Source organism: Elephas maximus, chromosome 4 (assembly GCF_024166365.1).
Source record: "Elephas maximus indicus isolate mEleMax1 chromosome 4, mEleMax1 primary haplotype, whole genome shotgun sequence".
In the NCBI taxonomy this organism is placed as follows: domain Eukaryota; kingdom Metazoa; phylum Chordata; class Mammalia; order Proboscidea; family Elephantidae; genus Elephas; species Elephas maximus.
The window spans coordinates 197,002,158-197,059,449 of NC_064822.1; the positions used below are offsets into that span (position 1 = coordinate 197,002,158).

The 57,292-nt window shown below is 51.1% G+C and overlaps 2 protein-coding genes and 1 long non-coding RNA gene across 3 annotated transcripts; 1 reads left to right on the forward strand and 2 right to left on the reverse strand.

Moving 5' to 3' along the window:
* The first annotated feature begins 16,459 nt into the window (after positions 1 to 16,459).
* MAPK8IP2 (mitogen-activated protein kinase 8 interacting protein 2) lies at positions 16,460 to 26,122 on the forward strand. The gene is made up of 12 exons (XM_049884792.1): positions 16,460 to 16,748; positions 17,689 to 17,794; positions 19,051 to 19,317; positions 19,406 to 19,499; positions 19,645 to 20,856; positions 21,191 to 21,266; positions 21,418 to 21,590; positions 21,667 to 21,776; positions 22,516 to 22,623; positions 22,766 to 22,836; positions 24,960 to 25,058; positions 25,267 to 26,122. Exons 1-12 carry the CDS (start codon positions 16,684 to 16,686, stop codon positions 25,337 to 25,339), a joined length of 2,454 nt encoding a protein of 817 aa, XP_049740749.1. The 5' UTR covers positions 16,460 to 16,683; the 3' UTR covers positions 25,340 to 26,122.
* A 3,662-nt stretch (positions 26,123 to 29,784) lies between these two features.
* Positions 29,785 to 35,435, reverse strand: ARSA (arylsulfatase A). The gene is made up of 12 exons (XM_049884998.1): positions 34,824 to 35,435; positions 34,393 to 34,633; positions 34,020 to 34,238; positions 33,765 to 33,934; positions 33,416 to 33,540; positions 33,202 to 33,329; positions 31,930 to 32,032; positions 31,442 to 31,835; positions 31,053 to 31,299; positions 30,820 to 30,837; positions 30,301 to 30,467; positions 29,785 to 29,935 (listed from the first exon to the last, which is right to left on the reverse strand). The coding sequence occupies exons 1-12, from the start codon at positions 35,042 to 35,044 to the stop codon at positions 29,785 to 29,787; spliced, it is 2,184 nt and encodes a 727-aa protein (XP_049740955.1). The 5' UTR covers positions 35,045 to 35,435.
* Positions 35,436 to 36,134: 699 nt separating this feature from the next.
* Positions 36,135 to 37,341, reverse strand: LOC126074786 (uncharacterized). Its single transcript, XR_007517028.1, has 3 exons — positions 36,983 to 37,341; positions 36,405 to 36,484; positions 36,135 to 36,240 (listed from the first exon to the last, which is right to left on the reverse strand). It is a non-coding gene; the product is annotated as an uncharacterized LOC126074786 (long non-coding RNA).
* Positions 37,342 to 57,292: the final 19,951 nt, after the last annotated feature.

The following is a 57,292-nucleotide window of genomic DNA, read 5'->3' on the forward strand; positions in this document are numbered from 1 at the left end:
ACTGCACTTTCTACTTCTCTGCTGGGTTCAATAATTTGTTGCAACGGCCATACAGAACTCACAGACAATACTCATGATTATGGGATTTATTAGGGAAGTAACAGGTTATAATTCAGGTTCAGAAACACTCAGGATATAGTTCTTCATCAGGACAGCCTCTTCTTATCCATGCCCACAGGCACGCCTCTCTCTAGCCTGGACATCTGCCCTTCTTGGGCAAGTGTTACAAAGCTCTTTTATCTCTGTTGATATGTGCCCACAGATACCCCTCTCCACCAGTAAACCTCAACCTGAAAGCACTCAGCTTTCTCCTCCGTGGGGCCCACGATGCCATCTCCCGCTGGTCTCCTGGTGCTGCTGCCAATGTTTGTCTGCCACTGCTTCTCACCGTCTCTTGCTGTCTCTGGTTTTACAGCTGTCTCTCCCTCTGTCTCCTGGATCTAGGAGGATCTCAGCACAGGGATCCCAGGTCCAGAGGATGAACTCAACTCCTGGCTCTTCTTTCTTGGTAATGGTGAGATCCTCCCTTCCCACTGCTGGAATGGCTCATTCTAAGCTTATTTGTGTGGTCCAACCCTTATAAAAGTGCCATACACCTTATTTACATTATTAGAAAACTATCCAATCCTCTTGGTGGGCCACAAGAACCTCATTTGCACCCAGTCATTTGGTAGGAATTACAAAGACTGTGGCTAGACGAGCAATATTAAATAAGCCTCTATACCACATGCTTCATGGGACCATGTCCTGAAAAACGACTTGTACCCAAGTCTCAGGTTCTGCTTTCAGGAGAACCTAAATTAAGACACATGCTAAAAGAACAAATATTTTTGCCAATTTATATCAGCAAAAAATTTGGAGAATATGTGTAGGAATGATTGGGAGGATACAAAGTCAAGAGTTAATTGTTCTTCCATGGGCTTCAGAGTTCCTGGAACCAGGACGGTTGGATGAATCCCTGAAACTATTGTCGTGAGGTAATATTTAAACCTGAAACCAAAAATATCCCTTGAAGTCTTTTTAAAGCCAAACAATAAGTAGTTTAGCTCACTTAGTAAAAAATGTCTGCCTTAAGCATTATGCTCTTTAAAAACTATCAGTTTGAGGTCAAATTGACAACAGCAACTTAAATGATTAGATAGGAACCTTTTAGGGGGCAGAAAACTTACGTTAATGGGTTAGGAACAATTCAGAAAAGTAGGGTGAGAATGGTTACATAACTTGAAGAATGTATCAGTGTCACTAAATGGTATGTGTAGAAACTGTTGAATTGGTGCATGTTTTGCTGTGTATATTCTCAACAACAAGAACAAAATAAATAAAATTATATATTTTATATATGTTGTTGTTGTTGTTAGGTGCTGTGGAGCCAGTTCTGACTCATAGCGACCCCATGCACAACAGAATGAAAAACTGCCCGGTCCTGCACCATCCTTACAATCATTGTTATGCTCGAGCTCATTGTTGCAGCCACTGTGTCAATCCACCTCGTTGAGGGTCTTCCTCTTTTCTGCTCACCCTGTACTCTGCCAAGCATGATGTCTTTCTCCAGGAACTGATCCCTCCTGACAACATGTCCAAAGTATGTAAGACGCAGTCTCGCCATCCTTGCTTCTAAGGAGCATTCTGGCCTCACTTCTTCCAAGACAGATTTGTTCCTTCTTTTGGCAGTCCATGGTATATTCAATATTCTTCACCAACACCACAATTCAAAGGCGTCAATTCTTCTTCAGTCTTCCTTATTCATCGTTCAGCTTTCACATGCATATGACGCGATTGGAAATACCATGGCTTGGGTCAGACACACCTTAGTCTTCAAGGTGACATCTTTGCTCTTCAACAGTTTAAAGAGGTCCTTTGCAGCAGATTTACCCAATGCAATGCATCTTCTGATTTCGAGACCACTGCTTCCATGGCTGTTGACTGTGGATCCAAGTAAAATGAAATCCTTGACAACTTCAATCTTTTTTCCGTTTATCCTGATGTTGCTCATTGGTCCAGCTGTGAGGATTTGTGTTTTCTTTATGTTGAGGTGCAATCCATACTGAAGGCTGTGGTCTTTGATCTTCATTAGTAAGTGCTTCAAGTCCTCCTCACTTGCAGCAAGCAAGGTTGTGTCATCTGCATAACGCAGGTTGTTAATGAGTCTTCCTCCAATCCTGATGCTCCGTTCTTCTTCATATAGTCCAGCTTCTTGGATTATTTGCTCAGCATACAGATTGAGTAGGTATGGTGAAAGAATACAACCCTGACGCACACCTTTCCTGACTTTAAACCATGCAGTACCCCCTTGTTCTGTCCGAACAACTGCCTCTTGATCTATGTAAAGTTTCCTCATGAACACAACTAAGTGTTCTGGAATTCCCATTCTTCACAATGTTATCCATAATTTGTTATGATCCACACAGTCCAATGCCTTTGCACAGTCAATAAAACACAGGTAAACATCCTTCTGGTATTCTCTGCTTTCAGCCAGGATCCATCTGACATCAGCAATGATATCCCTGGTTCCACGTCCTCTTCTGAAACCAGCCTGAATTTCTGGCAGTTCCCTGTCGATATACTGCTGCAGTTATTTTTGAATGACCTTCAGCAAAATTTTGCATGCGTGTGATATTATTGGTATTGTTCTATAATTTCCACATTCGGTTGGATCACCTTTCTTGGAAATAGGCATAAATATGGATATCTTCCAGTCAGTTGGCCAGGAAGCTGTCTTCCGTATTTCTTGGCATAGACGAGTGAGCACCTCCAGCGCTGCATCTGTTTGTTGAAACATCTCAATTGATATTCCATCAATTCCTGGAGCCTTGTTTTTCGCCAGTGCCTTCAGAGCAGCTTGGACTTCTTCCTTCAGTACCAACGATTTCTGATCACATGCTGCTTCTTCAAATGGTTGAACATTGGCTAATTCTTTTTGGTATAATGACTATGTATTCCTTCCAACTTCTTTTGATGGTTCCTGCATCGTCTAATATTTTCCCCATAGAAACCTTCACGATATTAATTATATAATTGTAGATTAGTTCAAATTTGACCTGGGTGCACTTACAAGACATTCTGGATTCAGTGTGTTAGCTTAACCACTGGGAGTAGTTATAATTGCTTGCTTGGCTGAGTGGAGCCTGGACACAGTGGTGGCTTAAACTGATGAGAAGGTGATGATGTGTTGGAGTGGATCTGTCCTGTCTGTGACCTGGCCACCAGTCTTCTCACTATGTTTTCTTTCACTAGACCATTATATTGATTTTTTTAAAATATATTTTATGTAGGCTACATTATGAACTTTTCTTCAAGATAGTGAAGGAGTATAAAATATTCCATATGAAAAGGGTGAGTTGGTCTGTTAGGGTTGTGACCCCTAATTGGTCTCATTTGTGCCTATGACTCCAGTTAGCATCCATACGCTTGTGACTGAATGACAACTTGACTGGGTATAATCTTGGGTCACTGTATTAGTTTCCTCTTGACACTGCAAGAAATTACCACAAACCTGGTGACTTAAAAATGTATTCTCTTACAGTTCTGGAGACCAAATTTCAAAATCAGTATCACTGGGCCAAAATAAAGGCCTTGGCAGAGCCGCTCCCTCTGGAGGCTGTACGGGACAATCCAACCCTTGCCTCTTCCAGCTGCTGGTGGCTGCCTGCATTCCAGTCTCTGCCTGGTGGTTACATTGCCTCCTCTTCTCCAGTCTGTGTAATTTCCCTCTGCCTTCTCTTACAGGGACAGTTATGACAACATTTGCAATATGTCTTTTGATTTCCTGACTGCTGCTGCCGTGGGTGTTGATTGTGGATCCAAGTAAAATGAAATCCTTGACAACTTCAGTCTTTTCTACATTTATTGTGATGTTACTTATTGGTCCACTTGTGAGGATTTTTGTTTTCTTTATGTTGAGGTGCAATCCATATTGAAGGCTGTCATCTCTGATCTTCATCAAGTGCTTCAAGTCCTCTTCACTTTCAGCAATCAAGGTTGTGTCATCTGCATAAGTTAGGTTCTTGGTGAGTCTTCCTCCAATCCTGATGCTTCATTCTTCTTCATATAGTCTAGCTTCTCAGGTTCTTTGCTCAGCATACGGATTGAATAGGTGTGGTGACTCATACCCTTCCTGACTTTAAACCATGCAGTATCCCCTTGTTCTGTTCGAATGACTGTCTCTTAATCTATGTACAGATTCCTCAAGAACACAGTTAAGTGTTCTGGAATTCTCATTCTTCACAATGTTATCCATAATTTGTTATGATCCACAGAGTTAAATACCTTAGCATAGTCAATAAAACACAGGTAAACATCCTTCTGGTATTCTCTGCTTTCACCCAGGATCCATCTGACATCAGCAATGATACCCTTTGTTCCACGTCCTTTTCTGAATCTGGCTTGAATTTCTGGCAGTTCTCTGTTGATGTACAGCTGCAGCTGCTTTTGAATGATCTTCAGCAAAATTTTACTTGTGTGTGATAGTAATGATATTTTTCGATAATTTCTGCATTCAGTTGAATCACTTTTTTTGGGAATAGGCATAAATATGGATCTCTTCCAGTCAGTTGGCCAGGTAGCTGTCTTCCAAATTTCTTGGCATAGACGAGTGAGAACGTCCAGTGCTGCATCCTTTTTTTGAAACATCTCAAATGGTATTCTGTCAATTCCTGGAGCTTTGTTTTTCGCCAATGCCTTCAGTGCAGCTTGGGCTTCTTCCTTCAGTACCATAAGTTCCTGATCATATGTTACCTCTTGAAATGGTTGAATGTTGACCAATTCTTTTTGGTATAGTGACTCTGTGTATTCCTTCCATCTTCTTTTGATGCTTCCTGCATCGTTCAATATTTTCTCCATAGAATTCATCAGTTTTGCAACTCGAGGCTTGAACTTTTTCTTCAGTTCTTTCAGCTTGAGAAATGCTGAGGGTGCTCTGCCTTTCTGATATTCTATCTCCAGGTCTTTCCATAAAAAAAAAAAATTTATAAATACGTCATGATAATTCTTTACTTAGTCTTCTCAAGTAGTCCTTTGAAATCTTCTGTTCAGCTCTTTTACTTCATCGCTTCTTCCGTTTGCTTTAGTTACTCGGCATTCAAGAGCAAGTTTCAGAGTCTCTTCTGACATCCATTTTGGTCTTTTCTTTCTTTCCTGTGTTTTTAATAATCTTTCTTTCTTCTTGCATGATGTCCTTGATGGCCTTTCACAACTCATCTGGTCTTTGGTCATTAGTGTTTGATGCGTCAAATGTATTCTTGAGATGGTCTCTAAATTCAGGTGGGATATCTTCAAGTTCGTACTTTGGCTCTTGTCAGCTTGTTCTAATTCTCTTCAGCTTCAACTTGAACTTGCATATGAGCAATTGATGGTCTGATCCGCGGTCAGCCCCTGGCCTCATTCTGACTGATGATATTGAGCTTTTCCATCATCTCTTTCCAAAGATATAGTCAATTTGATTCCTGTTTATTCCATCTGGTAAGGTCCATGTGTATAGTTGCCGTTTATGTTGGTGAAAAAAGGTATTTGCAATGAAGCAGCCACTGGTCTTGCAAAATCTATCATGTGACCGTCTACATCATTTCTATTAGCAAGGCCATGTTTTCCAAATACCGATCCTTCATCTTTGTTTCCAACTTTTGCGTTCCAATCACCAGTAATTACCAATGCACCCTGATTGCATGTTCGATCAACTTTAGACTGCAGAAGTTGGTAAAAATCTTCAGTTTCTTCATCTTTGGCCTTAGTGGTTGGTGCATAAATTTGTATAATAGTCTACTAACTGGTCTTCTTTGTAGATGTATGGATATCATACTATTACTGACAGCTTTGTACTTCAGGATAGGTCTTGAAATGTTCTTTTTGAGGATGAATGCAACACCATTCCTCTTCAAGTGGTCATTCCTGGCATAGTAGACCACATGATTGTACAATTCAAAATGGCCAATACCAGTCCATTTCAGTTCACTAATGCCTAAGGTATCGATGTTTGTGCTTTCCATTTCATTTTTGACGATTTCCAATTTTCCTAGATTCATACTTCGCACATTCCAGGTTCCGATTATTAATGAATGTTTGCAGCCGTTTCTTCTCATTTTGAGTCATGCCACATCAGCAAATGAAGGTCCCGAAAGCTTGACTCCATCCACATCACTAAGATTGACTCTACTTTGAGGAGGCAACTCTTCCCCAGTCATATTTTGAGTGCCTTCCAACTAGAGAGGCTCATCTTCCGGCACTATATCAGACAATGTTCTGCTGCTATTCATAAGGTTTTCACTGGCTAATTCTTTTCAGAAGTAGACTGACAGGCCCATCTTCCTAGTCTGTGTTAGTCTGGAAGCTTCACTGAAACCTGTCTGCCATGGATGACCCTGCTAGTGTTTGAGGACTGGTGGCACAGCTTCCAGCATCACAGCAGCATGCAAGCCCCATGGTATGACAAACTCATAGACAGGTGGGGGAATGTGTATATATATATACACACACACACACAATAAATACATATATATGTGTGTGTGTGTATACACATACACTTTACTGGTTTTGTTTCTCCAGAGAACCCAGCCTAAGACAATATGGCTCTGTTCTCCATATTTTAGATGCCGACACATACCATAGATCTTGATCAGCCTTAGCCTTTCAAGACCAGGGTTCAGCTTCTGACCTTTCTATCCCCTGTAATTTACTTCAGGAACTCCTTTAAGTAGTCTGGGCCCTCATTTCTTCAGCTATGTAACTCTCTTGTTGGTGTTGTTAGGTGCTGTCAATCAGATTCTGACTCATAGTGACCCTATGTACAACAGAAGGAAACACAGCCCGGTCCTGGGCCATCGTCATGATCATTGTAATGCTTGAGCCCCTTGTTGCAGCCACTGTGTCATTCCATCTCACTGAGGGTCTTCCTCTTTTGCCCTGACCCTCTACCAGGCATGATGTCCTTCCCCAGGGACTGATCCCTCCTGATAATGTATCTGAAGTATGTGAGACGAAGTCTCACCATCCTCACTTCTGAGGACCACTCTGGCTGTACTTCTTCCAAGACAGACTTGTTCATTCTTTTTGCAGTCCACGGTATTTTCAATATTCTTCACCAACACCATAATTCAAAGGCGTCAATTCTTCTTCAGTCTTTCTTATTCATTGCCCAGCTTTCACATGCATATGAGACTATTGGAAACACCATGGCTTGGGTCAGATGTACCTTAGTCCTTAAAGTGACATCTTTGCTTTTGCACACTTTAAAGGGGTCTTTTGCAGCAGGTTTGCCCAATGTAGTGCATCCTTTGATTCCTTGACTGCTGCCTGTGGAGGCTCTTGGACACGCCTCCCATTGAGGTGTGGGGTCTGTGATTCCTTTCTCGAATCTCGATGTGCTTATGACTCCTTTGACAAATAGGGTCGGGCAGAAGTGATGCCATGTGGTTTCCAAGGCTAGATCAGAAATTACCATGCAGTTTCCCCTGTGCTGTCTTAAGACACTCACTCTGGGGCCAGGCAGCAATCATGCAAGAAGTCCAGGTAACCCTGAGACCGCCCTGCTGGAGAGGCCACGTGTAGCTGCTGGTTGATAGCTTCAGCTAAGCTCACAGTTGACAGCAGTATCAACTGCCAACCTATGGGTGAGCCATCCTTGATATCCAGCTCAGATGGCCTCTGACTAAAACCAAACCCCGGGTGAAAACTGCATATTGGATTCCTTCCTGAATTTCTGACCCAGAGACTGAGCTGAATAAAACGGTTGCTTTAGTCCACTAAATTTGGGGATAATTCATTACACAGCAACAGTAACCAGAAAAAGCTTCTTATGGAGTTAAGGAATTGTGGGTGTCATGGTAACACAGTAAGAGAACAAGAAATATAGGTGATATCAGAGAATTGGATTCTTAAAATCAAGACTCAGGAAGTGGCAAAATGGTTTTGATGACATTGTCAGCAAAGTATGATTGAGTTTTCATCTTTATTATATTTTCTGTTTGTAGTTTTAGCCATTGTCATTTTTACTTTGTATTTGTTATGTCTATACATTATGAATATACTAAAAGACTGACAGTTTGTATTTATTACTTTCAAATCTATGAGAAAATCTTAAGAAAATACCCTCTGACTCTTAGGATTGCTCTGTGGTCAGGATTGTTGAAACTGGTTTGCTATTCCATTTTTCCTTATAAGTTCTTCATCGGTAGTGAAGAGATCTTCTTTTTACCTCTTCTGGGGTGATGCATTTCAAGCCCAGGGAGATGACAAAACTGACCAGTCCCTTTGGTGGGACACAATTACCCTATTACACAGTCCCACCCAATTACTTAGGTGGAAGTTAAAGACCATGGCTAGAAAACCCACACAAAAGTGATGCATCACACTGCAGGCCAACTCCTGGCTTTTCTAGCCATGGTTGTTTCATAACTTCCCCTTCCCAATCATTTTGCCAGTCCAAAACAGTCATTAACAATTAGTCCTTCTATAGGGCAAAGAGTCCTAAGGGTTAGGTTACTCAAATACCAGCCATTCAGATCTGCTGGTAGTGTCCATCTGATCTGGTCAGGTTCTCCAGTAGTTCATCTCAGCTTCACCCTTTCTGGTGTCTTATAAAATTTAACTGAGAAAAGATTATTCCCTTGCTCTGAACCTCACGAATTATCGGCATAGCAAAACCTTTAAGGGACTTTAGGTTGGGCCACTGTACTGCAGTCCAGCAATGCCTCCCCCCTTAGTCCACCACTGTTTCACACAGCTTCTACGATTACAGTTTTTACGGTCACAATTAACCCTGTTAATAATCAATGTTCACAGCTGAATCATAAAATCCTATCAGCATCTTCCCGTACCCTCTCTTCCCCGTACCCTTTAGGAAAAGAGTAATCTATTCAGTGGGGATCCCCCCTGCTCCCCTCATTTTGAGTGTTAGCACACTCATGAAAGCACATTAGCCAGTCACTTCATGCCTTTATCTTCCCCTGTTTTAGATAGCCAATGTTTAAATTGCCAGTCCCTATCAAGCTCGTACGGAGGAGACAAGCATATTCATGGTCTTAAAGAATCCTCTGTTCTGGTTGAACCTTTGAGCATTTGCATTCATAAGCAAAGTCCTGAACAGAGCAAGCCACCAAATTGCAGCAGTCTATACCAGCTCACAGCGTCAAACATCTTTCTCTTCCTTAGGTCAGGTTCTGGTCAGCTCATCCCTTGCCATCCAAGGTAGGTCACAGTTGGTAGCAGCCTTAGGCTTGAGAATTCATTCACACCTGTCAGCACTTCAGACAGCACCTTCATACTCTCTCATCCCTAGCTCCCTTGGGCTAGGTCAATGGGTTCCACCCATAAACTTCAGGCGTCCACAGCTCCTTTTACTTCTGACCAGCCATCCCCTCCCCTCTCCCTCATCCCTAGCCCCCGTGGGCTAGGTCAACAGGTGCCAACGGAACAGGTCCAAACTCAGCCCATCTCTTCATTGCTGCACTGTCCCTACTTCCACTCATGAGTGGACCCACGTGGTCGCCACAAGTGGCCAGACCAATCTGCCTATTTTCAGGCTCCTTTTAACTTCTAGTTCTGGAAGGAGGTTCTTTCTGATGGGCACTGACTTTTCCTTGACTCGATGCATCCAATGGCAAACACTACCTGATTTTAGAGCCTATTATACTGCCACAGTAGTCAAAACAGACTGGTACTGGTACAACAACAGATACATAGAACAATAGAACAGAACTGAGAATCAAGATGAAAATTTATCCACCTACAAACAGATGATATTTGACAACGGCCCAAAGTACGTTAAATGGGGAAAAGATCATCTTTTTAACAAATCGTACTGGCATAACTGGATATCCATTTGCAAAAAAAAATGAAACAAGACTCATACCTCACACCATGTACAAAAACTAATTCAAAATTGATATAAGACCTAAATATAAAGTCTAAAACAATAAAGATCATGGAAGAAAAAATAGGGACAATGCTAGGAGCCCTAACACATGGCATAAACAGAATATAAACCAAAACTATCAACGCACAAACACCAGAAGAGAAACTAGATAACTGGGAGCTCCTAAAAATCAAACACTTATGCTCATCAAAAGACTTCACTAAAAGAGTAAAAAGACAACCTCCAGACTGGGAAAATGTTTTCGGCTACGACATACCCGATAAGGGTCTAATCCCTAAAATCTACAAGATACTGCAAAACCTCAACAACAAAAAGACAAATAACCCAATTAAAAAATGGGCAAAGGATTTGAAAGACACTTCACAGAAGAAGACATTCAGGTGGCCAACGGATACATGAGGAAATGCTCATGATCATTAGTCATTAGAGAAATGGAAATCAAAACTACATTGAGATACCATCTCACACCAGTGAGGCTAGCACTAATGCAAAAAACACAAAATAATAAATGTTGGAGAGGTTGTGGAGAGACTGGAACACTTACACACTGCTGGTGGTAGTGTAAAATGGTACAACCACCTTGGAAATTGATTTGGTGCTTCCTTAAAAAGCTAGCAGTAGAATTACCATATGATCCAGCAATCCCACTCTCTGGAATATATCCTAGAGAAATAAGAGCTGTCACAAAAATAGATAGATGCACACCCATGGTCATTGCAGCACTGTTCACAATAGCAAAAAGGTGGAAACAACCTAGGTGCCCATCAACAGACAAACAGATAAACAAATTATGGTATATACTATGTAATGACAAAGAACAATTATGAATCAAGGAAACTTCTCACAACACGGATGAATCTGGAAGGCATTGTGTTCAGTGAAATTAGTCAGTTACAAAGGGACAAATATTGTATGAGACCACTATTATAAGAACTCAAGAAAAGGTTTAAATACAGAAGAAAACATTCTTTGATGGATACCAGGGCAAGGAAGGAGGGAGAGGGGAATTCACTAACTAGATAGACAACCATCTTAGGCCAGGGGAAGGACAACACACAATACAGTGGAAGTCAGCACAACTGGACTAAACCAAAGGTTTCCTCAACACAACCAAACACTTCAAGGGACAGAGTAGCAGGGGCTGGGGTGTTGGAACCATGGTTTCAGGGGACATCTAGGTCAATTGGCATAACAAAGGTTATTAAGAAAATGTTTTGCATCCCACTTTGGTGAGTGGCATCTGGGGTCTTAAAAGCTTGCAAGTGACCGTGTAATACACATCAATTGGTCCCAACCTAACTGGAGCAAAGGAGAATGAAGAACACCAAAGACACAAGGAAAATATTAGCCAAAGAGACAAAAGGGCCACATAAACCAGAGACTTCATCATCCTCAGACCAGAAGAACTAGTTGGAGCCCAGCTACCACCGTCGACCTTCCTGACTGGGAACACGACAGAGAGCCCCTGGTGGAGCAGGAGAGAAGTTTGCAGCAAAACTCAAATTCTAGTAAAAAGACCAGACTTAATGGTCTGACTGAGACTGGAGAAACCATTGAAACCATGGCCCCTGGACACTCTGTTAACCCAGAACTAAAAGCATTCCCATGGCCCACTCTTCAGGCAAAGATAAGACTGGACTCTAAGACATATTCCCACGTGTCTGTCAGCTTGTCTGACTGTGGGACCTTGTGTGTTGCTGTGAGGCTGGAAACTATGCCACTGGCACTCAAATACCACTAGGGTTACCCATGGTGGACAAGTTTATCTGAGCTTCCAGACTAAGACAGACTAGGAAAAAGAACTCAGCAGCCTACCTCTGAAATGAATTAGCCAGTGGAAAGCTTATGAATAGCAGTGGAACACTGATATAGTGCCAGAAGATGAGCCTCTCAGGTTGGAAGACACTCAAAATACAAGAGGGGAAAAGTTGCCTCCTCAAAGTAGAGTCAATCTTAATGATGTGGATGGAGTCAAGCTTTTGGGACCTTCATTTGCTGATGTGGTATGACTCAAATTGAGAAGAAACAGCTGCAAACATCCACTAATAATCAGAACCTGGAACATATGAAATATGAAGCTAGGAAAATTGGACATCATCAAAAATGAAATGGAGTAGTTATTAGACTATTATACAAGTTTATGCATCAACCACTAAGGCCAAAGATGAAGAAATTGAAGATTTTTTACCAACTTGGGCAGTCTGAAAATGATCAAACATGCAATCAGGATGCACCGATAATTACTGGTGATTGGAATGCAAAAGTCGAAAACAAAGAAGAAGGATCGGTATTTGAAAAATATGGCCTTGGTGATAGAAATGATGCTAGAGATCACATGACAGAATTTTGCAAGACCAATGACTTCTTCATTGCAGATACCTTTTTTCACTGATATAATCGACAACTATACACATGGACCTCACCAGATGGAACACAGAGAAATCAAATTGACTTCATCTGTGGAAAGAGATGATGGAAAAGCTCAGTATTATCAGCCAGAACAAGGCCAGGGGCCGACTGTGGATCAGACCATCAGTTGCCTATGAGAACCAAAGAAAGACCTTGAGTACACTCCACCTGAATTTAGAGACCATCTCAAGAATAATTTTGATGCATTGAACACTAATGACTGAAGACCAGATGAGTTGTGGAATGACACCAAGGACATCATACATGAAGAAAGCAAGAGGTCATTAAAAAGACAAGAGAGAAAGAAAAGATCTAAATGGATGTCAGAAGACACTCTGAAACTTCCTCTTGAATATCCAATAGCTAAAGCAAAACTAAAACACGATGAAGTAAAAGAGCTGAACAGAAGATTTCAAAGGGTGGCAGAAGAAGACAAAGGAAAAGTATTATGATGAAGTGTAAAAAGCTGGAGATAGAAAATCAAAAGGGAAGAACACACTCAGTATTTCTCAAATTGAAAGAACTGAAGAAAAATTCAAGCCTCAAGTTGCAATACTGAAGGATTCTATAGGGGAAATTATTAAACAACTCAGGAAGCACCAAAAGAAGATGCAAGGAATACATACAGTCACTATACCAAAAAGAATTGGTTGATGTTCAACCATTTCAGGAGGTGACATATGATCAGGAACCACTGATACTGAAGGAAGAAGTCCAGGCTGCACTGAAGGCATTGGCAGAATAGCAACTGAGGTATTTCAACAAACAGATGCAGCACTGGAAGTCCTCACATATCTATGCCAAGAAATTTGGAAGACAGCTACCTGGCTAACCGATTGGAAGAGATTCATATTTATGCCTATTCCCAAAAAAGGTGATCCAACTGAATGTGGGAATTACAAGACCATGGCTAGAAAGGCCACACAAAAGTGACCCATTGCACTGCACCAATGTATCCCTGAGCTGGAAAGAGCGGAGTCTCAAGAGGTTGTGAGGTGATGGACCCCAGTGTGGAGTGGGTTAGTGTATTAGTTTACTGGGATTGCTTCAACAAATTTTCACAAACTGCATGATTTAAAAGAAGAGAAATTTATTCCCTCATAGCTCTAGAGGCCAGAAGTCTGAAATCAAGGTGTCAGGAGGGCCGTGTTCCCTTCAGATGCTCTAGGGAGGAATCCATTCCTTTCCTCTTCTAGCTTCTGGTGGTGCAGGCATTCTTTGGCTTGTGGCTGCATCACCCAATATCTGACTCTCTGATCAATTTTCTTCTCCTCTTGTCTCTCTAAATGCCCTCTGCCTCTCTTAATAGGGACACATGTGATTGCATTTAGGGTCTACCAGATAATCCAGGATAAGCTCCTTCTTTCAAGATCCTTAATTGAATTACATTTTGTTCTTCATAAAGTAATATCCATAGGCTCTAGACATTAGGAAGTGGACATATCTTTTGAGGGGGGCACCATTCAATCAACTACAGTTAGGTTTGAAGAGCAGGGGAAAGAATCAACATTGAATGAGCATGAACAAGTGGTAGGGCCCCGCCTGGGCCTTCATGAGTTGTACTGAGGGGTAAACTGAGGTACATAGGGACCGAATAATGCTCACATGCAGAAAGTTGGTGGCAAGATAGACTGGTGCCACAATCTCTCAGGCTGTAGAGCTGGTGACCTTTCATCTGCGCTGTGGGGGACAAATGGAAGTTACCACATATAAAATTGGAGGTGGAAGCCCCCTGGGAAACTGGGGATGAATCATCTGATAAGCAGGAGAAAAAGAAAGTGAGGGGCTTGAGGAGAGTGGTCAGGGTTATGACCTAAGATTGAAGAATATAATATTTCAAGGCTGATGCAATTCCAGGTGACAGTAAATCCGGGGGGCTCTTTATGGGAGAGGTCACGAGAGTTGAGAGAATCAACAGTTACTGGTTGATCAGAAGCTAAAGAACTGAGGTGTTAGGTGGGCCACTTACCTGGATGTCCAGGGTAACCCATTTGATGTCAAGACTCAAGATCAAGAGGAAATACAATAAGTTGGGGCCAAAACTGTTTGTGAATTCCAGGGAGACTGTGAAGCTTAGTGGATGTATTGGTCATCTAGTGCTGCTATAACAGAAATACCACAAGTGGATGGCTTTAACAAAGAGAAATTTATTTTCTCACAGTCTAGTAAGTCACAAGTCCAAATTCAGGGTGTCAGCTCCAGGGGAAGACTTTCTCTTTCTGTCAGCTCTGGAGGAAAGTCCTTGTCCTCAATCTTCCCCCGAGCTTCTCAGGCGCAGGGACCGTGGGTCCAAAGGATGTGCTCCGCTCCTGGTGCTGCTTTCTTGGTGGTATGAGGTCCCCAACTCTCTGCTTGCTTCCCTTTCCTTTTATCTTCTGAGAGATAAAAGGTGGTGCAGGCCTCACCCCAGGGAAACTCCCTTTACATTGGACCAAGGATGAGACCTGGATAAGGGTGGTGTTACTATCCCACCCTAATTCTCTTTAACATAAAATCACATTCACAAAATGGAGGACAACTACAGAATACTGGGAATCATGGCCTAACCAAGTAGATACACACATTTTTGGGGGGACATAATTCCATCCATGACAGTGGGGAAAAGGGAGAGGTTAATATGTCCAGGCTCCTTGAACCTCAGAAATGGGAAACATTTTCATGAGCACTGTTCATAAACAGTGAGTTGGTGCTCCTGACCTGGATGGAACTCATAATGGCTCTCATTCATTTAGTTATTCCCTTTTTCACACGTGTCCTGTGCACCTACTGTGTTCCAGGCACTGTGCTTGGAGCTTGGGGATTCAAAGAGAGGTAAGACAGCATCTCTGCTCTCCAGCAGTTTTCAGTCACCAGGGAAGGAAGTGTAAACTAATAAAGGCCAGTCTTAGGAAAACACTGTAGTAGAGGTAATGTACAAGTTTCATTTGGGGCATGAAAGAGGTCATGATCAATCTTCCCATGGCCATGAGCCTTCTCCCTGAACTTGAATGATTGCCATCCTCTGCAGGCTGAGGCGGTCCTTCCCAGGTGGTTTTCAGGCATTAACACTCAAGTGCCTCATCCTTCCCTCAGAAATAATTTGCCACAGAAGTAATTTAGTCATAAGAAATAGTACACATAATTTCCATCAAATGTAAAAAAAAAAAAAAAAAAAAGGATAATTTCATTGCACTCCTGCTGTTGAAAGTCCACCATCTTTCTTTAGCCAATCTCTGTAATATCTTCCCCAAGAGTTTCCTCTCTCCCCACCTGTCCTTATCTCCCCTTCCCTTCCTGATCGTCCCTTCCTTGACTCCATCACTAGCTGACCCTGACCTAGTTTAACTTCTCGAGCAACCTTCACTCTCCCACATAGCTCCATCAGAGCAGGGTGGTGTCCTAAACAGAGCCAGACACATAGCTGGTGCTCCAAAACCAAACCCATTGCTGTCAAGTTGATTCCAACTCACAGCGACCCTGTAGGACAGAGCAGAACTGCCCCATAGGGTTTTCAAGGAGCGGCTGGTGGATTCAAACTGCTAGCAGCCAAATGCTTAACCTCTACTCCACCAGGGGTCCAGCCGGTGCCTAAGCAACACTTTTCTGTAACTGAGTGAACAGAGCGTCAGGGTTATAACTTCACCTGCTGCTGTCAATACCTCTGTCCAGCCTACTTATTGTGTGATGTGGACCGAAAGCTCAGGTTCAGTCAGGATCAGCACCTGGAGGAGGAACAGCTCCACCCGCTGTGATCAGCACCCGGCGGCGGACAGCTCCTCCATCCCCTAGATGTGCTGCCCCGTCTAGGCCCGAATCACCCCCAGATCCAGGCTTCGGACCCTGCTCTTCTGTTCTGGATCCCTTGGGAGGTCAGCGCAGCTCCTGGGGCCCCATCCAGCTTCCGCCAGACTCCCCTTCAAAGAAAACCCAGTTACCAGAGGTCTGCGGTCCCAGGGCGCTGCCTCCCTCCTTTCCCACCGCAGGCTCCTGGATCTCAAGGGCTCTCACCCTCACCCCTTCCCATTCGCAGATCCTCCTTCCCAGGAACCTGGCCCCCCACCAATCCGCTTCTCACCTGGTACCCGCCCCCCGCCCGCAGAAAAACGCGCAGCACACCCGGTCCTTCCCCAACCAGCGCCTCCGTCAAACCACAGCCTCTCCGCCAACCAGCTTCCCCGTCGCCCCCTCCCCGCCCTTCTCGGTTCCCTCCCTCCTGGCCCCGATCCTCCCTCTCCTCCTCCCCGTCCCCCTGCGGCGCTGCCGCTCGCGCTGCCGCTGAGTCCGGCCGGGTGTCGCGAGGTGTGCCGGCGCGGGTGTCGCAGGGCGTGTCACGAGGTGACCTGGGGAGGGCCGAGGGCCGAGGGACGCGCGGGGCTGTCGCTCCGTCCGCCCCTCCCCCGCCGCGGTCGGGAGGCCTTTCCCCGGAGAAGATGGCGGATCGGGCGGAGATGTTTTCTCTTTCCACCTTTCACTCGCTGTCGCCACCAGGCTGCAGGTACGCACCTTGGCGCCCCAGGCCTCGGCGGGCCCCTTGCCTTGCTGCAGCCCCCTCTCCGCCTGGTCCTCAGACTCCTCCGCTGCCCACCTTCACCCACACCCCTGGCCTTTGCGGACCCAACACCATCCCCCTCCCCCGCTCTGGAGGCCTGTGAGTCCTGCTCCCCCCACCTTCGGGTTCTCTCCATTTTTGCCCCATTCTCTAGCCCCAGTGATCCTAGCCACTGTCGCACCTCCCCTCCCCCATCTACCGCTGGGACCCGGTGCCGCACCCAGCCTGGGTGGCCGACCTGTCTGTCAAGGGCCGAGGCCCTGGCCTGAGCCTCCGCAGGCAGCCGGTGGGCAGGAGGCTGGGCATATCCTCTGCACCCAGTGTCCTTGTGGCCCAGTGGGGTCCCTCTTGGTGGAGGCCCGTGGTGGGACCCAGGGAGGGAGTTGAAGCCAAGCCCGGAGCCTTGGGGGAAGGAACAGGGTGGGGAGGGGGCTGGACCTCTGGGTGCAGGCCGGCTGTGGGCAGGAGGGAGGCAAACAGGCCAGGCTAAGTCCTGAGAGCAGCTGACCCCTCCCTCCTGCTGCTGCAGCTTCAGCTCCCTTCCCCCCTACTCCTTTCGCAGTGGAACTCCCCTGGGGCCAAGGCTGTGAGACTCAGAGGGCCTCAGTGAGCCAGGAAGGGAGGAGCAGATGCTGGCTCTGTGAGGGAGGAGGGTGGCTTCCTCTGGGGCTGGTGCAGTGCAATGGGGGAGGGGATCCCCAGAGAGCAGAGCTTAGGGTTCAAGTTGACGTCAGGATCCAGGTCTGGGGGCTGGAGGCTCTGGAGACCCCTTGAAGCTGCGGTTCTCCCTTGGCCTCCCATAAGGACCACCCCTGGGCCAGAGTCCAGGGTTGGTGGCTCTTTCGGGAGCCCTGTCCTTGCTCTCTGACCCTGGGCTCCTCTCCAGGGCTCCTCAGGACATAAGCCTGGAAGAATTTGATGATGAAGATCTCTCTGAGATCACCGACGACTGTGGCCTCGGCCTCAGCTACGATTCAGACCACTGCGAGAAGGTGGGAATGCTGCTGGGCCCACAGAGACCGATGGAGGGAGGGTCTCTCTCAGGCTCTGCTTAGAGTTCCGTTGGAGTTTTGGGGTGGGTCTGAGCTCTGCCTTGAAGCATGAGCTCCTCTTACTGCCCCCAGCCTCCTTAGCTTCTTGGCCTTGGGTTAGTCCTCTTATCAAAGCTCTTTTCTAACAGAATAAGTAGGTCCTCTGCTGAGGGCCCAGATTCGACCTTCCCCAGCTGCTCTTGCCTGACCCCCACCAGTGGCAGCCTGGGGGAGGGGCGGTGTGCATCAGCTTTGCAGACTAAATGCTAAGTGCTCAGGTCATTTCCCAGAAAGACCTGGGGCCTTCCAGCTGCCATCTCACGGCATCTTGCCCTTACCTTTCCAGCCTTTGCCTCATCTCTCCACCTCCTTAAATCTTTTCACTCCCCCATCTCCTCCACCTTCCTGTCTCTCCATGTCTCCTTAGTTTCATTCATTCAAGAACATTTCTGAGCCATGGGATAGGCACTGGGGACTTCTGGGTGCTAGGAGCTGAACATGACAGGTGTAACCCTGGCCCTCAGGAGACAGACATGTAAGGGACAGTGACTGCCTACATGTCAAGGGCTGGGTTCCAATGGGGGTGCACAAGGTGCTATGAGAGGGAAGGGGACCGAACAAAACTGAGGAAGTCAGGAGGACTTCCCAGAGAAGGAGGAAGCCTTCCCCAGAGGCCTGGCTGGTAGGAGGGGAGGGAGGAATGGAGTCACTGGCAAAGGTGTCACAGGCCCCAAGGTTCGTGCAGGCTGTGTCCCTCCAGGTGTTCATTCACTTACCCGATGTTAACCAAATGACCTCTGTGCACCAGGTTCTGTTCTCGGGACTGTGGACACCGGTGCAAAATGTGGGCACAGCCCTGCCCTCGTGGGGCTTGCAGTCTAGTGGGGAACAGACCTAAACCCATGTATGATCACTGTAAACTGTTGAACGCTAAGAAGAAAGCAGTGTTAGTGTGGAATGGGGCCAGCTAGTGGCAGGATGAAGGCTTGCGGGGTGGATTGGGACCACTGCCATGGCCCTCTGTTGTCCTGGCGTAGAAGTGTGGGCCCTTCCCAAGAACCTGTGTGCTTTAGACCCTCATACTGGTGGTGGTGGGCTGAGTGGACCCAGGTGGCTCTGCCTGACTTGCTCCCTGCTTGTCCCTTTTCTGGGACCTGTCACCCCGAGTCGCTGCCTTGCACCCTGGCCCAACCCTGCTGTCCCCCTTTTTACTGCAGGACAGCCTCAACCTGGGGCGATCGGAGCAGCCACACCCCATCTGCTCCTTCCAGGATGACTTCCAGGAGTTTGAGATGATCGATGACAATGAAGAGGAGGAGGAGGAGGAGGATGAAGAAGAGGAGGATGGAGATGGGGAGGGTGAGGAGGGAAGCCTCCCCAGCTCAGATGATCCTGCCCCAGAGGCCCTGATCCCCTCTCCCTCTGCCAATGAACCCCACAAGCACAGGCCCACCACTCTCCACTTGACTACCCTGGGAGCACAGGTGAGTGGCAGGACCCCAGGCAGCCTGCTCCTTCCACCCTAGGGACTAGAGCCCTTCCTCAGCCCTGCTCTTGCCTCTCCACCCCCAGGACTCCCTGAACAACAATGGAGGCTTCGACCCCGCCCCCCCAGCCTCCTGGCAGGAGACCCTGCTGTGCTCACCCCCACAGGAGTCCCTCCAAGGTGGGCAGTGAGTGGATGGTGCCTACACGGAGGACAGGGAGGGGGAGGAGAAGGGCCGGGGTGGCTGCTGGAAGGAGGCTGGGCCATGGTGACCGGGACACCACCGCCCTTCCAATCCCCCTTCCGCCCTCCCCTTTCCTCACAGAGCCCCCCGGCGCCCTCGCGCCCACGGACACAAGTCCCTACGGGCCACAGTCCCCAGCACGCCCAGCCTGTGACTGCGAAGGGAACCAGCCCGCGGACTCCGCAGCGCCAGGCGGGGCCTCGCCGTCCTCAGACCCTGGCATCGAGGCCGACCTGGGGAGCCACTCGAGCGGGGGCCGTGGGGGCAGACGCAGCAGCCAGGAGCTGTCCACTCCGGGCTCCGACTCGGAGGACGCCGGCGGCTCGCGCCTGGGCCGTATGATCTCGTCCATTTCGGAGACCGAGCTGGAGCTGAGCAGCGACGGTGGCAGCAGCAGCAGTGGCCGCTCTTCGCACCTCACCAACTCCATTGAGGAGGCCTCGTCGCCGGCCTCGGAACCAGAGCCCGAACCCGAGCCCCCGTGCGAGCCCCCGCGCCGCCCCGCCTTCCTGCCAGTGGGTCCCGACGACACCAACAGCGAGTACGAGTCCGGGTCCGAGTCGGAACCCGACCTCAGCGAGGATGCAGATTCGCCCTGGCTGCTCAGCAACCTGGTGAGCCGCATGATCTCCGAGGGCTCCTCGCCCATCCGCTGCCCGGGCCAGTGCCTATCGCCGCGCCCGCCTGGGGAGTCCACGTCGCTGGCCGGTGGGGACACCGAGGCTACCGAAACAGCGGCACAAGTTGGTGTGGAGCTGGTGGACATGGAGACGCTGTGCGGGCAGCCCCCACCCACACCCCCTGCACCCACCCGGCCCAGCCCAGCACAGCCCGGGCCCTGCCTCTTCCTTAGCAACCCCACGCGAGACACCATCACACCGCTGTGGGCTGCGGTGGGCCGCGCTGCCCACCAGGGCCGCGCCTACTCAGCTGCCTGCTCCGAGGAGGAAGAGGAGGAGGAGGATGACGCAGAGGACAACGCAGGGCCGCCTAGGAGCGGGAGCGCGGGCCCCACAGTGCCGCGGGATGCCTCGCTGGTATATGACGCGGTCAAGTACACGCTGGTGGTGGATGAGCACACCCAGCTGGAGTTGGTGAGCCTGCGGCGCTGTGCTGGCCTTGGCGAGGACAGCGAGGACAGCGGAGGTGAGGCCAGCGAGGAGGAGGCCGGGGCTGGGCTGCTGGGCAGCAACGGAGGTGTGGACCTGGAGGATGCATCACCGGACAGCCCAGACCTTACCTTCTCCAAGAAGTTCCTCAACGTCTTTGTCAACAGCACATCTCGATCCTCCAGTGAGTGGGAGGTGGGGGAAGAGCAGATGGTCCCTTCTGTGTAGGCTGTCTGGGCTCCACTGGTCGCCCAAAGCACTGAGGGCAGCCTGTGGCTCTCCCCTGGTCAAGGCCTCTGCTGCCTTCTGGCCCAGAACGTGGACCTCAGGGCTCTCCAGACCCCAGTTGGGTGGGGAATCGGGTGGGGAGGCCTGCTCTGTACTCCTGTCTTAGGGTAGTGACACCAGACCTTGTGGGGCAGGCAGATGGGGAGCCTGGCCCCAGCCCAAGCCACACCTTCAGGTACTGTCATCCCCATCTCTGTCTCCTGCCTCTGTCTCCCTCATCTCTGTCTCAGGCACTGAGTCCTTTGGCCTCTTCTCCTGTCTGGTGAACGGTGAAGAGCGGGAACAAACCCACCGGGCTGTCTTCAGGTACAGCCGCTCCCTCACTCCAGCCACTGGGGAGCACAGCCCTGGTCAGACCCTTTTCTCCTTCCTATAGACCTTGTGGGACCTGGGGGGATGCCACTTATTCAGCCCTCCCCTCTCCTGGGTGACCTCTCACCTCCAGCTCTGACCTCAGGTTCATCCCTCGTCATCCGGATGAGCTGGAGTTGGATGTGGATGACCCCGTGCTGGTGGAGGCCGAGGAGGATGACTTCTGGTTCCGTGGCTTCAACATGAGGACAGGGGAGCGAGGAATCTTCCCTGCCTTCTACGCCCACGCAGTGCCCGGCCCTGCCAAGGACCTGCTGGGTGAGGCCCTGTCCCTGAGGGGCGGCTGTCACACTGGCCCCCCATCCCCTGACCTGGGCCTTGTGTGACTCTGCAGGGAGCAAGCGGAGTCCCTGCTGGGTGGACCGATTCGACGTACAGTTCCTGGGCTCTGTGGAGGTGCCCTGTCACCAGGGCAATGGCATCCTCTGTGCAGCCATGCAGAAGGTCAGGCTGGGGGGCTGTGGCTGGGGGGCTGTGGGGGCTGCAAGGCCAAGTGAGGCTGAGAGGTGGGAGGCCATGCAGCGGGCCACACCAGCCCTGTAGGCTGGCTACAGCCCCTGGTGGCTCTAGGCTGGATTCAAGGGGTGCCATGGAGGCAGCTTAGGAAGGAACACCCCCCTCCCCGGCCCGCCATCCTGATTCAGAGGCTGAGCAGGTGGGCCTGGCAGAGCTTGCAGCTGGCCCCATCACCCAGGGCTTCTTGGCCAGTTCGGTAGGCCCCACCCACTGCCAGCCCCTCCTGCCCTTCAGCCTGTCCTGTTCCTGTCTGAAAAACAAGTCCAGCTCTCCCAGCCCTGGGCCCTACATTCATTCATTCATTTCCTCTGGACTTGAGTGAGCACCAGCCCACCTGCAGGCCCTGGGAGTGTGGCTAGAGGCAGGAGGGGACAGACAGACTGGGGGCAGACAGACCAGCCCTGCCTCTAGGGCTCACTCAGCCCCTGAGGGCCAGGCAGTGAGTAGATGGGGGGTTTCCCAGCACCCACCTGAGCCAAGGGAGCACTGGCTAAGGCTATAAGGAGATGGGTGGGGCTGCGTGTCTCACCTTCTCCAGAACTGTGTTACATGCCTCAAACGTAACTTAAAAGTGTCTTCAAAAGGAACTTAAAAGTGACAGGCACAGTTCCACCAAGGGAGGGAATGAGGCTTCGTGAGCCCCTTGAGACCCCCTTTTCCTCCCCAGATTGCCACAGCCCGGAAGCTGACCGTCCACCTGCGCCCTCCTGCCTCCTGTGACCTCGAGATCTCCCTTCGGGGAGTCAAGCTGAGTTTGAGTGGAGGTGGAACTGAGGTGAGGGTTGGAGAACTGTGGCACAGCAGGGAGGGCTAGAGGCATGGCAAGAGGGTTAGCCTGTGGGCCAGGGTGGTGGACCTGGAAGGGGCCTGGCCTTCCTGCCGTCTGACCCCAGCATGTCTGCTCACCTGTGTTCTAGTTTGAGCGCTGCAGCCACTTCTTCCAGATGAAGAACATCTCCTTCTGTGGCTGCCACCCCCGCAACAGCTGGTGAGAGCCCATTTTCTGAGCACCCCCAACCCCAAGGGCCTCCTGTGCCCACCCTGCACGTCTAATCTGGGTAGGAGCCGTACACAGACAGTGTGTGAAAAAGATGTCTCTGGGCCATCCGACTGTGTCCGTAGGGCACTGCTGAGCAGACCTGGAGGAGACGTGGCCATTTCTCCCGGAGACCCCCGCTGAACCTCGAATGCTGAGTCAGGGGTGGGGGGGGCAGCTGAGCAGAGGCCTGTGGGTTGCTCTTCTGCAGGGTGTCAGGGAGGCAGCTGTGATGAGGATGGAGGCATCAGTAGAGGCCTAGGCCATTTGTGCCAAGGAGCTTGTATTAACCCCATCAGTCCTGGGCCCTGAGGCGCTCCATGCAAGGTGTGGTGCAGCCAAGGGGCCAGCCGATAGCCGGTTCTAGCCACTGCTTGCAGTGGGGAGAAGCACACAGACGCAGGAGACGTTGGAAAATGGGACAGACAGGACTTGGGGTGGAGGTCGACCTGGGGGTGGGCAGTAGGTGGCGCCACATGCTAAGAGAAGGAACAGAGTGACCAGGTCTAGAAGTGGCAGTCGGTATCCGGCTCAGAGTGTCGGAGTGAGGCCTGGAGTGAAGAGCTCAGTCTGGAGCAGGGAGGTGACGGCTGAGCAGGCCTGATGGACAGTGGGAGGTGGTGACCCCAGGGGCAAGCGGAGGCCACAACAGATGGCGAGGGCAGCACGTGTCATTTGGGCATTTCTGTGGCAGAGACCCTGGGGCCCTGCTGGTTGGGGAGGTGGACCTGAGTTGAGAGGTACAGGAAGGCAGGACGGCCCCTGGGCTCAGACCAGATGGGGGGCACTGCCCTGGCCCAGGAGGCCAGTGGTCATGGACAGCATTGCCACCACAGGGAGGAAGACAGTCCTATTTCCCAACCAAAGGGAGCTGCATGCCCCAGCTCAGGTGTGGACCTGACAGGGACCAACTGCCCCGATGCAGGGAAGAGATAATCAGATGTGGGGCTTGGTGACAAGAGATGGAGCAGTGGGCTCAAGAGCCATTTAAAGGCCCATCCTTCCTCAGCCTCGCTGGCCCTGCGTCCAGAGCAGGCAGGTGCTGTGAGGTCCAGTACCCAGCAAGCCCCTCACATGAGGAGGGGAAGCAGAGAGTGTTATAGTGAGGGGCTAACTCATTTTGTTTTTTAACAGGTGGCAGGTTGGGGCATGTGTCAGGTGTGATGTTTAGATGAGCAGTGGTGTTGAGATCAGACCCTGTTGCTGCTGACTGGCTGTGTCCTGAGGCCAGTCACCAACCCTCTCTGAGCTTAGGCCCAGTCTCTACAGCACATCTCCCTCACCAGGGGTGGTGGGTTTACACACTAAGGACAGTGCCTGGCATGTCGTAAGCAACATGTAATTGTCAGCTCTTGTACTTATTTCAAGAAGGGATTTGAGACAGGGACTTTCTCCCTAGGTAGCTTTATTGAGATGTGGTTTTTAGTGAATTTGCGGAAGTCAGATGAGTCGTCGTGGTATGTTCGGGGACAACTGACCTCTCTTTATGGTGGTGACAGTCATGTGGGCTCCATCTGGTGGGGCGACAGGCCCCAGGCCCACAGGGTGTCAGGCTGCAGGGTGCCGACCTCCCCCCTCCACAGTAATTTGTAGTCGTGTCTCCGATGAGATGACTGGAGGGGCAGGCTCCAGAAATGCACAAACGTGCAGGTCTGGGGTGGAGACTTAGCAGGCCCAGAGGGTTTAGGAGCTGGGCCCTAAAATAGCCACCGGGTGGCAGGCCCAGAGGTGGGCAGGGCAGGCCAGGAGGCTTGAGTCTGCAGGGCACGTCCAGACAGCGCAGGGAGGACTTGCACCCCAGTGGGCTGCGCAGGCAGATCCAGGTGGTGGAGGGGGGAGGGAGACGCTGGCACTGGAGGGGCAGTCTGGCAGGTGAGCCTATGACACTGCCGGACACCGTGCTTTGCGGGGATCCTGGAAAGATCTCCGACTCGTATTAGGAGCACTGAGCTGGCTGGCCCCCTCAAGTCCTATGACCCTCCTCTCCCTGCCCTCTCCCCAAGCCTTCTCTTTCCCCTGACCCTTGGGGGGGCGGCTCGAGGGGCGGAGCCTCTGACCCCCATGCCCCCCCCCAGCTACTTCGGCTTCATCACTAAGCACCCCCTGCTGAGTCGCTTCGCCTGCCACGTGTTTGTCTCCCAGGAGTCCATGCGGCCTGTGGCGCAGAGTGTGGGGTGAGTTGGGCAGGGACGGGGGTTTTGGGGCGGGAGAAATCGGGGAGCAGTGAGGCCAGGGTAGGGGTAGGGAGACTCAGGTGGGACCGGGGTGAAGGTCGGTGCAGGCGGGGGGCAGGAGAGGGCAGTGGGGTGGGGTCGCAGCTCTGGCGGGGAGGGGGGGCTGGAGAGTGGGAGAGGCTTTGACGGCGCCACCCTCCTTGCCCAGCCGCGCCTTCCTGGAGTACTACCAAGAGCACCTGGAGTACGCCTGCCCCACAGAGGACATCTACCTGGAGTAGCTGCCGCCCTCCTTCTCCACGCTGCCTCTACTGCTCCGGGCCAGCTGGGCTGAGGGGGTCTCAAGAGGCCTCAGTGGCTTTGGCAAGGACTAGGGGCACGTGGGACCTTATGTTCATGGGGTCTCTGGACTCCACTGGGAACTCCTTCCTCATCCTCGTTCCCCAGACACAGCCTTTGGGGGCCACTGGAGAGGAGACCTCGGGTCTGCCCTGTCCCTTCCCCCCACTCTTTTCCTCTGACCCAGCCTTTCTCTCTGTGTCACCTTGTCCCTGTCTGCCCCTTGCATTCTGATCCTCTGTTCTTTTTGTGTGTCCTTCTGGGCCCTCTCTGTGCCTGTATACCTGCCCTCTGCCCTCTGCCCTCAGGGTCGGCTCGGGGGCAAAACTGGGGCTATGGGGGAAGGCAAGACTCTGGTGGCTGCAGACGTCGGCTCCCAAGTAGCCCCTGCCCCCCATAATTTATAAAGGAATTTTAATTTTTATAGAGACTCCCTAGGGTTCACCCTGTCCTTGACCACAGAGACAAGGAGAGGCCCTCACCTGCCCCACTTGGAGCTCAGGGGAAAGCAGGGGGAGTCCCCCAGAAGAGCCCTGGGGGACTAGGAGTGGCTCTTGATGCCTACCCCAGGCTCCCAGACCTGCTAGAGGAGGGTGCCCCCGGGCCCAGCTCGTCCGCTTTGCGCTGCTAGCACCCCGGTCCAGTACGCCTGTACCCACCCCATGCTGTATGTGGGCCCTGCCCACCAGCCTCAATAAACTCTGCTTGGTGTGACCCTGGCTGTTCCTCAGGGGGTGTCCATGCAAGGACCGAGGCCCCAGGATGCCTGGGGTCATGGGGGTCACTGAGGAAGACTCTCCTCCAATGCTGGGTCAGGTGCTGTCCATAGGGAGTGTCCTCAGGGACCCTCCTCAAAGTCACTTGATGTACTGGCAGGGAAACTGAGGTGAAGAGGAAGAGGCCCCATGGAGGCAGTACTAGGGCAGGAAGGGTGTGAGGGGGAGGAGGAGGGGCACCATTAGGCTCACATCAGTGGGAGGGACGTGAACTCTGTGGAAAGCAATCTGCTTGGATCTGAAAACAGGCCTTTTCAAAGCTCCCCCTGGTAAGCTGGAAGAAACAAGGGATGAATATTCCACTTGTGCCCTAGAAGACTAGATGCCACCCCCAGATGAGCCCCGAGATGGGTCCTCTCCCTGATCCGTGGCCAGCACAGCACTGGGGTCACTGGGTCCCAGCGAAGGTCTGTGAGTTGAAAGGGTGAGCTCAGGAAAGCTGATGCTGCTGCCAATGAAAACTGTACAGCTCTTCACTCAAATTAAAGGCAAGCAACTGAGGAACAGGTACAGCATTGAGTGATACGTGGTGTGCAGAATGCAGCCCCTTGTCCTGCATCCCGAGCGAGTGACATCTGCCCTCATGACTACATGAGGGCTGCTGTGCTGCTGACCATCGTGCTCAACTTCTAGGCAGGAGGAAGGGGCAAAGGATGAAAGGCAAAAGGGGCAGGCAACCGGTGTTGCAGAAGCCCCCCGTCTTTGCTTAGACAACCCTCCCCCTCCAGCACAGCTGAGACAAGGTCAAGGGCAGGGAAGAAGGGGAAGCCTGTACAAAGCACACACTCAAGGTTGGCCCTTGAACCATCCTGAAGGATGGGAAGCAGGTGCATTTGTCCAGGCTCCTGACCTCACAGTTCAGGGCTGTCCCCATGGCTATGGACTCCTTACCCTTGTGGGGGGTGGGGAGGGGTGAAGAAGCAAGTCCTCAGGACCACCACCCAGCCATGGCCCAGGTCAGAAGAGTCTGAGACCCCACCAGGCTCTGCCGATTGATCTGACCTGAGCAGTGGTCTGATGTCTTCTCATGCAGTTCAGGAGGGCAGACCCGGGCTGGGAGTCCTGATGGGAGACCCACCACCCACTGGATTGGGGCTCAAAGGGCTCCCCAGGGAGAGGGTGGTGGGGAAGCAAGTAGCACCCCCAAGAGGGGACTTTTTCAGAAAAGTGCTGAGCAGAGCAGGGGACTAGGCACCTCATCCCTGAGTCCAGCTATGAGCTGGCCTCACCTGGTTTGCAGGTGTGGTGGAACTGACATGGAAGAGTCCCCCAGGGCCTTGCTGGGCATCTCTCGTCCCCCTCCAGAGCCACATTTTACGGAATTGCGTAGAAGCTGCAACACGGCGACTGGTCCTGTCTCGCATGAATCCTAGCTCATTTCTACATCCCAGTCAGTGCACCTAGTATGGGTGTTTCCTTGTCTTTGATCAGTGAAAAAAAAGATGGTCTTTCACACACAGCTTTGAAGAAAGGAGGACAAAACAATTTTGCCCAAAAAAGCTGTCTCAACTCTCTTGAAGACAAAAAGATAATTTGGTTTTGTTTCTCTTGCTTTGTGCATATTTGGAGAAGGAGAAGCCAGCCTTGTGCCTACCTGGCATAGGAGCCTGGCCCTCCCTGTTCTGCACAGGAAGCTGCCTGTTCGGCCCCCTCCCCACAGCCTGGGGTGCATGACCCTACCCAGCAGCAGCCCCTGGCCATGGGAGTTTATTATGGGAGGCAGACCTTCGCTCTTAGGTGTCTAGCCTGTGGTCAGCTGAGTAGTGGCAGCAAAGCCAGGACCCTCAGCCCCACCTGCCACCTAGATTCCCTGGGCTCTTTCCTCAGGAGTCTCCAGTAAGAACTGGCTTGTCCAGCTCACACTGGGTGGCAGTGGGGTGGGGGCATATGCCCTGGAGGGTGGGTTGGGGGGACCCTGGGGCCGAGCCCTCCACATGTGCCTGGAGCCTGTCTGTGTCAGCTGTCCCAAAGCTTGGCTCCGACAGCAGGGCCACTTCTCACATTTGCTGGAATCAGACATGTGATGTGTCAGCGTTTACATGTCCTTCTTTACCACTTGGGCTTTGTGACTCTGGGTAACCCCAGCAAAGTGGAGTTTATCGGAGGGTGTTGGTGACCCCCAAGGCTGAGAGGAAGGCAGGACAAAGGGCACTAAAGGTGAGGCATGGCCTCCTCAGAGAGGTGGGCGGCGCTTCTGCCCCCAGCCCTGCCCTGACAGACTGTGCCATGGAGTCCCACCACCACCTGCTGTCCACCTTCTCCCCGTGGGATGCCTTCCTCGGTGCTGCCTGGCTAAGGGGCCCAGGGGTGCCTTCTGTGCTGTCAGGTGTGCAGCTGGGTGGGGGATTGTACCTGTGCCTGCAGGGCTGTGCCACCCCAGGAGGGGTCTCTTTCCTCACCCAGAGAAGCTGCAGAGCCGGGCTGGGGGCTCCCTGAACCTGGCCTGGGTTGCAGAGGCAGCAGTGAGCAATGTCCCTGTGCTGAAGGCACACTGATTGTTCAGGCACAGGGAGCGACACGAGTGCACATCCAGTCAAGGGCGCTGCTGCCTGGCCTGAGACCTGCGTCCTTGGGTTGCTCTGACTACACATCATTTTAGTAACTAAAAATATTCAGAGGCTTCTTAAAACAGTATTCCACGGAAGCGCCCCCTTTGCTCTCCCACCTGGCCCCTTCAGGCAGGCGAGCGTGTCTGCAAGGGGGAAGATCTCCTTGAAGGGGCCTCAGCTCCTCTGCCCCTGGACACACGGGCTCCTCTGTTGCTTCTTTCCTCACACACCTGAGTGGAAACCACAGCACCAGCACCAACATGGTTATTTGCTCTGCTTTTTCCAAAACACACTCAGTGCCTTGACCAGGGCCCCTCGGGGTTACCAGGAGGATGGACAGCCAGCAGGCTGGCCAGTGGGTTGGTGTAACCCGTTGCCATCGAGTTGATTCTGACTCATAGCAACCCTATAGGACAGAGTAGAACTGCCCCGTAGGGTTTCCAAGGAGCGGCTGGTGGATTTGAACTGCCGACCTTTTGGTTAACAGCCATAGCTCTTACACTACTCACAAAAAACGTTGTTTTACTCAACAGTAGCAGAAAGGGAAGTGCCAGAGACGTTACGGCCAGTGTCTGGGGCCAGGAAAACTATGTGCATATCTGAACATATGTGTGTGGGCATGTATGCATACGTGTGTGCATGCATGTACGCATATGAGTTCTCATGGGGGTGCATGTGTGCATGTACATACAGGTGCGTATGTGTGTGCATGTCCAAGTGTGCGTGTGTGCTCATCATGTATATACATTGAGCATGCACATGTATGCGTGTACATTGCATGTGTGAGTATACCTGCGTGTGCATGTTTATATATATCTGAGTGCTTGGGAGCTTGGACGAGGAGAGTGCGTTGGGCTAAAGCAGCTACAAGGATGAGAAACGCATTTCTGTATGCGAATGCAACACAGCGTAGCCCCAAGAGAGGGCTGGGAGGGTGGGGGTCTCCTCATCTCTCCCCCTGGGGTGCCTTGGGCACACATCCACACACCTGCCACCCCAGCTCCAAAGGCATGTCCAGCAAGGGACAGAGAACCCGACAGCAGTGGCTCAGACAAGCAGAGTTTACTTCCTCACGTCATGCACTATAGAGGGAGGTAGCTGAAGACACGGGTTTGGCAGCCGCAGAACGTCGGGAGGGGCTGGCCTCTCTGTGTTCTGCCGCCGCTTGTCACGAGGTGGCTGCGTGGTCACAGCATCATCTGCACACGCCTCTCTGAGGAGGGAGGCAGGATGGGCCAGCCCTCAGGGACCGGCCAGGTCTCCAGGCCCTGGACCAGCCTCTAGAAGGCACCGTTCTCTCCTGGGGTAGAGGAGGCTGCAACCCCCCACCCAGGCCAAGGGGCCCCTGCCCAGCACTGAAAAAAGTGGGGCCCATTAGTAGGGAAGAGAGTGTCTGCCTGCCCACATGCGCGTGGGACTGTCTGCACCTGGGGGCCTCACACTGCAGGGTCTTGCCCACCCCCAGCCATTGCTCCCCTCCCCTTGCTCAACCAACACTGATGGGTGCCTGGGCAATGTCCTGTCTGGCATCCTGGAGAACAGGGCCATGCTCCTGCACATGTGCACGGCCGTCCTCACAAGACGCAGCAATCACGCACACAAGGGTGGTGCATATGCCGCGCTACACCAAGGACTGAATGAGCAGCTGCGGGGCTGCGTGGACGGGAAGGGTGCGCAGGGGTCCCCTCTGCAAAGGTGGTGTGCTGAGACCTCTGCGAGGAGGAGGGGACGTGGGGCAGGGCCAGCTGGTCAGGGAATGGGCAGGGTGGGGCCGGAGGGGAGACAGCAGAGGGGAGAGAGCAGATGGGTTTTACCCTCACTGAGTGGCAGAGGCTGCGGCGTTTTGCCTCGATAGAACACAACCTGACATGTGGTTTCAGTGACCTTGTCTGCTGGTGGGGGATGGCTCTCAGGGCCAAGGTCGAAGCGGGAGCAATTGGCACCTGCTGATGCCGCCTTCCCAGAAGCCTGCTGGCACCACCTGGAATGTGCTCACTTACCAGGTTCCTTCAGGGCTTCCTGATAAGGGCCTCCAAGAAGTGCTGCTTTCTGCCCCTCCCCTGCCCTGTGTGCACTGGCCCAGAGCACTCACCTCACCTGCTCTCCCATGCCCGCCTGCACAAACACACGCAGGCACACCAGGGCGTGGGATGAACCCCACCTCTGCTTCCTGTAGGCTGTGTGACTTTGGGCTGGTCCTTTAACCTCTCTGAGCCAACGGCACCTAACCCACAGGGTTAGAATGAGGGTTAGATGAATTATCACACCTTGAGGCCAGAGCGGGGCTGGACACACAGGTGCCATGTGTCAGCTCGTGTTATCATCCTCACTGGGTACAAAGGCACCTCGCATACTCCCATCAGCGTAAACACAGACTCATAGTAACAAATGGACCATGCCCTGCCGGGGCTCAGACTGGGGCTCAGGCTGGGCCTGGGGCTGGGGCTGGGGCTGGGGCTCAGGATGGGGCTGGGCCAGGGCCTGGGGCTCAGGCTCGGGTTGGGGTACAGGCTGGGGCTGGGCCTGGGGCTCAGGATGGGGCTGGGGCTCTGGCTCAGGCTGGGCCTGGGGCTCAGGCTGGGGCTGGGGGTGGGGCTCAGGCTGGGGCTGGGGCTGGGGGTGGGGCTCAGGCTGGGGCTGGGGCTGGGGCTGGGGCTGGGGCTGGGGGTGGGGCTCAGGCTGGGGCTGGGGCTGGGGGTGGGGCTCAGGCTGGGGCTGGGGCTGGGGGTGGGGCTCAGGCTGGGGCTGGGGCTCAGGCTGCGGCTGGACTCGGGGGCCCCCAGTGGAGCCCATGCTGGGCCCTGTGTCCGGGCAGTAGCAGCAGTCTGGCCGGGGCTTGCAACCAGGCTGGCAGCAGACTTGTAGAGCGGGGTCCTCCCCCTGGGCCATCTGGCTGGGGCTGAAGGTCATCTCAGCATCAAACTGGGCCTTGAGCAGCTGAAGCTCCTTCAGAGCCTGCAGCACCTCCTGGGTGACCAGGGCCACCCCTCCCAGGAGGTCGTAGTTCTCGCCAGGATCCATGGACAGGTCAAAGAGCAGAGGGGGATCATGGGCGGTCAGTGGGGTCGAGGCGTGACAGGCTGGGTCAGCTGTTGTGTCGCTGTGGGCAGACCCTGGGGGGTAGGGGGGGTGAAAGAGGCTGAGGAATCGAGGCAAGAGGGCTCACCTCTGCATGGGGCATGAGGGAAGGCAGGGCAGGGAGGTTACCCTGAGTGAAGAAGTGAGCCTTGTACTTCCCACTCCGCACGGCGAAGACCCCACGGACCTCATCTGGGTAGATCGGGTAGAAGAAGACAGACTGCCGGGGGCTCTGGGGGCAAAGTCAGGGGGTCATGGTGTGGGGAGGGCCCCAAGCCATCAAATCACGCCCAGAGCCGCCAGGCCCTGCATGTGCACCTGATCCTTGCCCGCCCAGGAGCCAGCAGCTGGGTAGCCCTGTGACGCTGACTGACCAACAGACACCTGGAGCCTGCGGGGTACTGCCCACGCCCGCCCCACATCGATGCTTATGCTCACACTCATGCCTACAGCCATGCTCACACCATACCTACACTCATATCCGCACTCACACAATGCTCACACCCCCACTATGTTCATGCTGACTCTATGCCATGCTCATACCCACACTATGCTCACACTATGCTCACACCCACACTACGCTCACGCCATGCTCACACCATACCTACACTCACACCATGCTCACGCCATGCTCACACCCACAGTACGCTCACGCTGACTGTCATGCGCACACCCACACTATGCGCACACCCACACTATGCTCACACCCACACTATGCTCATACCATGCTCACACCCACACTACGTTCACGCCATGCTCACACCATACCTATGCTCATGACATGCTCACACCCACACTACGCTCATGCTGAGCCTGTCGTGCTCACACCCACACTATGCTCATGCCGTGCTCACACCCCCACTACGCTCACGCTGACACTATGCCATGCTCACACCCACATTCACACCATGCTCACACCCACTACGCTCACGCTGACACTATGCCATGCTCAGACCCACACTATGCTCACGCCATGCTCACACCCACACTACGCTCACACTGACACTATGCCATGCTCACACCCACACTATGCTCATGGACTCTATGCTATGCTCACACCCACACTATGCTCATGCTGACTCTATGCCATGCTCACACCCACACTACACTCATGCCATGCTCATACCCATGCTACGCTCATGCTGACTCTATGCCATGTTCACACCCAGTCACACCACGCTCACACCCCCACTATGCTCACACTGACACTATTCCATGCTCACACCCACACTGACACCACGCTCACACCCCACTACGCTCACGCTGACACTATGCAATGCTCACACCCACCCTCACACCATGCTCACACCCACACTACGCTCACGCTGACTCTATGCTCATGCACACACCACACTCATGCTCAACATGGGAAGGCACACAGGCACTGGTGTCATGACCCACCTTGCCTGTGCCCAGCAGCACGGGGCTGAGGTCGAAGCCATCCAGGGTGACGTTGGGCAGTGGGGCCTCAGCCAGAGCAGCCAGAGTGGGCAGCAGGTCCAGGGAGCTGGCCAGCTCGTGGGTCACCCCTGTGGGCAGAAAGCTGTCAGTCACTCAGTTTGCCTGCGGGGGGAAGGGAGGCTGGGGTCCGCGAGGAGAGGGCCTGAGGACTAACCAGGAGTGATGTGGCCTGGCCAGAAGGCCAAGGCTGGCTGTCGGACACCCCCTTCATAGGTGGTCCCCTTCCCGCACCGCAGGAGGCCAGAGCAGCCGCCGTGAGACATTCGCATTGTCTCGGGCCTGGGATGCACCAGAGGGGTTGTCAGTGACAAGCCCAAGGCCTCCAACTTACTGCCATTGACCCCCAACTCCCACCGCCCATGGATAGTATTGGGCCGCCCCTGACCCTGGCCTAACCAGGGCCAGCACCTCTATGCAGCCAGGGTGCTGTGGTCACTGTCCCTGGCCCCCGTATTCTACCCATCCTTGGCCAGCAGCCAGTCTGGGATGGGGAGCTGGCATACCCATTGTCTGCAGTAAAGATGACCAGTGTCTCTCTAAGCAGTCCCAGGTCCCCAATAGTGGCCATCAGGGCCCCCACGGCCGCATCCAGCTCCATCAAGGAGTCCCCAAATGGCCCACGGCCTGAGTGCCCCACGAAGCTCTTCCCGCTGAACTGGGGGTAGTGGGTGTGCTGCGGGTGGAGGCTGGAGTCAGCATCAGGTGGGAGTGGGGGCTGTGTGCAGGGCAGGGCAGGGCAGGGCAGGGCAGGCACTCACATGGGAGGCGTAGTACAGGAAGAAAGGGCGGCCCTGGCGTTTTGCATCAGCCATGAGGTCACGTGCAAAGGCCACGTAGCGGGCCTCAAGTCCAGGCAGCCAGGGGGGCTGTGCCTCCACAGAGAGGTTCGCCAGCAGTGGGATGGGCACCAGACCCTGGTCACAGCTGCCCTCGCAAAGGGTGTCCGGTGGAAAGCAAGTCAGGTTCTGGCAGGGGCCCTGAAGGAGCAGCTCCAGTGAGGGGTCTGGGGGCCGTGGGTGAGGCGGTGACGGTGCGGGGGCTCTGGGGGCCGTGGGTGAGGCGGTGAGGGGTGCGGGAGAGATGGGTGAGGGAGGTGGGTGGAGGACAGCCCCGGCCTCTAGTATTTTGTACCTGGTCGTGGGAGTAGGGAATGCCCAGGAACCGGTGGAAGCCTTGGTGGGGGGGCAGAAAGGCCCCTCCAGGCCCCACCCCGAGGTGCCACTTCCCAGCCATGCCTGTGAGGTAGCCTCGGGCTTCCAGGACCTCAGCCAGGGTCACCTCCTCCAGGGGCAGGCCCCCTTTGGAGCTGGGCTCCAGAACTCCAGGGTACATGCCCACCCGAACCGGGAGTCGGCCAGTCAAGAGGGCGGCCCTGCAGGACAAGACACAATGTCCCTGAGAATGAGGCAGTGAGAGACTGGAGGAAGAAGGGGAGGGGGAGAAAAACAGGGAAGCACCAAGGGACTCCCCTCCTTCCTCGCTGCAACCCACAGTGACCCTACAGCGAGCGTGGGAGGAGCTGGGCTGGGGGCCGCGTTGAGGGGCCCTCCCTGCCCGCTCACCGCGAGGGCGTGCACAGCGCCACCGGCACGTAGAAGTCCGTGAACCGCAGCCCCCCTGCGGCCAGCTGGTCCAGGTTGGGGGTGGAGGAGCTGGGGTGGCCGTAGGCGCCCAGGTCCCCATAGCCCAAGTCGTCGGCAAAGATGACCACCAGGTTGGGCGGGCTGGCAGCGGCCAGGCCGGCCAGGGCCAGGGCTAGGGCGAGGGGCCACAACGCCCCCATGGCGGCGCGGCGCGGAAGGGCCTGCCCAGACCCCCGGTCGGGAAGGCGAACTGGCTCCAGAGACCCTAGGCCCAGGCGTGACCCCTCTCCAAGCACCCCAGACTCCGGCTTCACCCCTCCCCGGAGGCCCCAGGTCCGGATACCCCAGTTGACAACCTCCTCCCAAAGTTTCAGGCTCGGACTCGGCTCCCGGAGACCCCGACCCGACAGAAGGTCGAAGCCTGGGATTTGAACTCCGGAGGCCCTCAAGGGCCGGGACTCCTTCAGATTCTCGGCCGGAGATCTGCCCGGGTTCACCTGGAGGTCCCGACACAGAAGTCACAAGACCCCGACCCGCGGCGACCGGCGCTGCCAGGGCGATGAAGGGCCGAGAGGGGGCGGGTCGCGGCGGGCGCTTCCGCCTCCACGCGGCCCCGCCCCGCGCAGGCCCCGCCCCGCGCAGGCCTCGCCCCGCGCAGGCCCCGCCCCGCGCAGGCCTCGCCCCGTTCAGGGCCCGCCCCGCGCAGGGTCTGCCCCGCTACTCCGTGACGCACGGCAGGGCCTGCCGGGGCGAGGCGGGCGGGGCCTGCGCGGCGGGCGGGGCCTCACGGGGCGGGGGCGGGACCTGCGCTAGGTGGGGCGGGGCCTGCACAGGGAAGGGAGGGTGGGACCTGCTAGGGGTTGGGCGGGGGCGGGGCCTGCTCAGGGTGGGGCGGGGCCTGCACAGGGCAGGGCGGGCGGGACCTGCGCGGGGCGGGGAGGGGGCGGGGCCTGCTCCGGGCAGGGTGGGCGGGGCCTGCGCGGGGCGGGGCGGGGCGGGCGGGGCGGGGCGGGGCCGTGCGTCAGGTTGGGGGTCTTGCGCCGAGTGGGGGCGGGCTCGGTCCTTAGGGCCCGGCTTCTGGGCTCCCTCGTTCGCCCCAGACCGTTGGCGGCGGCCCGGGCGGGGCGGGCGCTTGTCCTGTGGAGTCGGCTCCGGCCCGGGGAGGCCCCGGCTGGGCGTGCGGCCGGCAGGAGGCGCCCAGTCCGCCCTCTCCCAGCGCTGTCCGTGGACCGAGCACCCGCGGGAGGTGCGGCTTGTGCGCCCCGGAACCTCCCGTGCTGGGAGATTGGGGCACCCTTGTTTAGCAGACCTGAACATCGTAGACGTTATGGGCCCCTTACCCGGCGAAGGAGCAAATCAAAGTGAAAACCGCACGAAACCATAAGTGAACGGAGCCCTACAAACGATTTATGGTTTCCCTCAGGGCTCTCTTTAGTGTTTGAAACACGAAAAAGCTAATTCTTTGAAACCTCTTTCCCTTCTGCGTGTGTGTGTGGGTGTCAGGGGGTTAGGATGGTCAGCCTCCGCGCACCCACCCCGGCACCAGTAGGGAGAACAGACCTGGAGAGAAAAGAACTGGGTCCTAGCTCCATGTCTGAAGTATGGACAGATGACAGGTTTTTGGCTCTCAGTTTGTTTAGCTGTACAGTGGAAATGGCAAGGCTGTTTCTCAGCGTGGGAGCTAGCGCCCAGGGAGAGGGCCCCAAGGCCCTCTCTGGCAGTCGCTGGGCCTCCCTGGGACATGTCACCCTAGGGCAGGTTTCCCCAGGTCAGTGCTCCCAGGGCACATCCCTGAGAACAGCTCCCCAGGGCATGTTCCCCCAGAGCCAGTTCTTCAAGGGCAGCACCCCAGGGCAGTCCCCCCAGGGGCAGGTCCCTCCAGGACAACTCCCCTCAGGCAGCCCCCACAGGGCAGGCCCTTCCAAGAGCAACCCCCAGGGCATGTTCCCCCAGGCAGTGCCCCCCAGGGCAGATCCCTACAGGGCAGTGTCCCTCAGGTAGGTCACCCCAGGTTAGTGCCCCCAGGGCAGGTCCTCCTAGAGCATCCCCAAGGCAGTCCCTTCAGGGCCAGTTCCCCCAGGGCAGGTCCCCCCACGGCAGGTCCCCACAGGGCAGGTCCTCACAGTGCAGGTACTCACAGGGCAGGTCCCCATAGGGCAGGTCCTCACAGGGCAGTTTCTCCACAGGGCAGGTCCCCATAGGGCAGGTCCTCACAGGACGGGTCCTCACAGCACAGGTCCCCATAGGGCAGGTCCTCACAGGGCAGGTCCCCACAGGACAAGTCCTCACAGGGCAGGTCCCCACAGCGCAGGTCTCCATAGGGCAGGTCCTCACAGAGCAGGTCTTCACAGCACATGTCCTCACAGGGCAGGTCCCCATAGGGCAGGTCCTCACAGGGCAGGTCCCCCCAGGGCAGCTCCCCCAGGGCTGGTATCCCCAAAGCAGGTTTCCCAGGGCAGGCCCTTAAAGGGCAGGCCCCCAGCTCCTTGGCCTTGGTTTCCCCCACAGGCTTATGGGGCCATCCCCTCGGGGGACTTCCAATGACCTTCAGGAAGAGCAGAACCCGGGGTGCCCTGATTTGAGAAGGCTTCCTGTGACCAGCCAGCCCTGGCAGTGGTCATCAACCCCGAAGCCAGTGGGAGTATGGGCAGGGCCTGAGGAAAGTCCTCTGGGAACCGGGGTGGGAGGCCTAGGGTGCAGTCACCTGGCTGGAGAGTTGCATTTTCCTGCACAGATGCTCCAAGATGAAGGGCCAGCTTGTGGGGGCCAGTCCAAGGGCAGTACCCTTGTTTGACATGCACAGGGGCTCTCAGAGACGACAGGGAATGGGGAGCAGGGTCTGAGGCTCACATTCCAGAAGGTGGTTTCTGGGTCTGTGCGTGGGAGCGAATTCCCTGAGGGGTGGGGTGGGGCAGGTGCTGCAGGGCTGTGATTTACAGCCAGGACAGAAAGCTCTTCTCTGGCCCAGAAACCTTTGAACCTGTAATTGGAGCTGTCACAGCTGGTTGGCGCTGTGCATTGGAGTTTAAAAGGAAGAAACCAAAAGTGCTTTCTTGTCTTTCATCTGTAAGCTGGGAACTACCCCAGGTGGCGAGGTTATTCTCTGGAAGAGCCTGCTTGAGGCTGGACGTTGTACAAATGGCCCGCACGTCCTAGCGCCTCTGGAAGGAGTGCAGGAGTGCACCCAGATGCAGCCAGCTTTGCCCACCCTGACCTCTGGCCCTTGCGTGGGCGGACTGAGTGTTGCCACCACTGTTCAAAGCCAGGCCTCTGCAGGCTGCTGCTGCCTTTGGAAGATGTGAGTCCTTTTTTGGCGTTGCTGTGGGAGCCGGGGAGTGGGAGCAGGGCTGGCCTACTGTGGAGCTGCCGCGGCAAGAGGGTCAGCCTGGGATAGAGCCCAGATTGGAGGCCGCCTGCTGGGTGCAGGAAGTAGCTCTGTCGCTTGGGGCATTGCTAATTTGGGACTAACGCCCACAGATGGTGGGAGAGGGGCCTTGAAGTGAGTGGTATTGGACTTTCCTTTCTGCCACTTGGGTGAGGGTGGGAGAGCCCTCTCTCCTGAGCCAGGCAGGTAGAGGGTGGAGGTGGGCAAGAACGAGCTCACTTGGCCGTGTGAGGGATTCTGCAGCAGGTCAAGGGAGCCAAGGTAGGCCACACACCAGGGACTGGTGGTGTGCGGACCAAGGATACGGGGCCCTCTGGTAGCCTCTTCCTTCCTCAGCCTTCCCTCTCTCAGTAACCACCGTCCTGCTCCTCCCGCACCACTGGGCAGCCCCACTGTGTTCCAGGCTGCATGTCGCCTTCCCAGCCACCCTGAGTGCAGTGCCCTCCTCTACAAAGAGGAGCCAGCTTTGTGGGCCCAGCTGGGTGGGGTGACCGAGGGAAGGTGCGGCCAAGAAATGGAGTGAAGGGTTTCTGGATGGCAGAGGCCACATGGCTATTCCGCTGGGCACCCAGAGCAGGGGAACCTCTGTGGCCCCAGGCTTGTTGGCTGTGCGGTTTCCAGGAACGAAAGGTGTGAAGGGTATCTCCAGGTCTCACGAAATGACCCAGACCACAGTCAAAATCAGGAGAGTCACAGCTTCTCCTCTGGCTCCTGGACAGGGATCAGTTCACTGGCTGGGAGCCCTCTGCCTGCAGGATGACCCTCCAGAAACACCACTGTCTGCTGCCTGCCCACAGGAGGTGCAGCCACAGCAGGCTAACTGAGCACTGAGGGACACAGGGCCTTTCTGGGAATGGTGGGTGCTGGACACTCTCATGCCCTCGTACCCACTGGTCAGAGTGTGGCTTTGGGAGTGCAGTGTGTTGGATGGCTTTTGTGTGCCTTTCTTGCCATGGTCTTGTGACTCTCACCCAAGTGATTGGGTGGGACTGTGCACAAATGGGGTAATTTTAATCCACCAAAGGGATTGGTCAGTTTTGCCACCCTGCTGGGCTTGAAGTGAGCCATCCCAGAGGCAGGAGGGAGAGGATCTGACCACCACGAAGGAAGAAGAGCCAAGAGTGGAGTGTGTCCTCTGCACCCTGGATCCCTGCACTGTGAAGCTCCTGGAACCAGGGGATTGAGAGAGAGCTGTAACACTGAAGACGGCGAGAAGCAGTGGTGGAGAAATGGTAGAAAGAGAGACCAGAGGAGACAGCATGGTGGGCTTCCTGGCCTACAGAGCAAGAAAGCTGAGCACCTTCGTGTCGAGTCTTATTGGCAGAGCTAAAAGAGCATTGTAACATTTGCCCAAGCAGGGCAGAGGCCGAGGGCCAGAGAGGCGTGCCTGGGGGCACAGTTGAGAAGACGCTTTCCTGATGGAAGAACTTTATCCTGGGTGTTCCTAAGCCTGAATTGTAACCTGTTACTTCCCTAATAAGCCCCATAATTGTGAGTATGGTCTGTGAGGTCTGTATGACCATTGCAATGAATTACCAAACCCAGCAGAGAAGTAGAGAATGCTGTGGGAGGGACGGCTGGTGTCAGAATTGGTGAAGATAGTGGAGAGAAGAGGCATGTCTGACCTTGAACTCATAGGAATCAGCCTTGGGCTATTGATCCTGGTCTATCTTCCTCGTGAAGTTAGAGGAGGTCAGACACAGCCCCTCTTGCCACACCATTTTTATAAGGGGTCAGACGAGAAATGCATGTGGGCCGTAGTCCATCTCACGGTGGACCCAGTGGGTACCAGGAATCTAGCCTGTGCTAATTTCCTCCATGTTGAGCATATCATTTGAACAAATACAATCAGCAACTGGCCAAGACACACACCATCTGCTGATCCAAGCAAGGGCTCTCAGATAGAGTAGGGGGCACCTGAAGCTCCTAGAGCTACCCTTCCTGTATCAGTTGAGGAAGCACCAGCTACTCTGACAGATAAACACCAAACCTCTGAAGCATAATACATGTTTATTTCTTGCTCACAGAAAGTCCAATCCGCAACATGGGTAGGGCTGGGGGGCTTTCTGCTCCATACAGTCATTTAAACCCATTGCCGTCCAGTCAAATTCTACTCATAGCGACCCTATAGGACAGAGTAGAACTGCTCCATAGAGTTTCCAAGGAGCGCCTCGTGGATTTGAACTGCCCACCTTTTGGTTAGCAGCCATAGCTCTTAACCACAGTCATTTAGGGACCAGTTTTATGGTGTTCATTTGGGGGGCGATTCCCAGAAGCTCAAATTAGACCTTTCTCTTCCAGTTCTTGCAATGATTTTGTGGGCACCAATTCCCTTTCTTAAATTCCTTTCTGCTCAAACTAGACACAAGTATGTCTGTAACCTACGACTGAACCTGGCCTCTTACAGTCAGTGAGACGACATGGCCAAGGAACTGAAAGGCCGTGTTGTGAGGGACCACTCAAAGGGGCGTGGATGGTGTCAGGATGTGGGATAAACAGGCAGTCTGTGACCCCGAGGCCTGTGGGCAATGGGTTTCTCTTTGTATACTGCCTTTCTGGTCATGGCCTTGTAACGCCCATGAAATGATTGGGTGGGACTATGCAAATATGATGTGTAAGACTCTTGCCAGGATTGGCTGGGATATGCAAGTAAGGTGCCTGAGGCTCACCAAGGTGACTGGCCAGTTTTGCCATCCCACTGGGCTTAAATACGGCCAGTCCCCGAGGTTGAGGGGAGGACTTCGCCACTATCGAGAAGACCTGGGAGCAGAACACATCCTTTGGAATTAGGGTCCCTGCACTGAGAACCTCCTAGATCCATGAGACAGAAATCTGTAACAGCGGAGGCAGCGATGGCACAAGTCAACAGCAGCATGAGACGGCAGCAGCACGGGACTGGTGGACAGCCGCAGTGGGTTCCTTGACCCACAGAGTGAGAGCCTAGCGCCTTCGGGCAGGAGGCTTGCTGGTGGAGTGGGGCACCTCCAGGCACTTACTGGCGAGCTAAAGAGCGTGAGCAGGGCAGAGGCCCGGCCCGAGACGGGCAGAGGCCGGGCCCAAGCAGAGCCCAGCGGCAGAGGCCTGCCTACAGGTATGGCCAAGAAGAAGCTGTCCTGACCAAAGAATTATCCTGAGTTGTTGTTGTTACTTCCAAGCTGATCTTGATCCTGCACTGTAACCTGTTTAAAAAAAAATTACTTTCCTAATAAACCCCATTGTTGTGAGTATGGTCTGTGAGCTCTGTGTGTTCATTACAATGAATTCTCAAACCCAGCAGAGAAGTAGAGAGTGCCATGGGAGGGACGGCTGGTGTCAGAATTGGTAAAAACTTTGGAGAGTGGAGGTACGTCTGACCTCCACCTCACAGGAATCAGCTTTGGGCTGCTGCCGATGGTTATTCTGTCTCCTCTGCCTGAAGTTAGGGGACTTTTGTCGCTACCATTTTACAACGTCAAAGCCCTCAGTGAATGTGAGGATGTGGTTGACCAAATGGGACCTATTTGCTCACTGCTGGACCCCTAGTGCCTTATACGTGGGGGTGGGGGGTAGGGAGAGTGGTGGGGTGGAATAAACTTTTAAAATGCAGAATGTTCTGTTCATTTATGTATTCATCTCTTGCTGGTCCAGCAAGCAATCATTAAGCACTCATGTGTGTTGAGTGCTATGGTTGAATAAGGAAAGCAGATTTCCAACTGTATATTCTGACCTCCCCCATTGCAAAACACCTGGAAATGCTGACTAAAATATAATAAACATTCTTTCAAATGTATAGCTGAGCTTAAAAGAAAGCAATGGACATAGAATGAAGAGGAAGCTGAAGCCAGCATGGTAAGCTAGTATAGGATCTGGGGCATTTTCCAATACCAGGAACTTAAAGCCTCAGGTATTAATGGCTGAACAGGAGGCAAGAGACAAGGCCCGTGTAATGTGAAAAGGTGGAATTGAGATTCTCACATAAAGCCAGGACTTCAGAAGACCTACGATCTCAGTGAAAGGCTAGAAAAACTAGGGAAAACAAACAAATAAAAAAGAAAAACAAAAACTACTTTCCAGGAAAAACAACCCCCAAACCCCATTGCCATCGAGTTGACTCTGACTCATAGTGACCCTATAGGGCAGAGTAGAACTGCCCCATAGAGTTTCCAAGGAGGGCCTGGTTGATTTGAACTGCTGACCTTTTGGATAGCAGACCTTTTTGTTAGCAGCTGTAGTTCTTAACTGCTACGCCACCAGGGTTTCCAGGAAAGAGAAATGAGAAATTTTGTAACTTGACCTCACCACCAGGTTGGAAAAGCCTCCTCTGAGAATGCAGAAGTATAGACTTACCTTCAAATGAATGTGCGTTTTAAATATATACTACCTGAGTAGTTTGGGGACTGCCACATTGAGAAATTAAAGTGGATCGTCAATTGGTGGAACTGGGGCACCTGCAGAAGGAAATGCAAATCATCTCTGGAGGAATGCACCCACAGATTAGCTGTGGTGCAGTGAATTACTTAATATGGCCCTTCTAGCCATAGTCTTTGTGACTCCCACACAGTGATTGGGTGGGACTTTGCACATAAGGTGCCTGTGCCCAATGAAGGGATTGGACAGCTTGCTGCTAATGCAAATAAGGTGTGTGGCACACTTGTGGGGGCGGGACCATGCAAACAAGGCATATGGAACCCTAACGAGAGAATTGATTGGTTTTGCCACTCCACTAGGCCTAAAATGAGCTACCCCAGAGATGGATGGGGGAACCCACGACCACCAAGAAGAAGAGGTAGGAGTGGAGCACGTCCTTTGGATCTGGGATCCCTGTGCTGAGAACCTCTTAGAACAAGGAGAAAGAGCTGTAACACTGGAGATGGTGCAAGATGGTGAGAAGTGGTGGCAAGTGCAGCAAAGAACCGGCAGCAGCAGAACCAGGAACCCGATGCGAGATGGCATGGTGGGCTTCCTGGCCCACGGAGTGAGGTGGCTACAGTGTGTGTGCTGACCCACAGAGCAGAGGGAGCTGAGTGCCTTCAGGCAGGAGGTTTCCTGGTGGAGTGGGGTTCCCCTGGGCACTTACTGGCAAAGATAGATTTGTTACGCTTGCTGGAGCAGGGCTGAGAGGCTAACGGGCTGAGGGCTGGAAAGAGAGGCCTGCCTGCAGGCACAACTGAGAAGAGGCTGATCTGATCGAAGAGCTGTATTCTGAGTTGTTTCTGATCCTGAATTGTAACCTGTTACTTCCCTAATAAACTCCATCATTGTGAGTATTGTCTGTGAGTTCCGTGTGGCCATTACAATGAATTACTGAACCAAGCAGAGGAGTAGACAGTGCCATGGGGGGATGGCTAGAGTCAGAATTGGTAAAAAGGTTGGAGAGAGGAGGTACACCTGACCTCAGCCCCAGAGGTCTCAGCCTCGAGTTGCTGATGCTGCGAACGATTCTCTCCCCTCGTGAAGTAAAGGAGCTCAGACGCCTCCGCTACATCGTTTTTACTTTAACTAAACATGAATCACAATCTAAAATTACAAAACATGCTAAAAATGTTTACAGAAATAAAAGATGAAATTGAAAACATGAACAAGGAATGAGAAATTATCAAAAATGTATCTGAAAAACAGAAAGAAAATAAATTGGATAATTTGAAAAGAAACTAAATATAACTTTTGTTGTTGTTGTTGTTAGATGCTGTTGAGTTGGTTCTGACTCATAGCGATCCCATGTACAACAGAATGAAACACTGCCCGGTCCTGTGCCATGCCCACAATCGTTATGCTTGAGCCCATTGTTGCAGCCACTGTGTCAATCCATCTCGTTGAGGGTCTCCCTCTTTTTCGCTGACTCTCTACTTTACCAAGCATGATGTCCTTCTCCAGGGACTGATCTCTTCTGATAACATGTCCAAAGTATGTGAGACAGAGTCTCGCCATCCTTGCCTCTAAGGAGTATTCTGGTTGTATGTCTTCCAAGACAGATTTGTTTGTTCTTTTGGCAGTCGGTGGTATATTCAATATTCTTTGCCAACAGCACAATTCAAAGGTGTCAATTCTTCAGTCTTCCTTATTCATCGTCCAGCTTTCGCATGCATAAGAGACAATTGAAAACACCATGGCTTGGGTCAGGTGCACTTTAGTCCTCAAGGTGACATCTTTGCTTTTTAACACTTTAAATAGATCTTTTGTAGCTGATTTGCCCAATGCAATGCATCTTTTGATTTCTTGACTGCTATTTCCATGGGCATTGATTGTGGGTCCAAGTAAAACTAAATCCTTGACAACTTTGATCTTTTCTCCATTTATCATGATGTTGCTTATTCGTCCAGTTGTGAAGATTTTTGTTTTCTTTATGTTGAAGTGTAATCCATACTGAAGGCTGTGGTTTTTGGTCTTCATCAGTAAGTGCTTCAAGTCCTCTTCACTTTCAGCAAGCGTCATGTGCATAACGCAGGTTGTTAATGAGTCTTCCACCAACCCTGATGCTCCGTTCTTCTTTATATAGTCCAGTTTCTTGGATTATTTGCTCAGCATACAGATTGAATAGGTATGGTGAAAGGATACAACCCTGATGTACACCTTTCCCGACTTTAAACCATGCGGTATCCCCTTGTTCTGTCCAACCAACTGCCTCTTGATCTATGTGCAGGTTCTTCATGAGCATAATTGTTCTGGAATTCCCATTCTTTGGAATGTTATCTACAATTTGTTATGATCCACACAGTTGAATGCCTTTGCATAGTCAATAAAGCACAGGTAAACATCTTTCTGGTATCCTCTGCTTTCAGCCAAGAGCCGTCTGACATCAGCAATGATATCCCTGGTTCCATGTCCTTTTCTGAACCTGGTCTGAATTTCTGGCGGTTCCCTGTCGATATACTGCTGCAGCCACTTTTGAATGATCTTCAGTAAAATATTACTTGTATGTGATATTAATGATATTATTCAATAATTTCTGTATTCAGTTGGATCAGCTTTCTTGGGAATAGGCATAAATATGGATCTCTTCCAGTCGGTTGGGCAGGCAGCTGTCTTCCAAATTTCTTGGCATAGACGAATGAGCACTTCCAGGGCTGCATCCGTTTGTTGAAACATCTCCACTGATATTCCGTCAATTCCTGGAGCCTTGTTTTTCACCAAGGCCTTCAGTGCAGCTTGGACTTCTTCTTTCAGTACCATCGGTTCCTGATCATATGCTACCTCTTAAAATGGTTGAACATCGACCAATTCTTTTTGGTATAATGACTCTGTGTATTCCTTCCATCTTCTTTTGATTATTCCTTCATCATTTAATATTTTTCCCATAGAATCTCTCACTATTGCAACTGGAGGTTTGAATTTTTTCTTCATTTTTTTTCAGCTTGAGAAACGCCAAGTGTGTTCTTTCCTTTTGGTTTTCTATCTCCAGGTCTTTGCACATGTCATTAGAATACTTTACTCTGTCTTCTCGAGCAGTTCTTTGAAATCTCTGTTCGGTTCTTTTACTCGATCATTTCTTCCTTTTGCTTTAGCTACTCCACGTTCAAAAGCAAGTTTCAGAGTCTCTTCTGACATCCTTTTTGGTCTTTTTTTTTTTTTTTCTTTCCTGTCTTTTTGATGCCCTCTTGCTTTCTTCATATATGATGTCCTTGATGTCATTCCACAACTCGTCTGGTCTTCGGTCATTAGTGTTCAATGTGTCAGATCTATTCTTGAGATGGTCTCCAAATTCAGGTGAGATATACTCAGCGTCATACTGTGGCTCTTGTGGACTTTTTCTTATTTTCTTCCATTTCAACTTGAACTTGCATATGAGCAATTGATGGTCTGATCCGTAGTCAGCCCCTGGCCTTGTTCTGAGTGATGACATTGAGCTTTTCCATCATCTCTTTCCACAGATGTAGTTGATTTGATTCCTGTGTATTCCATCTGGCGACGTCCAAGTGTGTAGTCACTGCTTTTGTTGATGAAAAAAGGTATTTGCAATGAAGAAGTTGTTGGTCTTGCAAAATTCTATCATGTGATCTCTGGCATCATTTCTGTCACCAAGGCTGTATTTTCTGACTATTGACTCTTCTTTGTTTCCAGCTTTTGCATTCCAGTCTCCAGTAATTATCAATGCATCCTGATCATATATTCGATAAATTTCAGACTGCAGAAGTTGGTAAAAATCTTCAATTTCTTCATCTTTGGCCATAGTGGTTGGTGTGTAAATTTGAATAATAGTCTTATTAACTGGTCTTCCTTGTAGATGTATGGATATTATCCTATCACTGAGAGCTTTGTACTTTGGGATAGATCTTGAAATGTTCTTCCTGACAATGAATGCAACACCATTCCTCTTCAAGTTCTCATTCCAGGCGTGGTAGACCATATGATTGTCTGATTCAAAATGGCCAATACCAGTCCATTTAATGCCTAGGAAATCAATGTTTATGCATTCCATTTCATTTTTGACGATTTCTAGTTTTCCTAGATTCATACTTTGTACATTCCAGGTTCCGATTATTAATGGATGTTTGGAGCTGTTTCTTCTCATTTTGAGTCTCGCCACCTCAGCAAATGGAGGTCCTGAAAGCTTGACTCAATCCACGTCATTAAGGTCGACTCTACTTTGAGGAGGCAGCTCTTCCCCAGTCATCTTTTGAGTGCCTTCCAACCTGGGGTGCTCATTTTCCAGCACTATATCAGAAAATGTTCCGCTTCTGTTCATAAGGTTTTCACTGGCTAATGCTTTTCAGAAGTAGACTGCTGGGTTTTTCTTCCTAGTCTGTCTTAGCCTGGAAGCTCAGCTGAAACCTGTCCTCTGTGGGTGGCCCTGCTGGTATTTGAATACCGGTGGCGTAGCTTCCAGCATCACAGCAACGTACAAGCCCCACAGTACGACAAACTGACAGACACATGGGGGAATAAAACTTTTTAGAAATAAAATTTCAATTTTTTAATTAACATAATGTTTAGAAATACAAAAAAAATGAAATTTTAATAGGCAGGTTAAATAGCAAACTAGACACAGCTGAAGAATTAGTGAACTAGAAGATAACGCTGAAGGAATTACCCAGAATACAGACTAGACAGAGTAGAGGATGAGAACATTTTAAAGAAATTAAAATGAGAACGTCTAACATATTTATCTTCCCCAAAAGGAGATACTGGGGTGGTGAAATATTCAAAAAGATAATAGCAGAGAATTTCCAGATTTGGTGAAAGACACAAATCCTCAGAGTCAGGAATCACAACAAATCTCAAACAGAATTACTAAAACAACACCTAGGCCCACATGTTGAAAGGGAAGAACACTAAAGACAGTGAGTCTTAAAAGCAGCTGGAAGAATGAATTACCTACAGAAAGAATGGCAATTGGATTGGCAGCATTTGTTCTGATGGCAACAATAGAATCCAGACGACAACAGAATAGTAACTTAAAACGGGGGTGTCATTAATCTGGAATTGTAGACCCAGTGTGGCAGGTGGCCAGTTGCCTATTTTAATCTCCATTCTGCCTTCTTCTTTATTAACAGAGTCCTGATTTTGTAGGAGCAGCAGTGTGCTCAGTGAGAAAGAACTACATTTTGTAGCCTCCATTGCAGCAAGGCATGGCTGTAAGAAGAATCCTTGGGTGAGATTTCAAGGAAGTTCTTTAAGAGGGTCAGGCACCCATTCACGAAGAAAAACCTCCCACAGACTAGGAAGAGAAAATACATTTCCAAACCTGATGAAGGGCATCTACAAAAATCCTTTAGATAATATCACACATAATGGTGAAATACTGAACAATTTCCTTCTGAGACTGAGAACAAAGAAAAGATGCTGTTCTTATCCTCTGTACAACACCACGCTGGTGGTCCTAGCCATTGCAATAAAGAAAGAAAAAGAAATAAAAGGCATAAAAATTCAAAAAAAGGAAGTAAAATTGTCTCTATTTGCCATGACCTGATTGTTTATGATGAAAATCCTAAGTAATCTACACAAAACCTTACTAGAACTACTGAGTGAACTGAACAGGAATATTGAATGTACCATAGACTGCCAGGAGAGCGAACAAGTCTGTCTTGGAAGAAGTACAGAGTTTTCCTTGGAAGCGAGGATCGCAAGACTTTGTCTCTTGTACTTAGGACACGTTATCGGGGGGACCAGTCCCTGGAGACGAGCACCATGCTTGGTGAGGTGGAGGGTCAGCAAAAAAGAGGAACACCCTCAACGAGATGAACGAACACAGCGGCTGCAACGATGGGCTCAAGCTCAGCAACTATTGTGGGGACGGTGCAGGACTGGGCAGCGCGTCGCTCTGTTGGGCAGAGGGCTGCTGTGAGCCAGGACTGACCCGATGGCACCTGACGACACCTGACGACAACATTCTATTCCGAGGCATTTACCACAGAGAAATGAAAGCACAAATTCACACAAAAACTTGTACGCAAATGTTCAAGCAGTTTTATCCATAATAGCCCCAGACCGGAAATAATCCAGATAGCCATCAACAGATAATTAATAAGAAAAATATGTTATTTTCATGCAACGGAATACTTCAGGAAAAAAAAAATGTACATACAACACAGGATAAAAGGCAGACACAACAGAGTACACACCGTGTGATCCCATTTGTAGAAATTCTAGGAAATGCAGACCAGTCCTCAGTACAGAAAGGTCAGTGCTTGCTCAGAGTCTGGAGTAGAAGGAGGACTAGACTTCACAGGGACATATAAACATTTGCGGGGGCGGGGGGAGTAATGCAAATATGCTGTTTCTTGTTTATAGCGGTGGCTTCATGTATCAGTGGCTCATGTTGGCTGCTGCAGCTCCAGCCATCATGTCAGCATTCCAGACAGGAAGAAGAAGTACAAAAGGCAAACAGGGTTTGTGTCAAAGGAGTTTTGTTCCACTTTTTATCAACTTCATTGAAATATAGTTTACATATAATAAACTGCACATATAGAAAGTGTATGTGTCAGTGTGTGCATGTCCCTCCCAAGCATACTCATGGCCGTGGAGGGTGGTGTGGATTTAAGCAGGAGGGCCTTCCCCCATAGTCCTAGGACTTGGCTAAGCCATCTGGGATCTCTGCATCCACTTTTATGCTCTCATAAGACACAAATGGTGGCCTCTTAGATGTGGCACCTTTGTGCAGGGTGACCCTGAGCGCCTACAAGGGGCAGGCCTGAGGGCCCGGTATTCTCCGGGGGGCTACAACAGGATTTGGACTTTCTTACCCACTGGAGCTGTCCTTACACAGCTGAGACCAGATGAGTTGGGGTACGGCCCATGGCAGTAGGGTGGTTCTGCTTCCCAGTTTTTGCTTCAGTTAATCAGAGTTTGAGCATTTTACTTGCAACCAAAGAACTTTTCTAAGACAATTACATTTTATTGTTGTTGTGAGGCACTGTTCAGTCAGTTCCCATTCATAGTGACCCTATGTATAACAGAACAAAATACTTCCCGGTCCTGCGCCTACTTCTCAGTTGTTGTTACGCTTGAGCCCACTATTGCAGCCACTTTGTCAATCTAAGACAGGCAGCAAAGGCCTTGAGGTCAGAAGGTGCCTGTTTGAGAAACAGCGAAGAGACCAGTGTGGTTAGAGGAGGAGCAGGTAAAAGAGAAATAGACTATTCTATCAGGGAGGTAATAGGGGGTTGGGTGTGGAACCTAGAGACTTATAAAGACGAGGAACAGAGGTGTCCCCAAATCTGCAAACAAAGTAACAAGAAATGGGCTAGGGCGCAGAAACAAAGCCATTCCCCAGAACGATGGGTCAGGGTATCTAAAAACAGCCCGCAAACTTCTTTAAAGTTGCCTTTCAGAAGCAGCTGGAGAAAACCAGGCCCAGGGATGTGCACAGAACATCCACCTGTGACTGCTGTGTGACCTTCCACCAGGGGCAGTGAGGGGCTACAGCCCCAGCAGGGGAATCGAAACCAGGGAGTGGCGGACTGTGCAGGTGCAACACCCCATAATAAGTCCTGCTACGAATCCCAGAAGCCTCTGGGACAGAAGCCATCTTGGAAAGCTGCTGCACGCACCCGAGTTAACATATCCCCGCCTATGTCTATGAATAAACATGAATCTTTTCCTGCCCAAGAACTTTTAAAAACCCAGGCCCATCTTTTGTTGGGTGAGATGTGGGTATATGTTGCTCTAGGCCCTCCTTGTCTCCACTTGCAAGCCTCTTCAATAAAGCTTTGCTCCTGTGGGAAACTATGTGCCTTACCTGCTCATTCTTGACCAGTCAGAGGAAAGAACCTTATCCCAGTAACAAATCCATCTCATCGAGGGTCCTTCTCTTTTTCACTGACCCTCTACTTTACCAAGCATGGTGTCCTTTTCCAGGGACTGATCCCTCCTGATAACATGCCCAAAGTACGTGAGATGAAGTCTTGGCAACCTTGCTTCCAAGGAGCACTCTGGCTGTACTTCTTCTAATCCAGACTTGTTCGTTCTTCTGGCAGCCCACGGTATATTCGATATTCTTTGCCAACACCGTATTCAAAGGCATCAATTCTTCTTTGGTCTTCCTTACTCATTGTTCAGCTTAACATGCCTACGAGGTGACTGAAAATACCATGGCTTGGGTCCAGTGCACCTTAGCTCTCAAAATGACATCTTTGCTTTTCAACACTTTAGAGTTCTTCTGTGGCAGATTTGCCCAATGCGATTTGTTGTTTGATTTCTTGACTGCTGCTTCTATGGGCATTGATTGCGGATCCAAGTAACATGAAATCCTTGACAGCTTCAATATTTTCATGTAACATCTATAGTATGTATGCTATAGTTTGCTAGTTAGGATGTGGTTTTTCTCAATTCTCCTTTATTTCTAATATTCCTTTGTAAATTCAGGGTTATGATGTTTAATGGACAGATGTTCTTTTTTCTTCTACCTAATTCAAAAGTATCTTTTACAGGGAAAATTTACCCAATTTGTATGGATCGTGGTTGCTATTCTGCTATTTTGCTTTACGTTTTCTGCATGTTGCTGTGGCAGGAAGTTGAAGAGGACTTCTCCCTCTGTCCCAGAATTATGGCTAAGGCAGAAGCTGAAGAGAAGTGTCGAGGCAGGCAAATCTTTTTAAACAAGATGCAAAAGGTGCTAATCATAATGGAAAATATTGATGAATTTGGACTACATTAAAGTTAAAATTTTCTGTTTATCAAAAGGCACCAATAAGAGACTGAAAACGAAAACCCCAGATTGGGTATGAGAATGGCGGCAGTGGACCTACCAGAGGTGGTAATGTAAGTAAAAACCACGATGAGATACTACCGTCCGTCTCCTGAGATGGGTAACATAAGAACAACAATACCAAGTATTGGTGGGGACACAGGGCATTGGCTTGGTCATCTAGTGCTGCTATAACAGAAATACCACAAGTGGATGGCTTTAACAAAGAGAAGTTTATTCGCGCACAGTCCAGTAGGCCAGAAGTCCGAATTCAGTGCATGGGCTCCAGGGGAAGGCCTTCCTTTTCTGTCAGCTCAGGAGGAAGGTCCTTGTCATCAGTCTTCCCCTGGTCTGGGAGCATCTCAGCACAGGAACCTCAGGTGCAAAGGACGCACTCTGCTCCCAGTGCTCCTATCTTGGTGCTGTGAGGTCCTCCTTCTCTCTACTCACTTCTCTCTTTTATATCTCAAAGAGATTGCCTCCAGACACAGTCCAATCTTGTAGACTGAGTCCTGCCTCATTAACACAACTGCTGCCCATCCTCCCTCATTAACATCATAGAGGCAGGATTTATAACATACAGGAAAATCACACAATACCCGGAATCATGGCCCAGCCAAATTGATACACACATTTTTGGGGGGACATAATTCAATCTATGACAGGCATCGAGAACTTTCATGCACTGCTGGTGGGAGTGTAAATTGAAAAACTGGTAATATTCACTACTGCTGAAAAAACTTACCCTACAACTCAGCACACTACTCCTAGGTATAGTCTTCAGCAAAAATTCATACCTAGGCTCATCAAAACGCATGGACAAAGTGTTCATATCAAGCAAAATACCCATCAACAGCAGAATGGATAAGTACATTGTGGTCTATTCATACAATGGAATACCACTCAGAAATGGCAAAGAATGAGCCGCAGACACCCAGCAACACGGATGAAAGCCACAGATGTAAGGCTGAGTCAAGGGGCCGGACACCAAACAGCGCACGCTGCATGATTTCACTTACATAACGTGCAAAAACAGACACAAACCGATGCCCTCAGAAATCAGGGTGGTGGTGACTCCTGGGGCAGCAAGGGCTGGGAAGGGTCCGAGGGGAGCTTCTGAACTTGGTCTGGGTACTAAGGGTTGGGTTTGTCAAGATGTATCAAGCAATACATTTAGGATTTGGCCACAACCCTAAGTGAATGTTTTAGTTTAACACAAAGTTCACATAAAACAACAAAGTACTTGGCACAGAGCAAGTGCTATAAATATTAGCCGTTATTAGTATTCCACCTCTTTGTCGTTTTGCTCCAAAACTGGCATTTTCAACCACTAATTTAGTTTTCGGCTTCGTTTAATCTACTTCACTGTCTCATTGAGGATTAAAAAAAAAAAATCCAAATATTATTAATTTGTAAGAACTCTATTATTCTGCAGGTTTTTTACTAGGTGTGGAGAGGGTAGGATTTACCCCAGGAGTGGTGCTCCCCCCTGGGGTGGAGGGACGCTTTTCCTGGGGTGGAGGGGTGCTCCCCCGGGACTGGAGGAGTGCTTGTCCCCAGGGATGGAGGGGTGCTTCCCCTGGGGGCGCGGGGTGCAACTCTGGCAGCCAATGGGCCAGGGATCCCGCGTTATTGAGAAAGCCTAGGAGGGGGCTCCGTTACCCATTGAGGTGGAGCCAACTCCAACTCAGCGGCCTTACAGGACAGAGTAGAACTGCCCCATAGGGTTTCCAAGGAGTGGCTGGTGGATTCCAACTTTAGACTTTCTGGTGAGGAGCTGGAGCTCTTAATCACTGTGCCACCAGGGCTAGGGGGGCATTTCTGTGGGGGTCTACTTCCTCCTCTAACCATAAGCCTAACCCCATCCCTCTCCCAAACCCTGGAGGCATAGTGGTTAAGAGCTACCACCAACCAAAAGTCGGCAGTTCGAATCCATCAGGCACTCCTTGGAAACCCTATGGGGCAGTTCTCCTGTGTCCTATATGGTTGCTATAATGGAGTAGACTCCACAGTAAGTTTTTTTTTTTTTTTACTTTCCCCTTGCCCCAGGGGTCTGTCCAGCCCCACATCTGCAGCTCCACCCACTGAACGGGAGATGCTGCTTTCTCCCACAGGCCGCCCCCTTTGCGGTCCTGTTTACTTGGTGGAGGTTCTTGGACTTAGCTGGCTTTTCCACGTACCTGATTTCAACCTGCACCACACCCTCCAGTGAACCCGCCAAGTTCCCGTTCTACTTATGACCCATGGCCCTGTCTTCCAGCATAGGATGGATTTATTGTTTAGAAATACACATGGTTCTTGAATTGGAGGGAGGAGGGAGGAGGGAGGACGGAAGAGGTACCAGCACGTGGACAAAATACACAGTCTTTAATGAAAAGGTAGCTGGAACTCTAAATCAACGTGAAAGTAACCTGACAAATACTTCTCAGGTTTAATTTCACATTCCGCTGTTAAAACAGTATTTTAAATCTAAGGTCCTTTCCTGCCATGCACCACAAAGGCCGCCATTCCTTCAGGCTGCTCTGAATCTGGTCACTGTACATGAAGAATCCACGTTAGAAAGTACTTCACAGCTTCAGATGACAGAGCCAAATGTGAACAAGCTTTACACAGATAACAACATTCAAGCGTTTACTATGTGCCAGGCACGTGCCAAGCTTTTTTCCTGCACTCACCTCATGTAGCCCTCCCCACAGCCACGGTGAGCCGACAGAAAGCCAAGTCCCCAGACGGCCTGGCATGTGCAGCTCTGAGAGAACATACCGGAACGGTGAGGGAATGGGGCAATTCCTACTATTGTCCACACTTTGCCAGAGTGAACACGGAAAGGGTGTGTGTGTGTGTGTGTGTGCGTGTGTGTGAAGAAACCTTCCCAGGCATCTACTCACTTGGTGGCTAAGCTGTTTTCCCAATCAAGGTGGCCTGATTACAAGGCCCACCCTCTATTATGTGAACTTTCAGCGTAGAAGAAAAGAAAGTTATTGGCTCATCAACTAAACTGCAAGAAAAGTAGAAGTGCTATTGGACTTCAGCGACTGAAGCTAGGACTTCAGCCCCTTCAGAACCTCCTCTGTCCCCCTTCACAAGGCTGGGCTTTGGTCACCAGAAGCTCCAAGCTCACATCTTTCCTGTGCATCCTGGCTGGGAAGAGCCTCTTCCCTCAGGTTCAAGGATAAAATCCCAGGGAAGAGTCCTGATTGGCCTGCGGGAATCACATGCTCACGGCCGCCATTCAAACCCTGGTGTCTATCCACGTGTGACCTTGGGCAAGTTAAATTACTTGACCTCTGTTTACTTCTGCTTCCTCACCTGTTACATGAGGGCAAACACAGGGCTTGTTCATAGTGATTTTATGATTGGATGAGTTAATACACGTCACACACTAAGAATGACACGTAGGTGCTCAAAACCATTACGAGCAGTGGTGACGATGCTGCTGCAGGAAGCTGGCACTTCCACTGGGGCCGTGAAGCTGGAGCTGGGTGCAGCAGTGCCCCAAGAGAAAGGGTACACTTCCTGGGGAGACAGGAATATCTAACAAGAGCTTTATGAAAATTGCTTAAAGAAAGATATATGCAATAAGAATTGTGAAAATTGATGATTTTTCCAGCAGTATTGTGGGCAGAAAAACCAGAAGACACTTTTGAAAAAAAGAAGCAACTGGACATGATGGATACAATATAACAAAAACCAGAAAACCAAAACCTATTGCCATCAAGTTGATTCTGACTCCTGGATTCCAAATCATAGTGACCCCATGTGTTAACAGTGTAGTACTGCTCCATAAGGTTTTCTTGACTGTAATCTTTATGGAAGCATTCTGCCAGGCCTTTCTTCCACAGTGCTGCTGGGTTGGTTCAAACCACCAACCTTTAGGTTAGTAGTTGAGTGCAAACCGTTTGTACCACTCAGGGACCTACAATATAACAATCTTTAAAAAATACATAACAGGTAACCTAGAACTAAAACCATTCCCAAAGCCAACTCTTCACACAAAAGATTAGACTGGACTATAGTGTGCTTCTTAGTTCAAGCAGATACACGAGACTAAATGGGCAGCTCCTGTCTGGAGACGGGATGAGAAGGCAGAAAGGGACAGGAGCCGGTTGAATGGACACGGGAAACCCGGGGTGGACGGGGGAGTGTGCTGTCACATTGTGGGGATTGCAACGAGGGTCATATAACAATGTGTGTATAAATTTTTGTATGAGAAATTAACTTGGGCTGTAAACTTTCACCTAAAGCATGATAAAAAATAAATACATAACAGAGACTCCAAGAGAGAAAGGGAAACCCACAGGGCAAAAAGCAAAAAAACCCCCAGATTGTCAGGGTATGGGCTGGCCCTAAGGGTGCTGGGGCCCATCAGCCTCAGGAACCATGGGCCTTAGATTTTAATGGCTGACATTTTATGGGGATGGGTAAGGCTTTGGTTAATGAGTAAAAAAACAAAAACCAAACCCGTTGCTGTCAAGTCAATTCCAACTCAGAGCGACCCTACAGGCCAGAGCAGAACTGCCTCACAGGGCTTCCGAGGAGTGGCTGGTGGATTTGAACTGCCAACCTTCTGGTTAGCAGCCAAGCTCTTAACCACTGCACCACCAGGGCTCCATCTGAGTAAAGGAGCTAAATTTTGGGGCCCTCAAATAAAACCAGGACTTGGAAAGGGTCATACTTTCGGAGTAAGAGAAGGACAAGAAAATAATTTTCCCGGGCACCTTAGATATATCCAAAAACCAGACCTGTTGCCATTCAGGCGATTCCAACTCAGAGCGACCCCCTAGATACACGTGTGCGTGTAACACATATACATATACGTATCCGTGTGCGTATACATGTTTATTTACACATTTGCTGTTGTCGTTAGTTGCCATCGAGGAGATTCCAACTCACGGCAACGCCGTGTCTGTCAGAGCAGTACCATCCTCCACAGGGTTTTCAAGGCTGCGACCTTTCGGAAGCAGACTGCCAGGCCTGTCTTCTGAGGTGCCTCTGGGTGGGTTTGAACAGCCAACCTTTAGGCTAATAGCTGAGCTCTTAGCCACCTGCTCCATCCAGGGAGACGTGTGTGTGTGTATATCCTGTATCCAAAATGCCTGTTGAACAAATAGGAAATCTTACAAAAACTGATTATGGGTAAGGCTGCAATTATGGTGTTGGTGAGGAATATCCCGTGGACTGCCAAAAGAACAAACAAATCTGTCTTGGAGGAAGTACAACCAGAATGCTCCTTAGAAGCAAAGATGGCGAGACTGCGTCTTACATACTTTGGACATGGTGTCAGGAAGGATCAGCCCCTGGAAAAGGACATCACGCTTGGTAACGTCGAGGGTCAGTGAAAAAGAAAACCCTTAACGAGATGGATTGACACAGTAGCTGCAGCAATGGGCTCAAGCATAACAGCGATAGTGAGGACAGCACAGGACCAGGCAGTGTTTGGCTCTGTTGTGCGCAGGGTCGCCCTGAGTTGGAACCGACTGTACGGCACCTAACAACAAGGCTGCAAAGAAAGTTTTCACAAAAATAACAACAACAAAAAAATCAATATTATACAGATTACCTTCTTTGACCACGATGTAATAAAATAAGAAATCACTAGCTAAGGATTAAAAGGAGCCCTGATGGCTCAGTGGTTAAGCCTAGGCTGCTAACCGAAAGGAGAAAGACACGCAGTCTGCTTCCGTAAAGCTTGCAGCCTTGGAAACCCTACGGGGCAGTTCTATTCAGTTCTACAGGGTCTCTATGAGTTGGAATGGGCCCAACAGCACACAACCACCACCAAAGATTAGTCTCCCTGCAAAAACCCGATGAGTACACATTTGAAATTTAAATAAGCACACTCTTCAATAATTCCAAGTAAAAAAAAAAATCAAACCAATATTAGGAAACCAGAACAAGATGAAATAATACATATCGAGACTTGAGAGATACAGCTGAAGGGACACTTGAAAGTTTACAGCC

What these genes read in the sequence shown, in the direction of transcription:
- ARSA (XM_049884998.1), bottom strand. Translation starts at nt 35,044, where the DNA reads ATGGGGGCGTTGTGGCCCCTCGCCCTAGCCCTGGCCCTGGCCGGCCTG. An exon ending in TCCTGTACTACGCCTCCCAT is followed by an intron (nt 33,935 to 34,019) that starts GTGAGTGCCTGC and finishes CTCCACCCGCAG; the next exon opens with CACACCCACTACCCCCAGTT. An exon ending in GCCAGGCCACATCACTCCTG is followed by an intron (nt 33,330 to 33,415) that starts GTTAGTCCTCAG and finishes TTCTGCCCACAG; the next exon opens with GGGTGACCCACGAGCTGGCC.
- MAPK8IP2 (XM_049884792.1), top strand. Translation starts at nt 16,684, where the DNA reads ATGGCGGATCGGGCGGAGATGTTTTCTCTTTCCACCTTTCACTCGCTG. An exon ending in ATTCAGACCACTGCGAGAAG is followed by an intron (nt 17,795 to 19,050) that starts GTGGGAATGCTG and finishes TTTTTACTGCAG; the next exon opens with GACAGCCTCAACCTGGGGCG. An exon ending in CCTGTGGCGCAGAGTGTGGG is followed by an intron (nt 25,059 to 25,266) that starts GTGAGTTGGGCA and finishes CTCCTTGCCCAG; the next exon opens with CCGCGCCTTCCTGGAGTACT.